This window comes from Podarcis pityusensis, assembly GCF_964106645.2.
Source record: "Podarcis pityusensis genome assembly, chromosome: 3".
NCBI classification, from domain to species: Eukaryota; Metazoa; Chordata; class Lepidosauria; order Squamata; family Lacertidae; genus Podarcis; species Podarcis pityusensis.
Genome location: NC_138026.1, coordinates 23,521,814 through 23,593,902, shown reverse-complemented (window position 1 = coordinate 23,593,902; position 72,089 = coordinate 23,521,814). Strand labels below are relative to the sequence as shown.

At 43.9% G+C, this 72,089-nt stretch overlaps 2 protein-coding genes across 9 annotated transcripts in view; both read left to right on the top strand.

The window, feature by feature from the left end:
• Window positions 1-6,426, top strand: part of ARHGEF10 (Rho guanine nucleotide exchange factor 10) — a 107,007-nt gene extending 100,581 nt beyond the window's left edge. For all 6 annotated transcript variants that reach the window (XM_080998938.1, XM_080998937.1, XM_080998933.1 and 3 more), the window contains one exon: window positions 2,740-6,426. In XM_080998938.1, coding sequence (XP_080855064.1) covers window positions 2,740-3,260 — 521 coding nt within the window. In that variant the 3' untranslated portion in view covers window positions 3,261-6,426. The remainder of the gene's footprint in view (window positions 1-2,739) is intronic.
• Window positions 6,427-12,239: 5,813 nt separating this feature from the next.
• Window positions 12,240-33,217, top strand: KBTBD11 (kelch repeat and BTB domain containing 11). 3 transcript variants are annotated; one of them, XM_080999117.1, is made up of 3 exons: window positions 12,349-12,816; window positions 26,377-26,685; window positions 29,185-33,217. In XM_080999117.1, exons 2-3 carry the CDS (start codon window positions 26,661-26,663, stop codon window positions 31,203-31,205), a joined length of 2,046 nt encoding a protein of 681 aa, XP_080855243.1. In that variant the 5' UTR covers window positions 12,349-12,816; window positions 26,377-26,660; the 3' UTR covers window positions 31,206-33,217. The 3 variants fall into 3 exon arrangements, with proteins under 3 accessions (XP_080855242.1, XP_080855243.1, XP_080855244.1); XM_080999118.1 differs by having other exon boundaries at window positions 12,350-12,816; window positions 26,377-26,511; XM_080999116.1 differs by having other exon boundaries at window positions 12,240-12,816; window positions 26,377-33,217.
• Window positions 33,218-72,089: the final 38,872 nt, after the last annotated feature.

Genomic DNA, 72,089 nt, shown 5'->3' with positions numbered 1-72,089 from the left:
GTCTTCACAGCAGGATGGCTGGAAGGAGACGGCCCAGCCGGGGCTAGCCAGCTGGCCTTCCGGCCCTCTGCATGTCGACAAAGTCTCCCCTATTTTACCCTCACAACAACCCTGTGAGGTTGGCTAAACTGAGGGAAGGTGATCAGCCCCAGGTCAACCAATGACCTTCATGACTGAATGGAGATTTGATCTGAAATGCTGGATAACTGTGCTTTGGAAGCTGTTCTCACACGCCTGCACGACTTATACTGAAGCACTAGAGAACATTGTGTGCCTCCTACAGCAGCTTTTGAACTGAGTATCTGGCATAAAAATAAACTATAAATACATCTACAGTAAATGAAACTCTAAGGACCTATTGGTAATTGCACATGAGTAGGTAAAGGTAAAGGACCCCTGGATGGTTAAGCCCAGTCAAAGGGACTATGGGGTTACGGTGCTCATCTCACTTTGAGGCTGAGGGAGCCGGCATTTGCCTACAGACAGTATTCCGGGTCATGTGGCCAGCATGACTAAACTACTACTGGCACACGGCGGGCCATGACAAGTGCCAGAGCACACGGAAATGCAGTTTACTTTCCCACCGCAGCAGTACCTATTTATCTACTTGCACTGGTATGCTTTCGAACTGCTAGGTTGGCAGGAGCTGGGACAGAGCAACGGGAGCTCACCCTGCCATGTGGATTCAAACCGCCGACCTTCCGATCAGCAAGCCCAAGAGGCTCAGTGGTTTAGACCACAGCGCCACCCGCGTCCCTGCACATGAGTAAGATGTGCTGAATTTGAAGGCTGTGCTTAATAGCCATTGTATTCTTTGAAATCCAAATAAAATTCTGAACCCTAATGCATTGATACTTTATGTTTTGCAGTTTGCTTCCCCCCCTCTACTGTTATAACTGGTCAACTACTTTTAGCAGCCAGTCCATATGTTAACAAGTAAAGAAAAATGCCCTGTGGTTTAAAATCCCCTCTTCTTACTTCAGTAAACTATAATAGCTGAACACTCTACAGAATAAATGTCACTGCACTTAAGGATCTTGCATGTTTGAAGCTTTCATCTGGCCTCCCCAGTAAAATATGTTATCTATTTCAGCAAGGCCAGCAGCAATATGTATATGGGCAACAAGAGCGGAGTATTAAGCTTAATTGCAAAAAAAGGTCTTTGGCAGCAGATTGTGGAGAAAGCTAGTAATGTTAAGATAGTGCAAATGCCAACCAAAACATGTCAGCTGATTCCCTTACTCATGCTGTTGTGAAAACAGAGAACAAAGCATGAACTGTACGTCAACTTTAGCTCTGCATGTCCTCAATTTTGCTGATTTGTTCTAGAATCATAAGGTAACTCTGGTATATATAATAGGCTGCTTCTGAAAACATTTTGTGCAGCAACAAGAAAAAGCAAAACTGCTGGCATATTCATAAAGCCAAGCAAGGTCTGGTACAGTTTCAGACTGGATTGGGGGGGGGGGACAGTGTGTTGAGATTCTTGCACTGCAGGGGATTGGACTAGATGATCCTTGGGGAATCCCTTCCAACTCTACCAGTCTGTGATTCTGTGAAGGTTTAGTCTTGTTCACCTGTCTTAATCTAGGGAGAGAGTCAGGGCAAGGCTTTGGAGAACAGTCCAAAGACTGCAGGAAACTCCTGGCCTATATATGTAGCAGAATGGACTGTACCATTTCAGACTGCAGCGGATGATCAATTGTTTATGTTTCCCTACACTAAAACCTCCCAGAAAATGGAAAATGACCACAGCAGTCAAAGGTATTTGTCCATTATGGTGTGCTGGTTTTTTGTTCCCCAGGGCGGGGTGTGTGTGTAAATGGAGGGGTACTCAAAACTGGTATTGCTCACCCGCAGTCTGAAATGGTATTGTGCATTTGTTTGCTTTACTATTTTTTTGCATGTGTAGATCCAGGCCTAGGTAATCAGGCAGGAAGGGTAACATCAGAGGGGAAACGATAGAAGGGAGAAGGTACTTGGGAGCACAAGGTCATCATATTGCTCAGCAAGATGGAAAGAGACCTGCAAGTATCTGTTTATAGGCAGCTTGAATCAATGAGTAGAGGTAGACCCAACAGAAGGTAGCAAAGACCAGCAGTGGCATAGCATGGGTTGCCAGTGCCTGGGGCCATGCAGAGGGGGTAGATGGGCGGGAGGGGAAAGGACGAAGTATGCATGCACATTCAACTGCCAGGAGATCGCAGCCACAGAGATCAGAAAAGAAGAGCTGCTCTGTTGTGTGGAGAGGTCACTTCCTGGTTCGCATGCAGAAGCCATTTTCAATGGAGCCCAGTGACAGAAGTACACAGCTGTATTGAGGCAGCACCAGATGTTGAATTTTTGCACCCCTAATGATTCATCCCTGGGGCAACTGCCCCTATGCCCCTCACACTATGTCATTGGCAAGCAGCTGTATATATCTCTTCCCTGTAGTAAGGTCTCTCCCATAACATTTTAGGTAAGTTTACCATGTGATACAGGAGCATCACATTGACTTCCCTCCAGTAAATGTTGTCCAGTAAATGTTGTGCAATTGCAAAGTAAGTAGTCACCAAATTCATGTTGACTTAACAATATGCAAATGTTATGACTTGGCAAGGTTTTAGTTCTGTGATGTGCAGAGAACCATTTAAAAAATTGTTCCGAGGACTGAATGGCTGGTGAAATTAAGGTCAAGATAATGAGAATTGCTCTTTTTTAAAATGAAGGTGGTGTTTTTTTCTCCCCCGGCTGCAGGAAGAGGAATGGTTTCTTACCATGCGCATAACGGCCCAGTTAAGTTCCTTGTAATGGCCTCTGTAACCAACAAGAGAAGCAAAAGCAAAAGCAAATCAAGGCACAGCCTGAGTCGTCCTCGTTCGGGATTGAAAGATGAGGACCAAAAGAACGTTGTTCACAATGAGAGACCTAGTTCTTCTCTGAGCAACCCCAATGACAGTGCTGTTTGGCTGGGAGGCTCAGTAGGGTCCATCGCTCAGAAAAGTGACTTGTCTTCATCTTCTGGGTCCCTGACGTTGTCTCATGGATCAAATACAACTGAGCACAGGCCCGAGGAGAGTGCCGTCTATGAGCTTTTGAAAGAAGTCTCTCTTAGCCAGAGTAAAAAATGTCGATCCAAAGAAGGAAAAGCAGTATCTGTCTTGGTCATCTCTGGAGGACGAGGACACAGAAGAGTGAACAAGAAGTGTAAGCAGCAGCGGCCAGATGAACTGGTTTCGTCTGTGATGGTTTGGCAGATTCCACTATTAAAGATCTAACATCACGGTACATTGTGATTTTGTGAAAAACGTCTGCTTTAGACCCAAATGTGTCTTCATCATGATGAACCTTCATCCAAATAGATTTTTGGTGTCATGTGAAAATGAGTTCTGGGCCCAAGTGTCAGTCTTTGCAGAGGTGTGCACACATATGACTAGCTGCATTGAAATCGGTGAGATTGCTTGCTTGAATAAGGTCCTAAAAAATATCATAATATGTCCTTGGGTTGAAAATGCTTAGTTCTTAATGGAAACTCTCTAATGGGAATCGGGGGTGTAAGCTGCTTCTTTTTAAAAAACAACAATTTTGCCATTATTTATATTCAAAAGTTATATCCTAGAGCATACTAAATGAAATGCAAGGATCAAATAGAATTCCACCAGTGGGTCTCCCTTAACTTCTTCTTACAAAGCAATATAACTCTTCCATTTTGTCTACTAGCTTAATTCCAGAGGGCATAGGTAAACTTGTAATATATTTCTTCAGACCAAAAGAAAAGAAAAGAAAAGAAAAGAAAAGAAAAGAAAAGAAAAGAAAAGAAAAGTGTATTGAGTCAAATAGTAATTTAGATTTATATCCTTTGAAGCAAACAGCTAATACTATTTTTAATGCTCAGTATTAAAAAAAAAACATTGCAGAAAATGTTGAGACACAAAACTACGTGGTTTACCCTTTTTACTTATTTAAGTGTGGGGTTTTTGTTTGCTTTTTTTTTTTTAAGAAAATAACATGAATACAGATGTTAGTAGGTACAAATAGTAGTTCATGTTTTGGTGCTCTTTTGTTTATAGCATATTCTGTTGCTGGCAGTAGAATGTGCTCCATTTTATTGTACATGAATAAATTTTGGGGGGGGGGGTAAATAGCAAAACAAATTATGAGATTATGTATCCATAAAGTAGCAGAGTTCAGCACTATCCAAATACATGAATGTTTGCTAGAAGTGCACATTATTAATGCAAGCTTTGACCTGAAATCAATTGAAGTGTACATTTGCCATGACTACAGGCCAAGCCCGGTGCCTAATATCTATGAAAAGAAGCATTCTATTTACAAGCAATAGGGGTGGGAGGTCATTTTGTTTAGAGCAAATTTCACAATCCTGTTTTGCTTTATAACTTACGTTCCCATTTAGCCGTAATAATGCACACTTGGGATTCAGTTATAGGCAACACAGCAGTCTCCGATGTTGCCATGACTGTTGCGAAATGGTAACAACTTGCAGCCAGCCAACTACAAGACCAGGGCTTTCAACCTCTAGTCCAGAAGTCATGACAGCTGTATGCATTCCTGCAAGTTGTTTCACAAGTGGTGGGCCTCTGTGATGTCTTGAAACCTTCCTGATACTTGACCGCTGCATAATGGGGCCATCTTATGGATCATGTTTGACCATGCCTCTTAAAACTCCCCGGACGGGTTTATTTGATCAATGATAGCAACCCTTTTCACAGCATGGGATGGAATAGCAACTGGTGTTGGTGTAACTTGCTGTACCCATGTACTCGGATCTCAGCAGGAATGTTGTATCACTCTGAGGTCACTCCTTGATGCAGGGAGAAGTCCAGTGGGAAAAGTTTGCACTGTATATATATTGTGACCATTTACTGTAAGTGTAGATTTAGAATGGCCTTAAGATTATCAGATGATAGGCCCAGGCACTTAACCAAATGGGCAAAATAGGAAGGTGGTTTGGGTTTACTTGAGATTGAGCAGAGCTGGATAGAAGGTACTTTGTGATCTACTGCTATATTGCTGGTTGATTTGCAGTGGATGGGCAACCATTTCTGAATCCCAGATGTTTTAACAATTGAAAAGCCCCCTGCCCTCTTTTATTTCTATATTCGTGGGCAGCTGGCTTCATCCCCGAGCCACTGTTTTGCACATGTTTCCCCGGCTGGTGTACCTTGAGCTGTAACAGAAAATAAATGTAGATCCCGCGAGTGTGAAGTCTGCTGCTCACACTTGGCAAAGAGGATGTGAACGTGGTTCACGCTTCTACGTCTGCCAGTAGTGTAACATTTGAATTATTGGTGCCTGAGGAGATACGTCACAGCAAAACCTGTGTGTTCCATTTGTGGACAAGGAACTAACCACAGACAAGATGCAAGTGCCAATAGCTGGAGCATGGAACTAGATATTCAGAGATTCAATTGACTCTCACCCCTCCTGTACCTGACAGCAAACAATATCCTAGTGACCCCTTGTGTCCTTTACTGGAGCAATGGGCTGAGATCAACAAAAAGTGCTGATGCCATCTATGAAAGCTGGAAATATTAATCACTGTCCCAGCTTGCCAAATCAATTCCTAATAAAAACCCAACCAACCCAGTCTTCCAAATGTACTAAAAGAACTGTTTTTAGGCTTGTGTGCTGCTTTTGGTTTCAAGACACGTTTGAGCACAATGTAGGAGAAGGCTGGTCATTCCTAAAACCAACGTATTTCCATGGAACTTGTGTATGCCTTTTCCTTGGACCCACTGTGTGCACCATTCCTTTGGAAAAACCAAAGGAATAACTTCCACTATCATAAACAAGAGCAGGATCGACCTTCTTTCTCATGACGTATGCACCGAATTTACCTGCTTCTGAGATTTATGTAGCTGGTTCAGTTTCCTGCCCTGAATAGCCTTGCTGACTTTTGGTTCCATTCATCCAAAGAGATGTTTAAAAATTCTCTGATCCCTTTGAACTTGCTTTTCTTGAACAACACCCCATCCCCGTGTGTGCAGCACATGCAGAATTGCTTTTGAAACTGAAGGGACTTTTAAAAATAAGTTTGTGCTGTGGCCTTGGGCTCACCTGCTCAAAGGATAAAAAGTTGCAGATTCCACTAGGCTGTCTCTCTGGATCCCAGCCACTGACTGCTGCCAAACACAGACTTCTGCAAATCTTCTGAAAGACATTTGCGCTGCTAGGTAGTATGGCAAAGAACAGCTTTAAAGTATCTTATGTAATTGTATATAGATAAAAATGCTAACAAGTAACTAAGTGCAAGATACATTTGCTTTGCGGTATATTGCAAACTTTGTGCTATATTGCTTCAGTGTTGGGTGCACACCAGTGGTAATGTACTTCTAGAGTAAACGGGCATATATAAAAATAAACGTGTTGCTAGGTGGACCAGATTTTGCTTCGGCTTCCACTTGCAAGTGCAAAAATCCTAAGGGGGAAAAAGGAGGAAGGGAAGAGTGTGCAACCACTATACCACATTAAATATTTTCTAACATCTAACAGTATGTGTTATAACCTGAGCCATAAGATTTGTATTTATGTCTACAATAAACTCAGAAAAAAATATTTCATAAAGAAAACTGTGAATAAACCATTCCTCAAAACTATATTAACCTTTCTTCTTTTATGAGTTAAAAGCCTACCAAAGGGTAGTTCTGGCTGACAGTGTCCACAAAAAATATATATTCCAAGCCATTTATTTTAATGCATTGGTGCTTCAGTTGCTTATTGTTTACAGTGCACATCATTACTTGGGAAGCATGGAGGTGCTGTGATTCTCCCATAACTTGATAACAGTGTGGCACTTTTGCAATAATATTTTGCCACATGGTTCCCAAATAGCCCATCCTGGTTTTGGATAGCAGCCCTAACAAATGCATAATAACACCACCCTCCCTTTTTTTCAAAGCATTTACACAGCCGGGAAGATAAACAAGCCTCACAAGGATCCTTTGAGCCTGGGGCTGCAAACATGGAATTGGTCAAGTAACCTGGTAGGCTGGATCCATGGCTGATGGGCTGTGTAAAATTGTGCTAATAAGCCAGGAGAGGAGAGATGTCATATACTGGGATGCCAGCATGATACCCATATTCTATGGTGCACATCAAATGTCTCAGTAAATGCCTTTGGCTTAGACTCACTCTGACCCCTTAAATGGGATTTGGTATATAAATTTTCCCTTGGCTTTTTTGCTGGCCCAAGTAGGACCAGCATGGATAGCTGGCTCAGGTGTTTCCTCCCTTTATGGTCTTGATTTATGGGCTACTACTAAAATGAGGCTGCATTTTAACCTGTATTTTAAGCCATATTTTAATTAACTGTTTTTGTTTGTTTGTTTGTTTGTTTGTTTTCCCCCTATTACGTTTTATTGTAATTTATATTTGGTGTTAGCCGCCCTCAGCCCGGCCCTGGCCCTGGAGGGCGGGGTATAAATAAAATTTATTATTATTATTATTATTACCTCAAAAATCCATGGTGCAGAAGACGACGTTCTTTCTGCTCAGTTCCTGTTTGTGCAGACCTGGCATCTCCTCCACTGAAAACACACACCCTGCCGATATGCCCATATTTCATTGGATGCCAGGATTGGACACCCTCCCATTCTGAAGTGCAAAGAGGCTTCTTTCTCTGAGCAGCAGTGGCTGTTGTAGGTGCCTTTCCCCTCCATTGTTGGGTTAGCTGTGAGGACCACATGATTTTCTGGTCCTGTTTCTTTCCCTGCTCTTTTAGGTGTGGCCGCCATTTTGTGCTGCGCCATGTCCCCATGCATTTTCTTTTAGAATAATTTCATAGGTTATGCTGGCGGTGGGGGAAGGGTCGCTAACCATTTTGGGACAGTGTGCAGATTCGGAATTTTTAGGGACTGCTGTGAGACACCTCCAGGTATGAGTATGTGAACCAGAATATTCAGAATTACGTTTCTGTTATGCTGTTGTGATTTTTTATTTATTTTTTTTGGAGGGGGCGGGCAGGCTGTATGCCTGAGCCCCCCTTCAAATTCCTGGATCCAGCATGGATTTAATTCCTGGAATAGCCAGGCTAGCTTCCTGTGGGGGAATGGCCCTTTAAGTATAGGCCATTAAGGTAATAAAGGAAGTGGCTCTGAGCCAGATAGAAAATGGCTGGATGCCCCTCCCTCAACTTGCTGGTAGTAGGAAAGACAAAGGACAGAGTGGAGGGGTGAGGTAGAAGCTAAAAGCAAGGTTGTAGGCTGGGCAGCTGGGAGACAGAGCAGTGCCTGATTTCTGCTGGGAGAAGCAAGGCCCTCTTGGGGTGTTGATGCTGTGAGCCCTTCCATCATAGGCCCAGGTTGTATATATGTGTAAATGAACCATATATCATAAAGACAGCACAGTCTCTACTGTCCCTCATTCCAAGGAAACCGAACCCTGGGTAAGCTCCTTGAACCCTGGGGATCTTGCACCTCACAGAGTTTGGGATGGCATGCAACAATACATTCTATCCACATCCTATGGAAGTGCTACAGGTGACGGCCTTCAGATCACATGCTGACATAAGGTTTCATTATTGTTTATAGATAGTATATAGTGAAATATATTAATAGTATAGAGCACAATTCCATTTGCCTTCAAGTCACACTGATGTCCGCAGAATGAAATATGGGCTTAGTCTTTCCCTATTGAAATCAAAAGGATTATAGTCACAGTTTATCAGTGCTAATTAATGTACAGTCGTACCTCAGAAGTCGAATGGGAATGAAAACGTGGCTCCTGCAGCCAATCAGAAGCCACAGAAGTCACATTGGACGTTCGGGTTCCAAAGAACGTTCACAAACCAGAACACACACTCCTGGGTTTTCAGTGTTCGGGAGGCAAAATGTTCAACTCGCAAGGTGTTCGGAATCCAAGGTATGACTGTATACTAGCTTCGTTCTAATTATATTAGATACTAGCTACTGTATGTCCATTATCTTACACTAAAAACTTTCTCCCAAACTACTTCAGTTGGCTCTACTTCAAATGGCGGCATTGAAAATTAATGGCATACAATCCTGTGCATGGGTAAAGGTAAAGGGACCCCTGACCATTGGGTCCAGTCGCGGACGACTCTGGGGTTGCGGCGCTCATCTCGCTTTATCGGCCGAGGGAGCCGGCATACAGCTTTCAGGTCATGTGGCCAGCATGACTAAGCCACTTCTGGCAAACCAGAGCAGTGCACAGAAATGCTGTTTACCTTCCCGCGGGAGTGGTACCTATTTATCTACTTGCACTTCGTGCTTTCAAACTGCTAGGTTGGCAGGAGCAGGGACCAAGCAACAGGAGCTCACCCTGTCATGGGGATTCAGACTGCCAACCTTCTGATTGGAATGGAATGGATTGCAACCTTTAACGAGTGCAAATAAATTTCAATAGACAATACAACAAACTCCCCTCCTTCTGAATAGTGGGGGAGGGTTAAATAAAAAATAAATAAAGGCAAGGCATCCAGAGGAGGAAAAGAACCAGGGCATTGGGAAGGAAAGTGGTTAAAGGGTGTTGAGCTGAAGGGTAGCTGGGAGAGGTTGTGGAAGGCTTTGAGGAATGTTGGCTGCAAAGAGAAGACAAACAAGCCAACCCACGGCCACTTTGCAATGATAATCGAGCATCCCTGCACTCACTGAAATTCTGTAACACCGTGAGAATGAGTCAGGAAAATGAAAGCCTCTCTTCCCAGAGGAAAAAAACTGGAGGACAGATTTCAGCACAGCACTACTGTATATAAAAAGACCTGTGGCTCTTCTCATCTCTCCCTCTACCCCTGAACACTACTCCTTCCAGCTTGGGTTGGAAGACTCCACGAGTCAGATGGGTCAATGTGAGTTCACCAAAGCTAAAAATCAGGTTGTAGAACAGATGTTGATGTCTCATCCGAATGCATGTTTCGTGCTTCCCATCACCCAGTATTTTATTGTAGGGTGACTTGGGGGAAATGGAGAAAATCAGGTGTGTAAACTCCAAATGTTTTATATAATGTGAGTTGGTGTTTGTGAACGTGTGTGCTATCTTGACTACTTGGTTTAAAAATAAATAAATGCTGGCTAATGTTTTACTTTAGACTGAGCTTCTGCTCTATAGAAGATCAAACAAGAGGACTGAACGGTCTGACTTTAAAATGATATCAAGGCATGACCCACTAGAACTGACCATACTGGCTGGTCCCTGGTCATATTGCTGGGGCTGATGTGAGTTGGAATCCAGCCACATCTGAAGGGCTTCACAGGCTCATCCCCCAAGTGTTAAATCTATACATGGAGAAGGAAGACCAAGATTTAAGTAGTATGTGGGATGCTTAACATATGACATGCAACCAGAAATGACAGGGGCATAATGGAAAGAACTGTGGGTAGGAAGAATGCACAGAGGTGGCTTTGTTGATAAAGTTCAAGTTCTATTTCTCCTTGTTTTCATAACCTCCCTATACCCACTTACAAGGAATGTCTTCTGGGCTATCATCTGTTGTTTGCTGCTTTTTGCCCAAGAACCTACTAAGCAAACTGACGACCAATCTGTGTACAGTGGATGAATGAGGAAAGGCAATTGATAGTGATGGGAATGACATGCCATGGTTGGGCATGGTCTTGCAGGTAGGCACCGATTCACATGACAACAACGGGCCTGCTACAAGGTAGCAAGAGACTGGAAAGGAGAATGTGGAAGGCATCCATCACTTTATACAGCCCTAATATTGGAGCACTCTCCGGTTCTTCGGTTGATATCATTTTAAAGTCATGTGGCATGGATAGTCCAATAACATCTACAATGCCTCCAGTGCCCCTGTTTCAATACTATCTAATATTATGGAGTGTGTGTGTGTGTGCTTATTGTCTCTGGTCTGCTTGTTCAGCATTTCTCCTGCCTATTGGCTATTGCACCAAGTCTTTCTTAGTTGTTTCCATTCCAGTCCATAGACTGCTACAGAGGAATGCAGACTCCTTTATGCATGCACACCTATTGTCACTTGAGGACTGTATTTGTGAATGAGCCCTCATACATCAAACACAAACAAGAACTTTCATCAACATGTCTTCTGGATAGCTCAGTTGGTTAGAACATGGTGCTGAAATTGCCAAGGCTGCAGGTTCAATTCCTGTATGGGACAGCAGCATATTCCTGCATTGCAGTGAGGTTGCACTAGATGATCCTCAGGGTCCCTTCCAACTCTACAATTCTATGACGTCTCCCAAATGCAAGGCTTTTTAGTGGCATCAGTACACTTAGCCGCAGTTTGTTATGTGCTCCTAAGTGTTGTGCAGGCATGTGTAAATGGGCTTTCTCTTGCCATTTGGTTTGTATTAAACTTTTATCTTTGAAAAGAAAAAGAAGCATAAAATAAAAATATAATTCCTTGTATGCCTACCCACACTTCCCCCCAAATTCACCTGTTATTCCCCGTTGTGAGTGGTAATTCGATTTGCCTTTCCTTGATGGGTTGCCGCTCTGCATGATAGACTCCAGGAGCAAAGATGCCCGGTTAGCATTTGTGGCAATGCTCAGTGATGAGCGGCATGCTTTGATCTGCTGCGACATTTCCTATTTCCTCCCTACCTATTGTCGTTCCATGTCAAACAATGCCAATCACTTCCCCTTTGCGGGGTTTGCTTTTGATTTGCCTTCCTAGCGCACGGAGCCACCCTGTATATGTAGCCAGTATGGAAGCTGTCTCAGAGTTTGTCCTCTTCGCTCTGAACAAAAGAAGCTCCTCCAAATAATGGGATTTGCGACGAAGCTCTGGGGCGCGTTAGGCCAGCAAACAGCAGGGGCTATAAACCCTCCACCCCACCCTATACTTTCTGTCCTGTTAAAAGGTTAAGTAAGAGTGCCAGGCACAGGTTTAAAGCCAAACAGCTTCGGATTGTGTCACTGTGTGACAAGTAGCTGCTATTTTGCAGCGTGGGCAGCAACAAGTTTGCAATATTTGCTTTTCTCAAGTACTAAAGCAAAAAGGGTGTGGGCGAGGAAGCCAGTTTTACCCGAGGCTGATTTCTTCCTTTCTTTTTTTAAAGCTACTGAACAAATATTTAAGGGTGCACCCAGTTCTATGTAGATTTACACGGGCGTAAGCCCCATTGAGCCCTGTGGCACTTTCTCAGCAAACCCAGAGGAATGTTTAACAGGGCGACGGCGGGCGGGGATAAACAAAGGGTCATCCGCCCGGCGCGCAACGTTACGTGACCCAGACCAGGACCGCGCATGGCGAGGCTCCGGCGCCCTTGGCAGGCTGCTCTGCGTGCGCGCCGCGGAGACGAGCGCGGTAAAGAGAAACGGCCTCAAAACAAAGGAATTCTTCCTCCAACCCTTGGTGCAGGATCCCAGCCTCCGACCTGCAACGCGCCAGCCAAGGAGCCTGCAGAGCGCCGCGCGGGTTGCAGACCCTAGCGCGGGAGTGCGCGCTCCGCCTGCCCAAACTCCGCCTGCCCGCGGTGCGCGGAGACGACGGCGCGATGCGGCTCCTCGCCACGCGGGAAGCAGCGAGGACACTCCCCTTTCCCGGCGCCCAGAAGTGGCGGAGGTAGTGGCGGTGACGACGACGACGACCACTAGGGAGCCTTGCCCGTTTAAATCCCCCAAGCGGCTCAGTCTGAACGAGGGATGTTTCCCGCAGTAGCGGCGCTGCACTGCAAGGCTCGGCCAGACGTGTTCCTGGCTGCGCTGGAGTGAAGAAGGCGCGATTTGGCGGCGCTTGGCACCGACCGAGGCTTCCTTCTTGTGCTCTAGGGGAGGTGGCGCCGAGGATAAAGGTTGGAACGGACCGAGATTTGTCCTCGCTCCTGCGAGGGAAATCTGCTTTGGAGAAGCCTGCCTGCCTGCCTAGCCCAAGCTGAGGTTAGTGGCTTTGAAGCCCTTCGTTCCCGCTGCTCTTTCTCCTGCCGTTCTTTGGCGTGCGTAATTGCGAGCGGCCTGTGCACTCCTACAGCTATGCGCAGCGTTTCCCTTCTCCCTTTCCGCCGCCCCCCTTTTTTTGCACTAGGCATGGATTTTGCGCTGGTTGCTTGCGGAGTGGGAAACGGGGGAACATGAACGCCCCTCTCGAAGGCCGGCGGCGAGGTCTGCAACGAAACAGACGCAGCAGCAGGCATGATGAACTTAATGTTCATCGCGGTTTTTGGAAACATGCCTGTTATTACGCACTTTGCGCGAAAGATCTCGCCTCGCGGGTGGGTGGCGTGGAGAGAGATGCAGGAAAGGCGCGCGCTTGACATTTCCTGGCTCCCTCCGGAGGAATTGCTTCTCCGGTGTCTCCTCGCACATAATGCAACAGTTAATTCAGCAGCAGGGTTGTTACATGTGTCGAAGGGGGTGGGGAACGGGAGAGAAAGAGATGCAGCCAGGACAACAAGCGGAATGTGTGTGGCAATGGAGATGTGGAATTATGTCAGTTCTCATCATGCTCCCCCATCCCCGCCCGCTTTCCCACAATCCCGATTAATCCACTTCGCTGCTTAGCCTGTACAGTGAGACACCGCGGCTGCACTGAGCATGCTCTCCGTCATATGCACAGGCATATTATCTTGTCCTCTCTCCTGAGCTTAAACCCAGGCTGGGAGCTTCAACTTCATATCTGCAGGTCCCGTCCATCCCCAGTATTTCTGCTTTTTTTCTTAGAGGCCTGTTGGAATACTCAGGGATTTGTCAGCATTGTTCCAAAGCTGAGATCTTCAGCTACTGGGTGGGCATTTGCAAGAGAGAAGACTGATTCATATTAAAGTCCTTTCCTTCTGACTTAGAATGTACAAAGCAACCCAGTGCATATTTCACCATAACTAAAACCAGTGGGGCTTATTCTTTAGCAAGTGTGTGCAGGATTGCAACCTTACAAAAGGAAACACTTTTATTCCCCACCCTCCACTCCCCAAGTTTGTACTAAACATGGTGCTGTAGCCAACTAAATCATGCTCAGAATCACCCATTCAAATCAGGTCCAGTGATTTCAGTGGGTCTGCTCTGCGTTTGATTTAGTTGGCTTCAGCTCATGCTCTCCTTGCTCCTTATACATTACACTTACATGGTTCTGCTTCTTTTTCTTTCAACTCGAAATTCCTCCTCAAAAATGCATTTGCCTAGTTAGTCCAGCTGTAGTCCAACCCCCTGCAATGCAGGAATCTTTTGCTCAATGTCCCACGACTCAGAGGAGTCTCATGTTGTACTGACAGGAAGCCTAACAGTGCATAATCCTATGCATCTCTATTCTGAAGCAAGCCCCATATAATTCAATGGAATTTCCACCCAGGGAAGCAGGTAGGATTGTAGCCTACATACATATGACAGTATCTGCACCTCTCCTGTTACTCTCCTTTCCCCCTACTGTATGTTCTGCGGGGCAGAGACCTATAAATTAGTGCTAGATCTATGGTCAGAAACTAAATACATCAACATCTTTTGCATTTTTATTCCTGGAGAAGAAAACATACAAGAGTAGGAACTATTTCCAGATCTTGATGTAGTAATCAATAATATAATTTCTTAATGCTCTGAATAATTCCCAGTGATTCATTGGGCAGTATAAACCAGTACTATCTGAATGACGAAGTGCCAACTTCATTCAAGGAAGATGGGGCGTATTGATTGATTGATATGTTGCAAATAAACAATGCCATCCAATCAAACCCTTTTTACACTGCAGCCAGGAGGAAGTCCTATTGAGTTAAAAGTGCCCTGTGTTGACTGAATTGGACCCATAAATGTTTAGTATCAGTTCCGCCATGTTTCTACATTCTAGGGCCTACCTCTTCCTAAGTGGAACTGATTACTGAGCGACAAACCAGCAACAGTACCCATGTGCAGGAGAGCAAACGAGTTGCTTACTTGAAAACTCCTCAGATTTAAGCTCTCCCTGACTATGCAAAGCTTTGCCATGTCTGGGAGATGTAGTCCTAGGATTAGAGAAGGCTGCCTTGTAGCAAGTCAGCGGCTTGCAGGGATTTCAGACAGGAGACACTTTCAGCTCCAGCTGAAGATGCTGGGGATTGAATGTGGGACTATATCAGCGTGCAAGGCAGTTGCTACCACCCACCCTCACCCCCATAAAGATTCTGCCTTAGCTTTCTTCCTGACATGGCAGCTTTGCATGCCGTGAGAACCTGAAATGTCTTTCAAGTAGTGGCACTGGTAGAGTTCTTTGGTACTGCTGTATCATAGGCAGCTTGGGATGTCTGGTTTGCTTTCAGATTCATTGCCTGTGTGCAGAATGGCTGTGTGTGTGTCTATATATAAAGGCACACAAACTCAGCACAGTACAGGATATGATCTCACCCTTCTTCTTCTTCTTCTTCTTCTTCTTCTTCTTCTTCTTCTTCTTCTTCCTCTTCCTCTTCCTCTTCCTCTTCTTCCTCAGCAATCACTTGTAGCTGAGTAAGATTGTCTTCCATGGAGCATGGTCTTAACAGTGAGTCCATGATTGTGGAGGCCGATTCTGGATCCACACGTCCTTCCACAGTGGAGACATAGGTTTCTGGGTGGGAGTTTATCACAGTGAGGGTTTGCCAAACATGCCTTCCTCGTAGCACATTTCCTCCTTTTGTCCTGAGTTCGAGTGTCTTCAAAGCCCATGACACCTTTGGTAAAGGCTGTTCTCTAACTGGAGCACTCGCATGCCAGTGTTTCGCAGTTGTCGGTGTTTATACTACATTTTTTAAAGATTTCTCTTGAGAGAGTCTTTAAACCTCTTTTGTTGACCACCAGCATTACGCTTTCCATTTTTAAGTTCAGAATCGAGTAGCTGCTTTGGCAGACAATAATCAGGCATCTGAACAACATGACCAGGCCAACAAAGTTGATGTTGAAGAATCATTGCTTCAATACTGGTGATCTTTGCTTCTTCCAGTACACTGGCATTCGTCCCCCAGTCTTCCCAAGTGATGTACAAAAATTTTCAGAGACACCATTAATGGAATCTTTCGAGGAGTTGGAGATGGAGTTTATAAGTGGTCCATCATCTCAGTGTAGTGCATATAAAACTGCAGATTGATTTTCCTTGAGTGTTTTATACTGGGCTTGTGCACCATTTGGCCACACAAAAGGAGGTGGCCTTTTCTGTACTTGTCCAATCAGCTCTCAGGAGACGTGCATGGCTGTATTTTACACACTGTCTTCGCCAGGGCTAACCAACATGGTGCCCTGCGGATGTTGTTGGATTCTGACTCCCACATCAGCCTCATTCAACATGGCTGGTGGTCCAAGATTAAAGGAGTTGTAGTCCAGTGACATTTGGGGTGTGCCATGTTGACTCCCCCCCCCCCCCCGTTTAGATAGTTTCAGTTGCCTTCGAGTGAATTTACAAGCTATAAATAGTTATCCAAATCTACTCCTGGGAGTTTATCAACATCATAAGTAATTTCAGTAATTTCCACTACATAAAGAAACCTGGAAACCTCTAGGTACCTTTTTCTCGCAGGGTTTCCCCTTGCTAACCACCCCCCGCTGCAATTATTAGATTCTTTGGCAGAAAGAAATGATAGTTGTGTACAAAATACATTTGAACCAAATGATATTCCTTAAAAAAAAAAAAAAAGCTTTGGAAACAGCTGCTGCTGTCTATACCTAATCCCAAAGTGAAAACCAAATGAGGGATTTATTTATTATTATTATTATTATTATTATTATTATTATTATTATTATATTTAAATGAAGCAAGTGCTCCTCAAGTGCATCTACCCCTTCATGCCACAAGCTGCAGCTTCCCTCCACCCCAGGGGATCCATTTGAAAGCAAAGGTCATAATGCAGCAGGCTGAAGGCTTTCCCTCCCGAGCTTGCGAGTTAAGAGCCCCACTGGGGTGGTTGCTCACATGTTAAGTCCTGCTTTGCATTTTGGGGTTGTAAACCCTGCACTCCTAACGAAGAGCAACAGAGATATTTGACAGTACTTTCCCCCTTCATTCCAGCAACAGTCAGGATATAGCCCTAACCTTGTTGATAACTAATGCATTGTGGATCTGGGCTACATATCTTTCCAGCAGGAAATTCCTTTTCCTACTCTTTCTCTAGAGGATTTCACCTTTTCGTTCTGAGTTAAGCTGTGTGGTGTCTACCCTGCTCCCCCTTCCCATGATAAACCATTTCTTGGGAACTTTCCCCCTTAGTTCTTTATCGATGAAGAAGTGGGAGGTGTTGCCTTATGTCTAGCCTAACGCAAAACACCGTAAGTCACTGGAGAGGAGGAGTCCTGCTAAATTCACTCCCCCCCCCCTTTGCCACCTCCACAGCAAAGAAGGGGGGGGGGAATGCTGGATGAGTGACTGTACCAATGCCTAAACAGGAGACACCATTTCGCCTCAGGGACAGAAGCAGTGAAGTGAATGAACACATTGTGTGGCTGGCTGGCTGGCTGGCTGCTGCAACATCTGATGTTATGTTACATTGCATGCACAAAGATGACCTCACGGTGTACAGTATTTCTCCATCTCTGATTATATGAAGCAGGTCCAAGTCACAGGCATTTCATAGCTCTGTAGTAAAGGCCATTATCCACCGCATTCTCCATGAAGGCCAAATTATACAGTATTTGGGACTGTCCTAGGTTTACCTCTGAGCAAAGAATCTAGTGCAAGCAGAGGACATGTGTCCATGGTAACATTCTAATTTAAATAATTCTAAAGATAAGCTTTCAGTGAAAGAATCTCATAGTGATCTCAGAAGGTTGCAGATTTTACATCTATATCTATCTATCTATATCTATCATCTATCTATCTATATCTATCTATATCTATCTATCTATCTATCATCTATCTATCATCTATCTATCTATCTATCTATCTATCTATCTATCTATCATCTATCTATCATCTATCTATCTATCTATCTATCTATCTATCTATCTATCATCTATCTATCTATATATCTATCATCTATCTATCTATCTATCTATCTATCTATCATCTATCTATCTATCTATCTATCTATCTATCTATCTATCTATCATCTATCTATCTATTAGTATTAAATAACAGCAATTTATTGCTGTTACTCAGCAATACTGCACATTTACTCAGAATGTAGTCCTACTGAGTTAGTCGCCCTTACTCAAGTGTATACAGGATTGCAGCATAAGGCTGCCCTCCTCTTGGGAGTAAACCCTATTGAACTCAGTAGGACTTAGTTCTGGGTGAATGTGCTTAGGATCAGACTGTAACAGAGCACATCAACCCTACTTTGTCCTGTGCTACTGCATTAGAGATGGATGCTACAGCCATCATACTGTTTCACAGCTATGAACGCTCTGTTGCAGTTGAAGAATCCATTCCCTTCAACGGAACAGAAAACCAGACATTCTTCTTGTTAGCTCCCTCTGAGCTCTTGAATTATGAACATAATTCTACATGAAATTCTATTTTTAGTATATAATAAGGTGGTGGAAGAAAAGCACTTTATGGTTTATTTAAGAGAATATCTGAAGTAACTTTTCTTTTAGCATGTGACACGTGTTTCCTACATGTGTTTCCAGATGAGCGGGGTATAATAGATTATCATTATTATTATTACTGAAATATTCCAATGCACTGTAAACATATGATACTTTTCTAGAAAAGGGGTTGCACTGCATCTTGACAAAATTAACTGATTTTAATTTTTCACATGTGGAATTTCCAGTGGCAAATAGTATTTTGTGGTTGGCATAAGTGTCCCAGCCAAAAGGCCCAATCAGGATGAGGATGTTAATTGCTGGGTGCTGAGCAAACTGCTCTCTAGGTATGGCTGCGTAAGTATTTGTTATTTTAGGTAGGCACCTCCTCCAGTGTGCAAATTATAGTGTTAAATAGAGTCTCTATTCCTCAAGTCAAATGGAGGCTTCCATTATTCTATTTTTAGACACACACACACACACACACACACACACACACACACAGTCTCAAGTTAAATGACAAGGGCTGCATTTTCCAGATTGTTTATTCAAGAGGAACCTTCCTTAAAACAGCAGCCTCATGCTGAGCATGTAATTTGACAAGTGATGCCCGGGGCTCTGTCTGTTACATAAACTCTCTTGGAAGTGGGACACAAGTTCAGTGGAGCTCTGCGGGGGTTAGGGAGAAGCCACTTGGCAGCTTGAAAGAGAGGCACATGGCCTGTCCATCAAACCTCTGACACCCTGCAACCTCTGCAATGCCAGTATAAAGCAAGTAGGGTGGATAACAAGGGGTTGCTTATGTTGGACTGGGTGAAAAGAAATGGCTTGTTTCCCAATCCCACAATCCCCTGCACACTGTTGTGTGCCCGTATCAGGGATGAGGAGCCTGTTGCTCTCCATCCATTTGGGGGTCCAGCTCCCATCAGCCAGTTTAGCATAAAGGTCGGGGTGATATGCTCTATAGTCCAGTATCTTGAGGGCCGCAGGTTCTCTATCCCTGGCCCTCAGAGTAAACCATGGCCTCTAAACAAGAAGTTGCCAACAGGGCACCCATGGGCACCCATGTGTCTGCAGATACCTTCTATAGCGCACACAGGTTTCTCTTTTACTATAAACCAAAAATTAGGCTTGAAAGAAGCTTTCCATTGTTGCCAATATAATAGGTTGTGATGTTTGTGTGTGTGAGGCTCACAACAGGTTTTTGGTTTTTATTATTTGCAAATGTGCCCAAGCCCCAGAAGTGGGCAACAAACTGTTACAGCTCAACAAGTGCTGCTCCTAGACCAGGGGTGTTGTTGGACTACAACTCCCATCAATCTCAGGCAACATGGCCGGTGGTTGGAGATTATGGGAGTTGTAGTCTAATAAATATTTGGAAGGCTGAAAGTTCCCATCCTAGACAGTGCTTGTTGAATGCTAATAATGCCTTAGGCTCCTTCAGTCCCACCTATCCTTTTCTTTGGTGGAAATCCTCATGGAACAGGCTGCTGCTATCTGTTCAGCCTGGGCTTGCATAGACCTGGGCAGAGTGATGTCACTGTCTATGGAGCACAGTGTGCTGTGATTCATGGTGACCTGTTTGCTATATGAATGGGCAGTGGAGCAGTTTGGTCTGCATCGCCATGAAGGTAGCATGGATAGGGATCCACAGGAATGTGTGAATGCATGTGTTAAAGGAATGGAGAATGCTCTGCCTCTTTGTGACTCCCCCCCCCCCCATTGTATCTCAAATGAATGTGGATGTCCACATAGTCATTTCGTATCGAGCTTCCAGATGGCATGGTTCTCCTATATTCATTTCTGCTGCCATTGGTTCTTATAAGGTGGTGAACAGGAGGGCACAGATTATGAGCATGAATTTAACTCATGTCCTTGCTGAAGTCGTCCCTCCAAACTGGAACTGACATTTGATCATCAGTTTTGCAGAACTGAAGGGACACGGGTGGTGCTGTGGGTTAAACCACAGAGCCTAGGACTTGCCCATCAGAAGGTTGGTAGTTCGAATTCCCACGATGGGGTGACTCCCGTTACTCGGTCTCCTGCCAACCTAGTAGTTCAAAAGCACATCAAAGTGCAAGTAGATAAATAGGTACTGCTCTGGCGGGAAAGTAAACGGCGTTTCCATGCGCTGCTCTGGTTCACCAGAAGCGGCTTAGTCATGCTGGCCACCATGCTGTACACCGGCTCCCTCAGCCAATAAAGTGAGATGAGCACCACAACCCCTGAGTCGGTCACGACTGGACCTAATGGTCAGGGGTCCCTTTACCTTTACCTTTGCAGAACTGATAAGTACTAACAAGGTTCCACTGAAAGGTCCAGCATCTACTATGGCCCAGCTGGGTCAGAGAGTGGCTAGTAGTCATCACTGCCTCGCTGAGCTTCTCGAGGAGAAAGGATGGGTTATGAATTTAATAAATAAATGACTTCGTCTAGTTTGATGCAAAAAAATAGAATTTATTCAGGGAAATCTCCACAATCCTGGCTGAGGGCATCTATCTATCTATTCATTCTACCTCTAACCTGAATTCATTGACCAACCATGACAAATACCCCAAATCCCTATTTTTGGCTATTTAGTTCCTCCCTGGGAACAAAAGAAATGGACATTACTACTGACTGCATTCCTCAGCAGATGGGCTGTTCAGTACAGTTTTTGCAGACAAGTATATTTTAAACCATTGCTTTGAATTCTCTTTCTGATTGCCATGACATCCCCAATAGCCAAGGACAGCCTTTCTCTGATAATCCATGATAAATTTGTTTGCTTTTTTTGGCCCAGTACCTGGCTAGAGTTGTGCCAAGATTACACCATGTTAAGTCACTCACCGTTAATCCACAAGATTTCTGGGTCTGTTTCTTGCAGACCTGACTTTTGTATGGAAAGTGATGCAGGAATAAAACTGCTAGCACATTTGTAATGCTAAGCAGGGTCCTCTATGGTTTCGAATTGGATGGCAGACCGCTTGTTGAGATTCCTGTATTGCAGGGGTTGGACCAGATGAGTCTCCGGGGTCCCTTCCAACTATACAATTCTATGATTCTAAACAACAACAAAGAAAATAAAATTAACAAGGTAAATTTGGGCAGTCATAAAGGAGAAAGGGAGAATTGAAAGGGAGACTCTTGGCTCTGCCTTCATTTTTCAAAATCCTTGAATTATTATTAAGGTCAGCTGATAAAATCTCCTGATCTGCACTGTTGATAGAACATAATAAAAATTCTGCCTGCTCATGTTGGCTAGGTTTTGTAGTCAGTGCTGAGCTGTTTAGTGGATAAGGTTTCGCACTGTGAAATCCTGCTGCATCATGCTAGAGTAATTGACTGCTAAGTTAAAGGATACTGAAGCATCTTCAGTGGTGGTTAGCTGACTGGAAAATGCCAGTGTTCAAACAGCACCTTTATTATGACCAGTTCCAAGATGCAGGGTTCAGGGAGAGGGAGGCAATGTATGTTTCTGTTCAGCACACTAGAAGCAAACATTTGGACAGAGTGTGGGCTGGATGCATGGGCTCTCTGAGGCTCACCAACACCTTTGAACACTTCCCCTGGTGCTTGTGTAGCCTCTGATCACCCCTCTGTCCCCTTTGTCACGAGGTGGCGAGGGCTGTTTACTTTGTCCGCCCTTGAAACACATAGAGATGAAGCAGCTGAAGTTGGAAGAGTGGTGCTTTTTCTCACTTCCTCTTTCAGCTCTGGGTGTTTTCCAAGGTTTGGGTTGGTACCTGAGCAGCTGAACAGAAAGCTGAGTGACCAAGAGGGTAGAGAGGAAAGTAAGGAGGGTAGGAGGGGAAGGGAGAGAGGGGGAAATGACGCAGCCAGTGAGGAGAACAGTGAGGTGCCACAGGAGTCAGAAGAGAAAGAGAAAGAAAATGGAGAGAGAAGGGTCATCCCCCCAAGTCCTTCTACGCAGTACAGCCCCATCACCACCATCCAAAGATGCTCCCGAGTCTGAATCGTGGAGATTTCTCTATTTCTATGCAATTTAACTGTTTTAAATCACCCGAGGAGACTTTTTGGTTAGAGGAGGCTCCCTGCATCAAACTGTTGCCCTCAAACTAATGGAAGGCTGTAAATGGGATGGAAGTGATGTGCTGCGCAGGTCTGGGCAGCCCTCTCCCTCATGCGAATGTTTGTGCAAAAGTAATTTGAATGCCTGCTTAAGGCTGAAGTGCTGTTAAACTCATGCTTGAAAATGAGAGTTCTCCAGAAGGAAACAAAGACACACAGCTTGACCTGCCTTTCGAGAGAGGTTTGTTCCTTCGTGTTTTCAGAAAGAAGGACCTGATCAGGGGTTGAATTAAATTCTCACCTTACAAACAGTGATAGGCTGGCATTACTTTGTAATAAAATGCCTTGTTAAGATGGCTCAGGACTCCGGAGGTTTGGGGGCTATGCAGCTTGTTTGTTCTCTGATTACACACCCACACCCACACCCACACCCCCGAACTTATTCTATGTGTAGTTATGCATGTGTGGTCTAATCAGGGAAATTTATTCCTGGGAGCTTAGTTTTTGTTGTCATAGAGATTGTTTGGAGAAATTCATACTTATGAGATGGAATAAATGTACTTTTCTCAAGCACTCTGGGAGTATAATAATACGACCAGTTATGGATAATGAAGAAGTTTAATAAGCACTTTGAGAGTAGATGTAATGACACAATCTCTTTAAGACACATCCTGTAGTTAAGTCAAATTGCTCAAAGTGCTGTTTTGACCACTGCTTTACTTAAGCCAAATAAAAAACCCTTCCTTCCTGAAATTTCCCATGAGGCAGTTTCTCTAAAATGTTTGGTGATGGGGCAGTTTTTAAAAACAAAGCAAAATACAGCTTTTCATTTTCATGTTGACTCAGCTAAAACGTATTTTTCAGGTACGAAACACCCTCAGTTTCATTGGGAGTTCAGCACATGCTTTAACTTGTTCATGTTGACATTAGCAGGACTAAAAATTGTTTCTGTTGGCTCTAAACTTAGTCCTGCTTAGAGTATACCCTTGAATTATTACCATTATTTACTCTAAGCATGACTATGTCTGGATTCAGCCCTTTGAATCAGTGCCTTTATGCTGTAAAAGGTCTTCTCAATTTTGTTTTATTTGACATTGTTTGTTTGTTTTATTCTATGTTTATATGAAGGACAGTTTGCTATATCCAATAATTTAAAAACATTTCTGGAAACGTAAGATCTTAGCAAATATTAGTCTTACAAACCCGTATCCACAGTCTTGTTGACAAGAGCATTTGAGAGCTTTGTAAAATTATAGGTTTTTAATGGGCCACACAATTGAGACTAGACTTGGAGAATAAACCTTCTGTAAGTCAGCCTGGATAGCTCAGTTCGTGACAGCGTTGCAGGTCTGATCAAACATGGAACCATTGCATGTTCCTGCATTGGTCCCTTCCAGTTCTTATGTGTCCAGTTTTCATTATGGGACTAAACTATGGTAGTGCTTCCATAAACAAAACAGAAAAACCCATTGCTTCAGACCTGGATAGCCTTAAATTCCATTTGGGGAGGACCAATAGCTCTGTGGTGGAACACATGCTTCTCATGAAGAAGATCCCATGTCCAATCTCAGACATCTCCAGTTTTAAAAAGGATGAAAGGTAATAGGAGTGACATTTATTGGAGTAGACAGTGAGACACATGGATAGCTTGATCTGGAATAAGGCAGATTCCTATATAAAAAGTTCCATTAAAACCAAGGAGACACAAACGTCTTATATGAGAGGGTTATACACCTTTTGATTCTAATGAGCTGTGCCTGTCACATTCACATCTAAGTGTGGCTGGGCAACGTGGAATCTCTGTCCAGCAATGAGACTGATGTTTGGTGAAAGGGCTGGGCTGTTTTAACAAGAAAAAGCAAAACTGGGGAACATGTGGCGAAGAAATGCATAGGTAGGCAAGTGCTTAGGAAATATGACCTTCCGTATGTATATTAACAACACTTCTCTTGCTCAAAATGCAATCTCAGAAGGCTGCTTATGATTGCCAAGACTTTCTTTGCCAATTTTAAGTCTCTGTTTGCTTGCTGAGGGGGCACAGGTCCAGGATATTGCTAGTGACTCACCGCCAAGACTGTCAGCACAATTCAGGGTTGCTGGAGGTTCCCATGTCCGCTGTCTTCTGACATTTCCATTCATCCCGGACTAAATCAACAGCAGTAACAACAACAAAAATCTACAAATTCATTAAGTCTTCAGTTATTTAATAAATGAAATGTTTCACAGATGACAGGCAAGGCTCTCCATCTTTAACAGAAATGTACCACAAGCTTTCCCCCACATATGCAGTAAGATTCTGTGGGCACATCATGCAAACTAATCATTAAAGCTGGATTTGATTCGGTTGGTGTGCACATGCATGTGCATGCTCAGGTTTTGCTCTATATTTAAGAAGCTTTAGGAGTCCTGCATGTACTTGCTTAAGAGTTTTTTTCTCATTTTTGCAAAGCTTTGATGAAGAGGACTTTGTGGGATCGGCTTGTTTCGTAAGCACAGCCTAGGCTGGAAACTGAGTTTGGAAATTAAAAATGAAAGTGACTTTTTGGAAAGTAAAGCATCTGCCAAACCTGGACCACAAACTTTCCAAGTAAAATGATTTTCTTTCTGGTGAGGAAGGCAAACTGAGAAAATCCTAAAAAATGAACTGTGGATGCAAGAAAACAAAACCATGAGACCAAAACCACCTGAAATGAAATTCACTGCTGACAAAAGATAACTGACTTGCATGTTTTACATGTCAAATAAAAATGTGAATGGAAAGCAAAATATAGATAAAATTGGTGAATGTGAGTTACAACCTCTGCTATGAAGTTATTGGGTATTCTATAAAAAAAAAACCCCTGCAAGGTGCCATGATTTTTGGACAATTGATTAAAACCAAGATAAAGAACACCCTGAACTGCTTCTTTAAACTAACCAGATTTGTAAGTCAGTTGAATAACTTGGGATCCTTATGGCTCAAATGCTGAAATTTGCTGCTTTTGCTTTTGCAAATACAGTGGTACCTCGGGTTACATACACTTCAGGTTACAGACTCCGCTAAGCCAGAAATAGTGCTTCAGGTTAAGAACTTTGCTTCAGGATGAGAACAGAAATCGTGCTCCGGTGGCACGGAGGCAGTAGGAGGCCCCATTAGCTAAAGTGGTGCTTCAGGTTAAGAACGAATTAAGTAGTACCCGAGGTACCACTGTAGATGCTTGGGATACCATTTGAGGCAAACTGTCAATATGCGTATTTTAATGCTGGGCTATAATTTTAGATAACAGATTTGAGTATCCAACTTAACTGTTCAGCTCAGCACCAAACCATTATTTATTTTCTTACATCGATATCCTTCCTTTCCTCCCACTGCATAAATGGGGGAGATTCTGATGGGGGGGGGATACAGGGTTATCTCCCCTCTCCTGCCAGGCCTTAATCGCAGTCCAGCGTGGGGTCCAGCCATGTCAGTTTCTTCTTTTAAACAACTATAAAAGGGCAAATGATGTGAAAAATAACATGTCTAGTTTGGCCCTTAATTTTATGAAATCAGTCAGTCTCCTCCAGGGAAAGTAAGCAGAGGATCACAGTCTTATTATGTGATACTTCAAAGAAGGGCTGTATTTAGGTTTACAGGTTTGAATGCAGTATTCATCTTGGTCCCATTGCATGGGCTGGATGCATCTTGTGATGTGGGTGGAAATGTAAACTCCACATCCATGCCTGCTGGATTAATTGCCCAGTAGATGTGTTTCACCAAATATGTAGGATGGAACACTCCTAATTAGCGGATAGGAGCATTATAATCTTCTGTTCCAGTAGGTAGTAGGCAAACTCTAAAACAAACAACAGTTTTGGGTCCTATACTGTATTAAAGGAACACCTAGAAAAAGAAAGTTGGTTTAGCTTATGAGATACAGAATCCACCATTAAAGGAAACTAAACTACAGTAATGATATAAAAGTTTACTTTGGGGAAATCAATTCAGACAAAATACATGTGGAATTGTTTCGTTTTTAAAACTGAATGATAACCAAAACTGTTTTTATCATATAGGTGGACGGAAGATGCACAGTGAATCGTTGAGAAATGGAATACCTTTTTGACGCTGATTGAAGGAAATTCCCGTGCCAGCTTGCTGACCCAAGGGGGAGATTGATGCAGAATCTCCCCCTAAAATGTTCTGAAAATGTACAGTATTGCCATTAATTTATTCCACTGAAATAACTGCAGAAATATATTCTGGAATGACGATATTCAATGCTCACTGATAGTCAATAATTATTATTATTACTATAATAAAGGACCACATTCTCAAGTCCATTGAAGGAGCACTGAGGATGCCATCGATCACAAGAGCTTCAGGTAGCAGAACCATCCATTAACTTCTTATAAGTTTCAGCTGTCAACCAATTAGCAAATATTAACTGATCAATAGTTCCAACTAAACATTTGTATCACCAGGCCATCATGAGGTCCAGCTTTTCCCATTGCATTACTGCAGTGTCTGCAAAAGCTGCATTCTGCAGAATTATCCTTCCTTTGTGTGTGTGTGTGTGTGTGTGTGTGTGTGTGTGTACGTGTGTACAAGGATCCTGCACTATTGCAGGGGGAAGTCAGAGTCCCTTGATTCTTAATCACAAGTAGATGATTTAATCAGTTAGCCACTTAGTTGACATGTTGGATGGACTAGCCTTAGATAGCATTATTCTGCCTTTACAGACCCATCTTTCCATAGGCTTATACTATGGGCAAACCACAATTTAAATAGGAGACTGATAACCCAGTGCTAAATCGGTTCCTGCTTAAAGGCTGTGCAGTCTTGCCATCAGAGATAGACGGTAACTTTAGAAGTCCAACTCTGCTTGATGTAGGGTCTGCTTGATGCAGCGGAGCAACTACAGCCTCCCTGATGGATGGCTGCCCACTCTTGCATCACCTTTGAAAAATACTCAAGGTCAGACTGATGTGAATTGGTGCCCAACAATATGTGTGGTGCCATAGGTTCTTCTGAATGCCTTGCTTTCTTTCCATTCACAGCTGATGTACATACAGCAGTATCGAGAGGATAGTAGCGGCTGATCATATACAGCACTACAATGTCAACATTTATTTTATCTATTCATTTGCTGCATTTATATCCCACCTTTTTTGCTCCATGGAGCCTGGTGGCTTCCATAGTTCTACCACTCCTCATTTAATCCCCCCAACAATCCTGGGATGTAGATTAGGCTGAGAGGCAGTTGCTGGTCCAAGGCCACCGAGTGAGCTTCATGGATGAGTGGGGATTTGAACCCTAGTCTCCCAGGTCCTCACCACTACACCACCACTGGTTCCTGTTTGGTGTTGTTTGCTACTGGTCATCCTTCAAAAAGCAGGGCCACATACAAGAGTGATTGGAAGATGGTGCAGTCTTAGGTGGGCTGAATTTTAGTTGCATAATAGCTTTGCTGGGCACTCAAGCTACCAGTTCTCAGAAGTCTTTCCAAATTGCAAATCGTATAGTCAAATCTCCCCACACACAGATTGGAGTCTTAGTTATGCATCAAAGCATTTAAAGAGGTATTACTGTTTCAGTGTGTGACCAAACTCATTCCACAGGCTCCGAACTGAACTTTGTGCTCTACTGATATTGTATGAATTGCCTGCTGGACTCATTGCTTTCCTGCTTAAGTCTGCAGTTTTCTCGGTGCAATTAAGGCTGCAAAATAATGTGTGCTTATGTAGAAGCCGGATACCATCAAAACTCATGAAACTTACTTCTCAGTAAAAACAGATAGGATCTGGCAAAGAAGCTATCTCACCGCAAACCGATGCACCTTTAGTTGGAAGTAAATCCTGGTGAACTCAGGCTACTTCTGAGTAGGCCCATGACCATCAGATTATTACTGTACTTCTGTGCAGAAATAGCCCTTAGAAATGTTAAAGGGAGGATGGTGTAGATTTTGTTAACCAGAGCATCAATTGAAAACAGGTATAATGCTTCCATTTCTAAAGCAGCAAGTTTTCAGTTCTCAAGGCTATACAGATCAGTTTGAAAGTAAGGGTGATAACCTGGTGAAATCTAAAAGCTGGCTCAGAGCATGGAGTGTAAGAACTTGGAGGAAGAAATCATGTAAACACACAAAGCTCTGCCTAGATTGCATAATCTCCAGAGGTTAAATTTGCCTTGGTGCAGAATGTTAAGTTTGGCTTGACAGGGTGAGAACAAGACTTTGCTAATAGGGTAGACAGGCTTACAGAAATATTCAGGGGAAGGGTTGGAAATGAGGAAAGTGGATAACCACTTCTGATCCACTGCAGAACGATGTGATTTACTGAGAAGATATAAAGCCATCTTGAGGATGCCATAAAATGACTTTGGAAGAATGGGAGCTGGGTATCAGGAAATCCCCTGCACAGATCTTTCCGGCCCCACCTCCCTAGGACGTGCGATAATTTACTATACTGTATGTAGGCTTTGCAATGCCACTCAGGGATATTGTGACCTGATCAAACAGCGCGAGCTGAACTATATACACCCTTCGGCAGTTCAAAAGTTCAGCGGTGAGCGGCTCTCTAGCTGCTGAGAGAAGCCCGACGGCTGGGAAACTAGTGCGGAAATTGAACAAGCGCCAAGGGGAAGGGAAAAAACCAACAAAAACCCAACCCAAGCTAAGAGCTGAGCAAAAGCGAGCGTCCACAGTCGCCTCCAGAGCTGCCAGGCAGCACGAGGGGAGGCAGTGGGAGGAAAAGGAGGTGCCTGCGAGGGAGGGCAAGAGAAGCAGGAGACAGAGAAAGAGAGAGGGGGGGTGGCTGGCAGGCAGGCGAGAGCCCTCCAAGGGCCGATGGAGAACTCAGCGCTGTCTTGTGTCCTTCCCCCAGGTGAGAATGGGACTGTCGGCGAGGTCGAGGCGCGCTGCGGGGAGATGGAGATGGCGCAGCCGGCGCAGCTAGCGTCGCCGAGGAAAGCTGCCGGTGGCGAGCAAGCGGCGGCGAGGAGCAGCCCGCCGTCCGCCCCGATGGAGCGGCGCGCTGCGGCAGACGGCGAGGACGGCATCCTCGGCAGCGGAGGAACCAGCGCCGAATCGCCCGCGCCCTGCGGCTTCAGCTCCTCGCTGTGCTTCAGCTCTCCCGGAGACAAAGCCCCGGCACCCGAGCACGACGCAGCCTCCTCGCCGTCGTCGGCGGGCAGCGGCGGAGGCAGCCGCGTGGTGCAAAGCCAGTGGGAGATCAACAACGCGGCGTCCGAGTCGGAGGAGGAGGAAGGTGGAGGGGAAAGCAGCAGCAGCAGCAGCCAGCCTTCGTCGTCGCAGCAGCAGCCGTCGTCCCCTCCGGCTCCCGCGCAGGCCGTCGGCGAAGCGCTACTGCAGGACCCTTGCGCCTCTCCGCCGGGGGGGACGCAGCCGGAGGAAGAGCCCGACCTGGTGATCGAGGTGTCGGGCCGTCGAATCCGCGCGCACAAGGCGGTGCTGGCGGCCAAGAGCGACTACTTCCGCGCGCGCTCGTCCAGGGACATCCTGCGCGTCAAGGGCGTGAGCTACGCGGCGCTGCGCCTGCTACTCGACTACGTGTACACGGCGCGCATGGGCGACGTGCGCCACGACAACCTGGCCGAGGTGGTGAGCGGCGCGCGGGTGCTGCAGATGCCGTGCGCCCTGCACTGCGCCGCCGAGGCCATGAGGGCGCAGCTGCGCCTCGACAACTGCCTGCAGCTGCTGGGCCTGGCCAAGAAGCAGCGGCTGGCCGAGCTGCGCGAAGCCGCCTACCGCTTCATGAGCGACCACTACCTGCAGGTGCTGCGCGAGCCCGCCGTCTACGGGCGCCTCAGCGGCGCCGAGAGGGACCTGATCCTGCAGCGACGCCTCGACGCCGGCAAGCCCTGCCTGCTGGTGGCCGAGGTGAGCGACGCCTTCGAGAGGCTCAACGCCGGGAGCAGGCCGCAGAGCCGAGAGAGCAGCAGGCCGCAGAGCCCCTCCTCCGTGGTGTCCCTGGACGACGGTGGCTACCTGCTCTACAGCTACCACGAGGCGGCCAAGGAGTGGAGGGTGCTGACCCGGCTGCCCGACGAGGCCAACGCCAAGGGGTGCGCCATGTGCGTGCTCTACAACTACCTCTTCCTGGCTGGGGGCATCTCCACAGGGCCAGGGGAACCCCGCGCCAGGCTCTCCGACAAGGTCTTTTGCTACAACCCCTTGACGGACACCTGGAGCCAGGTGAAGCCCATGGGGCAGCCTCGCTCACAGCTGAAGCTGCTGGCCCTCGACGGCTATCTCTACGCGGTGGGCGGCGAGTGTCTCTTCACGGTGGAGAAGTACGACCCCCGGGCGGATCGGTGGAGCCCGGTGGCTCCTTTGCCGAAAGGGGCTTTTGCCGTGGCTCACGAAGCCACCACCTGCAACGGGGAGATCTACGTGTCGGGCGGGTCTCTCTTCTACCGCCTGCTCAAGTATGACCCCAAGCGGGATGAGTGGCAGGAGTGCCCGTACAACAGCAGCCGGCGACGCTCCGCCGACATGGTGTCCTACAAGAACTTCATCTACCGCTTCGACGTGAGCAGCAGCCGTGGGGAGCCGGGGCAGGCCGGTGGGGTGGAGGTCTTCCGGTACAATTCGGTGGCCAAGCACTGGAGTCAGTGTGCTTCCTTGCGCCCCGGTGGCAACCCGGTGCAGCCGTTCCGCTGTGCCGCCTTGGGCAGCGCCATCTACTGTGTCAACCGGACTGGAATGCTGTGCTTTGCCCTGTCCCAGAATGGCGAGGTGGAAGCAGATGGTGGACTCAAGGGGAGCTTTGAGCCAGAACTTCTCAAAGCCCCATTTGATACTAAAGGGGTCCTTCTCCCGTTTGTACTTACCCTGCCGGAGAAAGAGAAAACGGGGGAGCCAGAAAGTCCTCTGATGTTATGAGAACTGACCTAGCTCTGGCAAGGCCGGCTGGAGTTTATCTCAGTGCTTTGCTCTGATGAATATCGGCAGGACCAGGCCTCTGCCAAGGGAAGGGTCAGAGCAGGTGCATGGTCTCCAGCCTTCATTGGTGGTGGTAGTGATTGGGGCTGCAGTTTAACTTGCAGAGGCTAATCCAAGGCGAAAAGTGTGTAACAGCCTCTTTGCACCGAAAGAAACAAACAGAAAGCCACTGTCAGAAGTTTACCAAATTAACACGTGCATGCACCACAATGGATGGAGAATTGGGATGGTGTCCCACCTAAAGCGTTGGCTAGCTGGCTGTAGCCTCTCAGAGCTCTCTAGCATAGTTCACATAGGAAACGGCTCACCTCTCAGCACAGATACAAAGCAGTCATTGCAAAGCTGCTAAAATAGATTAATTGTTGTGCAATGCCCGTGCCACTTTCCAAGTCTAGAAGTATTTTGGAGATATATATATATATAAAATTCAGGAAAGCAGCAACTTTCAAAGGAATTTCAGCTATGAAATGGTTCTTTTTGTAAATATGCATCTTTGGAAAAGGGGAATCTTTCTTTTTCTTTTGCCTCCCTGACCTCTTGGCTTTCTTTTCTTGGATGCTCGTAGTAATTACCAGAAGAAAAGCTGCTGGCAGTCCCCATTCAGAGAGTATACCTTTTAGGAAGATTAACAGGGGAAAGAAACAATGCTTCTTGTGTTGGAAGCAGTGGACTATAGAGCCAGGTCACAGTATCCTCCCTCCTTTCCCCCTTTTTAACATTTAATGGAGTCTTTATTGAAGACATGGCGTTGTACAGCCTTAGGAAGTTGCATCCACAGTGTGTGGTTTAACAGAATCCAGATTTCAAGGTTTTTAAGAAGTTAAATGTCTCCCATATGTACATAGTGGGAGTAGAAAGCCTTCTATATGTACATTTTGGGTTTAGAGGTTAACTAAAACAAACAAATCAATGCATCAATTCAAATTTGAATTTTGCTTCTTTTTTTTGTAAAGTTGTGCATATATATATATATATATATATGACACATCATAATTATCAATTTTGGTTTTAACATAACTGCTGGCTTTCAATCATGGTTTTGTATTGTAATTCATTCATTCAAATGTTGGCAAATTGGCATGAATGAACATACCTGTAAATTCTTTGTAGGGGAGATTTCAGTTCGTTTCAGATCACTGCTGTTAACTGCAAATCAAGTCACTCAAAAGCCAAATGTGGTTTACTTGAAGCTTCTTGCACACAATTGAAATATTTCGCTTTGATGTCCGGAATCCTTCTGCAAGAAATAGCTCTTCCATTGTTCGCATAAGGAAACGAGAAGTTTGCTTAGACAAGGTGATTTCCATTCTGCCCAGGCAGCACCCTAGGTTGCAAACGAGACTGATTTATTGTAGTTAATAATTCACCTGTCAAGTTCATTTTGTACAGAGAGGCCATATACTTTTGGTTTGTTTGTTTTCATTCTAAATCTTATGCTGAGTAATTGCTTGCCAGGCAGCATGTTCTCAGAAGAATATCAGCCTTCAGGCTTGCAGGCAGTCCCAGCATATTGGCTTCCATGTTATATGGATTGGCATCAAAACAATTATTTTCAGTCAATTTAAAATTTGACTAAGCTTTGTAAGCTTGCCTAAAAAACAACAACCCACCTGGGCTTACACAAGAGGCTTACACTAGCCCAGCGAATGTTTTCCTTCTGTCCTTTGAAGAGCTAACCACTACTGTTGAAAGCCCCTTCAGTTCCAAACACAGTTTGCCCCGATACACGTGGAAGGGGGACAGGTTGCTTTTGGAGGAAAGCAAACCCCAAGCCTCTCCCTGCTTGGAGAACTATTTTCTTGGCTTTTTGGATCCTAGCCATTGAGTTTTATGGAGCTTATTCCAGCACGTGTTCTTGCCAAATAGATGAAGCTCATGCATGCTTATGTGGAAATAAATCCCAATGGAAATTAATCCCAAATTAAAAGTGAATCACTTACTTTTGCAATCTATCTGATTTTTATCCCATTCTTTCTTCACGAAGCAGCCCACCCTTTTCATCTTCCAACAACACTCAGATAGGTTTACACCAGTGGTTTTCAACTATTGCGCCGTGGCACCCTGGGATGCCTTGAATGATGCTTGGGTACCATGGGCAACACTGGCCTCTGTCCCTCTTTCCTTCGCTCCCTCCTCTGATGCCCTCTCATGTCTCTGCCTCTCAAAGGCTTCCACAGCTGTTTGTTGCAGCAGCTACATATTCCCCAGGCAAATGGTGCCTGGCCAGAGGAGAGGAGGGTGTTCAAAAAGAGGTGAGGGGCTGCTGGCTCTGCAGGCAAGGGTTGACATAACTGGGCTTCTGAGGCTTGGAGCACATTTCCCCGCAGGGGAGCCACAGAAAGAATGGGAGCTGTGGACTCAGAAAGGTTGAAAAGTCTATGGACTATGGCTGATCCAATAGCATTCAGTAACGCTCTTTGTAGCTACCCGGGTTTTCTGCTCAAATCTCCACCCTGCAGATGCCACAATTGCTCTCAGATGCTCTGAAATGCATTTTGTCTTTCATCTTCTGAGTTAAGCCTTCCAACCGTGAAATATTTAAAAGGTGCATTTATTTTATAAACACATGCAGATTAATTTACTGCACTGATGTGTTTCATATTAGCTGGGAGAAACATACAAACAGATCCTGTATTATGGGGTACTTTGACTTCAGGCAGCACATCCACCCATGGAAGTTTCCAATGGACCCAGTGGGGCTCTGTTTTCCCACCTTCCACTCCCCATAAATGTTCACACAACAAGTGGGCATTACAGTTTACAGCACCCATCCCATGTACCCTTCCCATGTTTCCCCTCTGCCCAATTCAAGTGACTTGGGCATAGAAGCAGCTTGTATGGATGCAGGAGGGATGGATGAGGAATTGGGAGACTTGCAGAGACTTTTCATTCCTCCTAATGCCCTCTCATGCTGCCGGAAGGAGGTTGTGTGTGAAACAGGGCTCCATTGGAATCTTCACCATGTGCTTAATATATATTTTTTAAGGATTATCATTCAGCGAATATTTGACCTTTATCCCAGGGACAGCTGCTTAAAGCAAGTAACAACTTTACTTCAGAAAAGGCCCATAGAGTCTGTTAAAATGCATGATCGTTCCTTGCAAAATGTTACTGTTAAAATTTACTATTTCCAACGGAAGCAGGAGATCCTATAATAAAAGGCATCATTTAAGTGGTGTGAAATATCACACTAAAAAAACACCATTATACACTTAAAAATGGTCATGGTTGTGAAATGTTTAGATATATGGGTTTTTCTTTAAAATTGGTCGGAACTGCAGGGTTGGGGTCTCTTAAAACTGGTAAATATTTTTATTTTTAAAAAACTGCACTTATTTCTAATCTGGAAATATCTTGATTTGGTCCTATACTTTTTGGAGCCAGCAATGGAAGGACTGAGCAGTTAAGTTTGCTGCTCTTTGCTGATCAGATTTCACTTTTCCTCTCCCCCCCCCCCCCACTTATTAATTAAAAAGAAAAGTGAGAGTAAATATAAAATGGTCTTAGGAACTGTTTTGATGAAAGGGACAAATTATTGGCTAGGTATAAGAATAATAGATGGCATCCTTCTGCCTTGGGAGACAAGGGATGAGGTCAAACGGTTGGCAGGTTGCAGCGCTTGCTGTGGTTGTAGAAACCGATGTGGGAGAGACATGTTTTGTTGCAGCTGGGGGCAGATGAAGGCATCCAGTTGTGCTGCTACAGATGCACCATGGCGTTTCTTCTCTCTGCACTCCTCCTGGCAGTCATTCCTCCTCTGGTCACTGCTGTAGATGATATTTGGGGACAATTCAGTCCAGTTCAGGAGTCCCTTATCACCTAACCCAGTTTCCCTTAAATAATAATAATAATAATAATAATAATAATAATAATAATTTTATTTATACCCTGCCCTTCCTGGTTCAGAAAACCGGGTTCAGGGCGGCTAACAACAAATTTAAAGCAATTGATGCAACAAAAAAGGCATAAACTACAGTATAAAACATGAATACAGTGGTACCTCGGGTTAGATACGCTTCAGGTTACAGACACTTCAGGTTACAGACTCCGCTAACCCAGAAATAGTACCTCGGGTTAAGAACTTTGCTTCAGGATGAGAACAGAATTTGTGCTCCAGCAGTGCGGCAGCAGCGGGAGGCCCCATTAGCTAAAGTGGTGCTTCAGGTTAAGAACAGTTTCAGGTTAAGAATGGACCTCCGGAACGAATTAAGTACTTAACCCGAGGTACCACTGTAACAATAAATTCAGAATTCAAAAATCAATTTTGGGGGAAATCCATCCATTACACATTAGATGGTCTTCTTGCGCTCTGAATTGCTACACGCTGTGGGGCAGAGGGGGGTGGACTACCTGTATAATGGCATGTGTAGAGGACTGGGTGGATTATCCCCACCCCCAGAAGTTTCCCAGTGTCAAGCATGAGATCCAAAGAAAGGTTGAATCTGTATCATAAAAATAGCTATAGGTGACCTTAACTGCATAGTTCTGTCCTTGGGTGTAGGCTTTTGGAGGGGCCAGAAATAGCTAGTATGGGGGAAATGATCCAGACTGGGACCCTACTGTGGGAGATAAGGTGGATTTAACCTTCCATCCTTTGCTGCAGTTATGATTTGGACCAGACCCTCCACACTGGTCAAAGCCCTGAATCTCAAAGGCAGAACTACCCTGTTGAGGTCATGTATAGTTAGGCTGTAATATATGTGCTTGAAGTATACAGTGGTACCTCGGGTTGCATATGCTTCAGGTTTCAGACTCTGATAACCCAAAAATAGTGCTTCAGGTTAAGAACTTTGCTTCAGGTTGAGAACAGAAATCGTGCTCCGGTGGCACAGCAGCAGCAGGAGGCCCCATTAGCTAAAGTGGTGCTTCAGGTTAAGAACAGTTTCAGGTTAAGAACAGACCTCCGGAATGAATTAAGTACTTAACCCGAGGTACCACTTTATTGGATAAGTTTAAAACGCCTTGGTAACAGTCAGCCACACCCTGTTGCACACTTCAGTGGAACAAATGATGAAACGTGATTTCCGGAACATCGCCCGGCCTCATGCAGCGTTGTTATAAAGGTTTAGTAAAGAATAAGCTAGCCCATACCATTTCGGCCTATCCTCCAGGGGCAGTTTCTTTTAATTGGGCAGCTGGATCAAAAATCAGGAAGTCGGTGCAATCATTTCATCTGCAGAATTCTTTTCTCTTCAGCATTTCACAACACGGCTCCTTTCCTGCCATGTAATGGATTTCCTGTATGTCTTCACAAAGCATTTGTGCATAACTCCCACACACACATACAAAAAAAAAAAGAAAAGAAAAGAAAAGAAAAAAGCATTATTAAGCATCTTGGATGAAAACGTTTACAAGCAAAGTTTCCATTTCCACAATTTCATGGAGCTCCAAAACATATGTAAGGCTCTAATCCTGCAACCGGGTTAAAACTGCAGCCTCCTTGAATTCAAAGCTAAGTGTATGAGTGAGTGTTTTCAGGGCCATAATCTGGACTTAATTACTAGCCATTTAATGCAGTTTCCTTTATGTGATGCCTGCGTAATCATACCCAGATGATTGACTTTGCCGGTAACATATGGGACACTTCTAAACTGATTTCCTGCTTGGCCATTTTCTCATGCGCAGACCCCCAATCAGTCCTGCGGTGCTTTTAATTTCAACACTATGTTGGTTAAATGGATATACAGTCGGGTTTTCTGTCGCACATTAGCAGTAACTGGGAGTCTGACTGAACAATTACACTAAATCCATTTAGAGCCTCAGCACTGTTGTATACAAATCCTGTTTACTCCATGAAGACTTTCACAGGAATAGCTGGGAAAGGAACGACCCAATATTTGAACTACAAAAGCTCTCATTAAATAGAATGGAAATGATGGTAATCGTACCTGTTTAATGAACAAAAGCCCTGTGCAATCCCTAATGAGCATTTTATGCACAATGAGCTCCCTTGTAAATAAACACCTGATACAATTTCAACTCTTTTTAACAAATACTCTCCTTATTCTCAAGGAAAGGGTGTCTCTCTCGTGTTTTTGGTTAGCAGACAGGGGAATTGCTCTCAGTACCAGTGGGTCTTCAGCTCATGAGTGGCTTATTTTCAATGTCTCCCCTGTCAATTTGATACAGCTACAAAAGCACATTAAGAGAACTGTGTCCCACTTGCAGGACACTTAGTGCAAAGTCATATGAAAGAGAAGTTGTGTTACAGCTGTGCCACTGGTCTGTGTACTGACACAAACATTAAGAAATGGGTTGAAAATGTGCTCTTTGCATGATGCAGCAATGCCTGGCTTGATGTGAGTGGATCACCGATACATTTATCAGAAATTATTATTATTATTATTATTATTATTATTATTATTATTATTATTATGTGGTGATCATGTAGTTCATTGCAGGTTAGGCTACTTCGGGGAATCAAGACAAGCCCTTTCAACAATTCTGCCAGACGAACGCTGTGTGTTAGACCACTTAAAGCTCTTTATCAGGCAACTATGTAATGACTGTGAAAATTACTGTGGGATAGGAAGAGAAAAGCAATTTAAATCCCCCCTCCCCCACCACTTCCAGTCCTAGGAAACTGTTAACAAAAAGACTGTTAACACATGACTAATTGGATGCAGGACTGCCGCCAAATTGTGCCATCACGAGTCCGACTACTTTTGAACACTTGACCTGTTTTCCAGCACATTCCGTCCAGTTTTCAACACTTGACCAATATACTTAAAATAATATTTTTGTAACTGTTAGGTCTCTCTCCCACCACCCCGCAGGCTTACGTTATTTTCCGTAGCAGGGAGAGCATCTAGGACATTGTACGGTGTTTCCATAAGCTGGTTTGGTGCTTTGTAAGCCTTGGCATCCCCACTGGAAAAGGCTGGATGCATTTCTTCTGTGATCATGTGGCCGCTGCCAGTTTTCACAGATTAACTAACGCAAACGCTTCTGACACAGTGCACAACTCGAGCGAACTACATGCAGAGCAAGTGTGATTCGTTAGCAGCTTGTTTCTCAAATGCGCAGGCAAGAATTTCCATAAAAGCTTTTTCTGTACTACCTTGGCGTATGCTGGACTGGAATAAATACAAGCAGAAAGAAAAGGCTCCCTGCTGGAGGTTTGCAGTTGGCCAGTGTTGTTCTTTTTCTTTCTTTTTAAAAGCATGTCATACATTGTTTTTGTGTTTTCTCATGAGAAAGTTGTGCTCAATGTCAAGACTTCATTATGTTGCTATGAATTTTAATGTAAATCCATTATACTGGGAAGACAACTGCTAGTCTTGCCTGAACATTTTGCAAGGATAGAAGTCATCATCACCCCCTCCCCATACAATGCTAGATAATCTCCAGCCCATAGACCTAAATAGGCCTGGCAGATGTCTTCATTTGGTCCACACTAGGGCTGGGCAATATATCACCCAAAACTGGTTTGAAGTCCATATTGTGATGCTGGTTTCATAATTTTTGACCTGGCAATATATCGTGAATCATGGTGTGTGCATGTATGTACTATGCAAAAATCACAGTACGGGAAAAACCGTGAAGCCAGCCAATGCCTCTATCCATCCTTATTTCAAATAAAGTGGTGCCTCGCAAGACGAAATTAATTCGTTCTGTGAGTTTTTTCGACTTGCGAGTTTTTCGTCTTGCGAAGCACGGTTTCAATTTTTTAAAAAAAATCTTCAAAAACCTCAAAAAAGGCTACCACACCGCGTGCTATGAGTTGCTCCCCGAAGTCAAGTCGCAACTGCACCTCTTCAAGCAATGCACCCTGTATTACTGTAACGGTTTTAAGAAAAAGGAAACAAACTTGCAAGACGTTTCCGTCTTGCGAAGCAAGCCCATAGCGAAATTCGTCTCGCGAAGCAACTCAAAAAACGAAAAACTCTTTCATCTTGCGAGTTTTTCGTCTTGAGAGGCATTCGTCTTGCGAGGTACCACTGTATCATGATATACTGGTATCGTGATATATCGGTATATCATAGTGTTTAGTTGGTGATATATTGTGATGTTGAAAACCAGATACTGCCCAGCCCTAGTCCACAAGGAGGCATTTTGGCCAAACCACATCTACCTGCCGTACACCCGACACCTTATGTGTCATCAGGCGTGGGGCAGGTAAGGACACAAGCTCTCTAAAAGGCTTTGCAAGCACTGGCGATCAGCTGATTTTCCAGCACTTGCAAAGCGCTATGCCTTTGCACACACAGTTCAGTTTCAAACCATGCAGGCAAAGGGAAATGCTTCACACTGGGTGATTGCCAAGCCTGCCAACCTGTCAGAAAGACCCACGGGGCTGGGGGCTAGGACCAAGGCATCTTGCCCACCAGCTGGAAGCAGTTCACCATCCCTACTCTAAAAGCAAACTCAGATGGTGAGTGGTGACAGGTTTGGAGCCGAAACAGCACCAAGGAGAAATAAGAACAAACATATTCTCACACATAGGATTCTCTGGTCAAGCTGCATGTTTCTCACCTCTGCAGTGTAAAGCTTAAAAGAAGAAGGAGGAAGTGAACCTAAGTCCACTGTCTTTTTGGTTGTTGATGCCTACAATGTGATATTAAAGAGTGGCTGGTAAATGTTATTTGTTATTATTTATTAAATTCATATACAGTGGTACCTCGGGTTAAGTACTTAATTCGTTCCGGAGGTCTGTTCTCAACCTGAAACTGTTCTTAATCTGAAGCACCACTTTAGCTAATGGGGCCTCCTGCTGCCGCCATGCCGCCGGAGCACAATTTCTGTTCTCATCCTGAAGCAAAGTTCTTAACCTGAAGCACTATTTCTGGGTTAGCAGAGTCTGTAACCTGAAGCGTATGTAACCTGAAGCATATGTAACCCGAGGTACCACTGTACCGCCCTTCATCCAAAGGTCACAGGGAGGTTTACAGGTCCAGTGCATCATGAATTCTAGTCTATTTGGTGTTACATTCTCATCTTTCTAGGACAGCGAGATACAGCTCAGGAACACCTGGTTGGGAAGACTGAAAGAGCTTTGCTGTTCAGCTGGAAGATAGCTGGGACGATTTGAGCTGACAAGGAGCTGAAATTGAATATGTGTGCTATCTTTACAGATGCTTTTGAGTGTGCTCACAAACCAACAATTCTGATTCCAGACTCTCTTTCGGCTAGGATGTGAGAGTCAGTTTTTCAATTGTGCCCGCTTTATCCTTTGCAGCAAGATTGTATTACTCTCCCTGTGCGATTCTTCCAAAAGGACAGAGCAAATCCAAGGCGGCTGCCAAACTGGTGAAATTCTCCCTGTGCCTCTGAATGTTAGAAAACGTTCCTTCCCTGCTTGGATTTCTCTTTTTGTGCTGCAGAAAAGAAAGAGGGGAGAGTTGAGATTTCAAGCCATGCAACCTTAAAAACTCTCCAACAGTATGAAGCAGATGGAAAATAACTTCTGGGCTTATACACTCAAATGACATGAACCTTTACTGCTGTTAATCCTGAAGGGTGTTTGGTCTCATAGCTGTAAACCCAACTTTTATCAATAGCATGCCACGAAAGATACGGTACATACATTCAGCTGAGAGGGCACAAACTGTTTTGCCATTTTGGTTATGGCCAGGGCCGGCCCTGTCATTAGGCAGAATGAAGTGGCCACCTCAAGCAGAGGAGTATGGGTGAGGGGAGCAGCAGTAAGGTGTTGGAGGGCAGCTGCATGTCTGCTCTGCACCCCACCCCACCCGTTATTCTACTGCCCCCAGATATGGGGGGAGGAATGTTACTCTACCATCAGTGTTGAAGTAACGTTTGTCTGCCACTTTGGTCAACTTCTGAATGTGAGGAGGGGTGCTATCTTGTCCTTTCCCTCAGGTATAATAATAATAATAATAATAATTGAATCCCTGTGACGGGCTGAGCTCCCTTTGCTCGGTCCCTGCTCCTGCCAACCTAGCAGCCCGAAAGCATGCCAGTGCAAGTAGACAAATAGGTACCACTGTGGCAGGAAGGTAAGCGGCATTTTCGTGCGCTGCTCTGGTTTCACCAGAAGCCGCTTAGTCATGCTGGTCACATGACCCCGGAAAAACTGTCTGCGGACAAACGCCAGCTCCCTCAGCCAGTAAAGCGAGATGAGCGCCGAAACCCCAGAGTCGTCCACTACTGGACATAATTGTCAGGGGTCCCTTTACCGTTAAGCGCTAACAAACTCAGTGGGGCTTACTTTGGAGTGGATATGTACAGGTTTGCACTGTCAGGCATACAACATACTTTCTCATACTCAACAACAGCCACAGACACAAATACACTGGAAATGGCAACACTACATTTATACAAGAGGTGAAAATTGTTGCCCATATCCTAGAACATTAGTTGATTACCGTTAATATTTCACGAGTGGGGGGAAGAGTAATTTTTTGGGGTGTGGGACAAGAACTCCAGCTGCCATCCCACACTCCTTTTGCTTCTCTCATATTTCCTCCCGCATCCCTTAATCCTGTCTCTTTTCTGATGGCCCAGCTGTCACCTTGCCTTCCTGTCTACTTGCATTCCTCCACCTCCAATAGCCAAGCCTGACAGAAAGAGAAAAGGATATGGCAGGACTGGACTGCTCTGAGGAAATCTGCAGGAAGTCCAAGCGGCTCTGGGGGACGGCTGGAAGGATGTGCCAGCAGCCTGCTGTGGCCTGAGGAGGGGATCTTGAGTCACCTCTCTCCTGCGGTCCTACTTCAGAGTGACAAAGCTGGAAACATGTACTTATTTGAACTACCCTGCTAAATCTCTGGCTGCACGTCTCTCTTGTTTCCTTCTGCACATTGCTATGGAGCTTTTAGAACTTGAAACTTAATTGCTTGTCAGGGCCTGACAACGTATCTATTACTACAAGAGCTAGTAAGTGGATTGAGATCTTACATGTGGCTTTTGTTTCCTTTAAATACCACTAGGTAAGGTCACAAGTTCCGCAAAGCAGTGGGGGAACTTTACATTGCCTGTTCTGCACAGGAGGGGTCCCCCTAGCAACGGTTTCATGTATCTGACATCATCAGCAGAGGGGGAGAGACAGGTTGGCAGAGCAAACCGGAGGAAAGGGGGAGGTTAAGAATGGGCGAAGGCAGCAAGCTGAAGCTGTTTTCTTTGCAAAAGCAGAGCTACTTGTGTGTCTGTCACTCCCACACATGCCTTTATGTTCCTTTAATTAAGCGGAAGCAACAACAAAATGAGCTTTGGAAATTTCTGAGCAAATATTAATTCTGTGATTGTAACTTTTTCCCCGGGCAGTTTGCATGCTTATATTTTATTCCCGTTTACATCAAACGCTTCCATTTTAAACTATCAACTTCCCTCTTATTTTCTCATTTATAAAGGGAAGACACTGCATCCTGATATTAACGGATCCCCCTCCCCTTTGACCACAATTCAAATACATTTTGTAACACAGGGTAAAATAGAAAGTACCTTAGTAGTTTCCCATAGTTCCATTTTAGTTTTCTTATTAGCTATTTCCCATTAATTCCTGTTAGTGTTGCATGATACTTCCCACCTACATTTTTCAAATAATGTGTTTTAAACAACATGAGACAGAAAGGAGTCCTGATAATTTTCAAGCAGCTTGTGACTCTTATCCCATTCAGATTTTGTACACTGCCTCATACTGTCTACAGTTACCAGGGTTTTTTTGCCTCATTCCTGGCCACATAGTTTCCTGTTTTCTCACAATTTCTTGTTTGAATGTTTGGTTTTGTTCGCACCCTGCTTGAAGAGGAGTTGTCGTGAACTCAAAAAGCTGTGACGTTTTATTTTAAAAGAATTGTGCTGTTGCTTTTTGGATTCACACAATCCTAAGGTTACCAGATTTTTTTCAATGAATCCGGGGACACTTTTCAACTTCAATGGATTTTGTATGGGGGCTGATTTGTAAATCCGGGGACTGTCCCCAGGAAACAGAGACATCTGGTAACCTTACGCAATCCTGCCATGCTCTCCTAAACCAACATGGGGGCCTGGCTTTATGGAGAATAATGGATTCCATCTTTCAGAAGGTGAATCCTCAATCTAGCAGCTAGAGAGAGATAAGGTTTTATCACCTAATGGGGCTTTGTTGACAGGGGGGCAACAGCATGCTCTCCAGCTACAAGGTAATTAATAATAATAATAATAATAATAATAATAATAATAATTTTTTAAAATTTATATCCCGCCCTCCCCAGCCGAAGCCAGGCTCAAGGACCACCATGTTCTTCCTTCCTTCTGCTCTCTGTGTTAGGGGGGACCACCAACATCTTTCAATTCATGTACGATGCAAATCTGAATCATTGCTGCCTCTTGTATTTTCAGAGACAGAGCAGCAATTTCTCCTTCATCCCACAATGCTTTGCTGCAACTTGAGATCCTTTCACATCGGGCATGGATTAACCTAATTACATGTGTATTAGCATCCCCGTTGCCTCATCTTAAGGCTGTTGTAAACTGCACTCTTGGATTTTCATCTTACTGAAGCAACATATTTTTCTCCTCTTTTTGGCTCAACATCTAACCTGGTGAACAGAGCTGAGAGTGGGTGAGGCAGTTGCCAACAACCCCTACCCAAGTTGTAGGACCCTGTTCTGCCCCCCAGCTTTGCTGCTGATCTTGCCAGCCTCTAAGAGCAGAGAGGGACTAGTGGCAAAACTCTGTAGAACATCTCCCATCTTGTTGAGTTGGTGGTGGGAATCCGGGAAGGATTAAAAAAATCATGCTCACAACTTTGTGGCTTTTTTTTTTTTGGTTGGTTCTCATAATGCCTTTAGTCTATATAATAATATATAATAATAATAATAAGTTATTATTTCTACCCCGCCCATCTGGCTGGGTTTCCCCAGCCACTCTGGTTGACTTCCAACTGAATATTAAAAACAGTACAGCATCAAACATTAGAAACTTACCTAAACAGGGCTGCCTTCAGTTGTCTTTTAAAAGTAAAATAGTTGCCTTGACATCTGCTGTGAGGGCATTCCACAGTGCAGGCGCCACTGCAGAGAAGGCCCTCTGCCTGGTTCCCTGTAACCCCACTTCTTGCAGTAGGAAATGGCCAGAAGGCCCTCAGCGCTGGACCTCAGCGTCTGAGCTGGACGATGGCAGTGGAGACGCTCCTTCAGGTATACTGAGGCCATCTAGTGAGAAGAAGTCATTTTTTCTGCCCATCGGAACTTGCAGAGGTTTTTCTTAAATAGAAACACGTATAAATTAGTGATGTATGGAAGTGAGAGCTGGACTATAAAGAAGACTGACCGCCGAAGAATTGATGCTTTTGAATTATGGTGCTGGAGGAGACTCTTGAGAATCCCATGGACTGCAAGAAGATTAAACCTATCCATTCTGAAGGAAATCAGCCCTGAGTGCTCTCTGGAAGGACAGATCCTGAAGCTAAGGCTCCAATACTTTGGCCATCTTATGAGAAGAGAAGACTCCCTGGAAAAGACCCTGATGTTGGGAAAGATGGAGGGCACAAGGAGAAGGGACGACAGAGGACGAGATGGTTGGATGGTGTTGTCGAAGCTACCAGCATCAGTTTGACCAAACTGCGAGAGGCGGTGGAGGACAGAAGTGCCTGGCATGCTCTGATCCATGGGGTCATGAAAAGTCGGACACGACTAAGCGACTAAACAACAACATAAATCTAAATGCAACCACAAACACATAAGTATGGAAGCAGCACTCTCCCCCTCTATGGATCAAAGCTACAAAGCAAAATGTTTTCAAAAAGGCATTTTTACAGCTACACCCCCTCACACTCAAGCATCTCCCAGGTAACAGAGGCTTCATTAGGATTCATCTGTTTCACATTGTGACTCTGAGTTATCTTGCAATAGTACAATGATGCTCTGGGGTGGGAAACACAGCAAGCAGGTTTTAACCATCTGTTTAATTTCTCTCAGTGGATCTTCGTGAAAAAGGCACATTCACATGCGATGAAACTTGTGCAGACTTACGCTGACACCAGCTTCCATTTCCAGTTTTATTAGGGTATGCATAAAGGCAAGATGATAACCATTAGGGTTGATAGGTACCTGATTTCGCTGTCAGAAGCTCTTCTTTCACCATGCCTCCAAGACCCTGTTTGTTTAAGGCAGTAGACTAGTTCTTAACCTACCATAATAAACAGTTACAGTTAATAACTTTTAGATACACGTGGAACATATGTAGGCCATACATCTGATAATATCCATGTTTGCTCACAACCTAGGACAGGACAGTCACAGAAAAGATGCAGAAGCTGAAGATCAAATAAGCCAGAAGCAAGTTACTTTGGGCTAAGGACCCTTGTGGACCAAAAAGCTTTGTGAATTGAAAGTTGCCTTTCTGATCCTCTATAACTGATGGCAAGCAAAAGGTAGGAGAACATAGCCTAGCCTTGCAAGGCTGGCCTACCTTGAAGCAGAGTGAGGAGGCAACCTCAAGCAACTGACTTGGATGTCATGAAAGGGTAGCAAGTTGTTTGGATTTTTCCATTGGCTGAGGTCATAGGTGCCAGCTCCCTGGGGCCCTGGGTGCCAGAGCACCCACAAAATTCACCATGAAGGGGTCAGGCAACCACAAATTTGGGTGCTGTGGCCCTGGGCACCCACAGTCGCAGGGCCAAGTTGGCACTCCTGGCAGAGATGGGGAGAAAGAGATGCTTCTGGGAGGTGCTAAACTTGGATGGCCTCGGTCACTATGCACTTTGACATGTTTGGTGCCTATGTGTTGTCTGCCTCGGACAGCAAAATGTCTAGGGTTCCCGGGCCATGTGGCCTCATGTGCATACTCTTCAGCTGTGCCTATTTTCTTGTGATCTGTACATGCATTTTTTAAAAAGGATGTTACCTTATATTATAATTTTACTTGCCAGCTGCACCTGCTTAAGCTACATGAGAAAATTGGATTTCGCCATCATGTTGGTGTTCACCTTGATTTTTGGTATTTTGAACCTGCCAGTATTTGTTTTTATACTCTCACAATGGATAATTTTATCATCTATAAATGTAATTAAAGTTTCAGTCAATGTGGCTTGTAAGCAACAACGTTACTAACCTTCAGTAAGGTTAGCAAGTGACACTGGATCTCAGAATACTGTCTTTCTCTGCATTACACTGTGACTCAATGTCATGTTCGCCTTTGTCACATGTTTGCTGTTATCATGGTTTAAGATGAGCAGGCAACGCTTTCTTTCATTATTTACATACAAGCAGGGCTTTCTTTCAGCCGGGACTCAGTTCTGGCCCCTCTCAGGTAGGTGCCATTGCCATTCTAAGAGAACATGGTTCATGGTAAGTCCCAGCACCTCTTTTTGCAGGACCAGACGTCGGGTTCCCATACCCTATGCAAATAAGAGACCAATGAGGCTGGGTTCTTTGGGTCAAAACAGGCCACAACTTTATTGAATACAAATGAAAGAGGTTTGGCTTGGGCATGGGGCAGTCGGAATATTTCTGGCCCACCCACTGGAAGTGACGCGTGGTCAATCCAGATGGGGGTTCCTAGGGCTTACATCAAATAGGGCGACCCCGCAGGGACCGCTGTCTGGGGGAGTGCCTTCGGCCCTGGCCCCACCTGGCCCCACATAATAATAACAACAACAATAATAATAACAATAACAACAACAATAATAATATTTTATTATTCATACCCCGCCCATCTGGCTGGGCCTCCCCAGCCACTCTGGGCGGCTTCCAACAGAACACTAAAATACAATAACCTGTTAACATTAAAAGCTTCCCTAAACAGGGCTGCCTTTAAATGTCTTCCAAATGTCAGGTAGTTGTTTATCTCTTCGACATCTGATGGGAGGGCATTCCACAGGGTTTGTGCCACTACTGAGAAGGCCCTCTGCCTGGTTCCCTGTAACTTGGCTTCTCGTAGCGAGGAAACTGCCAGAAAGCCCTCGGCGCTGGACCTCAGTGTCCGGACAGAACGATGGAGGTGGAGACGCTCCTTCAGGTGTCCTACACAGACATGGTCACTCCCCCCGGATCCCTTTAATGGTATACCCCAGCATTGGGAGGGGCAGACGAAGACTACAACCTCCCCTCCATCCAAAACAAAGGATTGCTCCAATGTCCAACCAGTTGTGACAATTGCTATGAGGCAAAACCACCTGGTCGGTGCTAATTAGCCCAGTAGGCAAATTCCTACCCTGCCCGTTAGAGAACGGCGACCACCGTAGCCACAGCAAAGTCATTGACTATCAGCTTAAACTGAGGGTGAGCAGGCGGGGGGGGGGAACCCGACGAAGGAACAAACAGGTAGTGCCCCAGGTGTGGGCTGCTTAAAAGGGCAAGGGGCAGACCCGAGGGAAGCCTACCTGCTCCGCCGGTTCTGCCCCCTGGCGCAGCCCAAGTCCCCAGCCTGCATCCCCATTAGCCAAAGCCAGGTGCAGGCTAGGATCCAGTTCCTGATAGGCAGAGGGGGCTTGGACTCATTTCAGCTCTCCCTTCGGGGCCCCAGTGAAGAAGAAGAGTTTGGATTTGATATCCCACTTTATCACTACCCGAAGGAGTCTCAAAGCGGCTAACATTCTCCTTTCCCTTCTTCCCCCACAACAAACACTCTGTGAGGTGAGTGGGGCTGAGAGACTTCAAAGAAGTGTGACGAGCCCAATGTCACCCAGCAGCTGCATGTGGAGACGCGAACCTGGTTCACCAGATTACGAGTCTACTGCTCTTAACCACTACACCACACTGGCTCTGTGAAGCCTCTGTTGTCCTGCAACGCCGCCACACCAAAAGGGGTGAGCAGAGTTCTAGAAAAATAGCACAGCATACAAGGATATATCCCCACTTCTGTACCCCCCCGATGAATGTGATGCATAGACGTCACTGTGCAGCAGATATGCTTTATGTGAATGAGTGATCAAATAGAGAAACCTGAGACAAAATGTTTGTTTGGGTGACAGTAGAGATAATGTGGAGGATTTAGGAAGCTTTGGATCTCCTCTCTCTCCATTTCAGTCAAAGTGATTGCTCTTCAAAATACTTTTAATTTGAATAGGGAAATATTGATTTCTGAAGCTTGCCCAAATTTAATTAGACTGCATATCTTTTCTGCATGTCTACAATGTGCAAGAAATGTTAGTTATATGAGTAGAGAAGAAATAAGCACGGCTGCTCGCCAGTGCACAGCAATGACATGAGCTACTGGGCAGCAAGAAAAGGCATCTCCTCACTCAAAAAATGTGGGACTTTCCCACATTTAGTGTTCAGTTTTCTTTTAGCAGCACTGCTAACTGCTGTGTCAACAGATTCTGCTCCCCCCATTCTTTTTCTTTTTAGAAGCAGATCTAAGCAAAGCAACGTGAGCACTTTGGCAGACATAACAGAGGTCACAAGCCACTCTATGTTGTACTTGAAAGCACCACTAAGTGCTCGGCTCATGTTTGAAGGCGAAAATGCATCCTCAGGGTCATATTATTGGGCAGCCATCGTTGGCAGTGTCTTGCTCAAAAAAAAACCCTTTTCTTTGATTGCATCCTGTGATTTCAAATTATTTTGTTGGAAAACAAAGCATCTTTATTTATAGTTACTTTGAAATTCTTCTAAAAACCACTGAGGCTCGTTGGCCGGAACAAAATTAAGCAGCTGAAGACCTTGGAAATGTGCTGGGACACAATGGACGACAGCAGCAAGCTTTAGACCTCACTTTTTTTCTGTCTAGAGCACTAGTCTGTCTAAGAGAAATTGCAAATGGTCAAGAGCTTAATTATATGTAGCTGAAATTTTGACTTACTGGATAATTTCCTACATACAATTTTAAACATATCATTTAAAAATAACACATAATAACATCTGAAGAGCTTGCTGGCTCAGGCCCAAGGCCCATATAGTTCAGCATCCTATTCTCACATTGGTGACCCAAATGTCCATGGAAAACTTGCAGGCCAGGAGCATTATTGCCTCTGACCATGGAAGCAGAATATAGCCGTCATGACTAGTAGCCATTAATAGACTTATGCTCCAAGGTTGTATCCAAACCAACAAATGTACACGATGTTCTGCTTCCATATATGACCTCTGCATATTCACCCATATATTCTAAAATAACGAAGTCTAAAAACCTATTTGTGTGTGTGTGCATGTTTATTTATACTTTTCAAGTTTATACATTTCACTAATTTTATAATCATTTTGATATTTCAAAACTTGGCTTCCTTCCCCCTCTTTCTGCGGCTCCTTAAATTTATTTTTAATATCTTCTGCATTTCCAAATTAACTTAATTTGCTCACCTATTCATCTTCTTTAAATATATACTCTTATAAAACTTGCAGGTTATTACAACAATCCTGTCAATGTTTTTATCTGTTTATACTTTATCTGTAAATATTCAATAAACCATTTCCATTCTTTTATTTAAATAATTGTTATTTTGATTTCTTATTCTTCTGGTAAGTTTTGCCAGTTCTGCATATTCCATAAGCTTTTGGATCCTTTCTTCCTTTGCTGGGACTTCTGCTTCTTTCCATTTTGGGGCAAGTAACATTCTTGCTGCTGTAATAGCATACGTGAATAAGTTTCTATACAGTTTAGGTAGCTCTGTCCCTATAAGTCTAAAAACCAATTTGAAGCATGTAAAGGTCCCGGTGGATGCAAGTTATCCCACTGAAATAAACCCATCAAAATCGATGGACTTATGTCTATGGATTTCAGTGGGCCGGCTTGGAGGATGGCTAACAATGGATGTCATATTTGGGGCTCTAAGTGGGTGTCCTGCAGCCTTACCCTCTAGCCTATGGCATTGTAGCACTTGAAAGCCTCCCATCTGCAGTTTGCCGGGCTCAAGCATTTGTTTATTTATTCTCCCCACTTATCCATATGCAGGAGTGCCTTGATGTATCACAGATGTGGTGGATCAACGTGCTGTTCTCCGATTTTGTACTTTGCATAAAAATCTTTGCTCTTTACATACCTCTTGTTTGGGACAGATTTTGTGCTTTAGGCTTTGGAAAAACAGAAGGGAGGCGAGGTCGTGGGCCTCCTTTGTGGATGCATAGAATTCTTCCTATGCAGTTGGACAATAGGCACTTTCTCTTTGCTTATCCCTTGTTTTTCTTTTTTCCTTGCTATCCCCACTGTTTCCACCTACCCACCCCATGCATTTCAAGGAATGAAATATTTATTTAGGCTGTTTATATATCATTTAAAAAATAATAATAAAAACAAATCTCCAAGTAGTTTGCCTCATACCTTAAAACATCATAAATCAGAATCACATACAAGAAGTACCAGGGGGGAAATCCACGTTGTAGAACGCCACAATGAGCAGCGAAACAGGACGCCCTCTTAAATATCTGAATAAAATGATACACATCAGAATCAACCACAAAATTACAATGAAAGTCCCACGTGTTAAAAAAAAGTACAATTAACAGCTACACAAAATATCCTCTAGAACATTACAAACAAAACATTATAAATCAAAGTAAACTACAAATATTTTATTATTGCATTAATGAAGTGGTGCCCGGTTTCTCTTCAGCGCAGGAACAGGGTGGCAAATTATCACTAGCAGACCAAGAAGACAAGGGTTGCCTAGTAATTGGTGCTGAAAAGCTGCGCACAGGATCAGACTTGTAGCTTTTGCATCTGCCTGATGCCTGTTGATCAGTTATTCTGGGAAATCAACCCCAAACTTAGTTTGACCTCTTATTTGTTTACAGTGTGTGTAAGAGTGGCTGAATAAGAGATTGGAAGCAAATTGATCCAAAACCAACATTTCCTGGCAAGATAAAGAGATGGAGGACTCTCCTCTCCTGCATGTAACAGGAACAGAGCTGTTATCTTTACAGAGCGGAGTCCACACCCGCAGAGTAACATGGTGACCTGCATATAACCCAAAATAAGCCTGAAAAAGAGTACACGTCTGGAGTGCCCTGGAATAACCTTGTTCACCATTCTAGAATCAGGAGCTGATCTGGATTTTAACCATGGCTGTTAAGGTAAAGGTAAAGGGACCCCTGACTATTAGGTCCAGTCGTGGCTGACTCTGGGGGTGCGGCGCTCATCTCGCTTTATTGGCCGAGGGAGCTGGCGTACAGCTTCCGGGTCATGTGGCCAGCATGACTACGCTGCTTCTGGAGAACCAGAGCAGGCCACAGAAATGCCGTTTACCTGCCCACCGGAGCGGTACCTATTTATCTACTTGCACTTCGACGTGCTTTCGAACTGCTAGGTTGCAGGAGCAGGAACAGAGCAACGGGAGCTCACCCCGTCGCGGGGATTTGAACTGCCAACCTTCTGATTGGGAAGTCCTAGGCTCTGTGGTTTAACCCACAGCGCCACCCGCGTCCCTACCATGGCTGTTACTTGATGGTATTAAGCTTTTAGCCTCTGCAGTTCGGTTGAGTATTTGTCTCCATAGCATGGGCCATATGAGCAGCTGCATCTGTGCAATGCCATAAATCAGGCAAAGAACCTCAGGCCTGGGGATTAAAAAAATGGCCCTCCCAAGCCTCTCTTAGGTACTCCCTCTCCCCAGGCTACAGCCTTAACTGGTCTCCTTGTCCCCACTTATTGAATAAGAACAGGATATTTTAATTCTACCACCATCACAGAGGTGCCTGTGGAGAGGATATATTAATTGAAAATGTCTAGCAAATCAGATTGGTATTGAGTTTCTATTGTGGGTATCTTGTGAGCCAATATGACAGTGATGAGGAATTGAGGATGTGTCTGGAATGTGTCCTTGAATTCTAATGATGTTTCTTCCTTGCCTGGAAGGATAGGGCTGTCAGAGTGTTTGTAGAAACCAGCCTACTATACAAATGTAAAATTTATGCAAGTTCCTCCACAAGTGTTTGCCTCTAAAATGTGGCCTCCAGAAGGATGCATAGAAGGGACAGTCACCCTTCAGCTGAGAAAATTTCTCCACTCATGCCATAAACTATCCAACTAAGTTGCCGGCCCAACCTGATAAAGGACGTGCCTGTATTTTGGATTGCGGGGCAAAGAGTGAATGGATCAGAGTTCCTGCTCTGTCAGGTTCCACAGGAAATCGGACTACTTCCTATTGAAGTACCAAATTAATGTTATCTTCTTGTATTTTGTGAGGTTCTTCTCTGAGTTTGCTGGGAAGGGAATGCCAGGGAAGAGAGAGAGAGTCCGATTGCTTGTGAAATTGAGTTTTCTACCTTCGGCACACAATGCCTTTGTTCTCTTGCTTGCCTCTGGCCTTTCAAAATGTGGGCTGACCTAAATAGCTGCTGCTACTGCTGCTGTTTTGAACAAGAGATAGTGAGAACAGAGCATCCTTCAGTAAATAGAAGAAGGGTCTTCTGGGAGGAGGCCTAGCGTCTATGGAAGTGTCCCAGAAGAGGATGCTGCTTTCCTCTGGAAAGATTAGTGAGAAAGGCTTGGGAAATCCAATTCTAAGCATGTTGAAAGGCTTGTTGGAGGCCATGCACAAGCCAAGACTTGCTCCCTTGCACAGTGCGAACTGGGGAAAAGGCCACAGCTCAGTGGCCGAGCATGAAGATGGTCTCAGGTTTAGCCCCTGACATCTCCCGATAGGGATGTCAGGGTCCCGTGCTCAAAGTCCTGGAGGGCTGCTGCCAACTGGTGTAGACAACACTGGTCAGACAGCTTCCTATGTTCCAATGTAGTGACCATTTGTGGTGATGATAGTTAACTCTATGGAGACCTTCTTTGTAATACAATTTGATTCTGGGGTCCTGAGGCTCTTTGCCATTGCACTACATTAGGAAAGGGATGCTGTGGGACATAAAGGCATCACTCAGGAAAATGAGGCGTGCTGTTCTGTTTTAGTGCTGACCGCAATTCCACATTTGTCCATGGGTGCAGGAAATGGGAATGAGTGGCTGAGCTGACAAAGCATTCCTCCCTCCCTCCCTCCCTCCCTTCTGGGAGCTCTTACAAACTCCAGGATTTTGACTGTGCTTGAGCCATGGGGAGGGAGAAGCCCCCTTGCCTCCCCATAGTCTTCAACACTAATTAGCAGCTGTCTTCTGCATCTTGCTTTTGGATTCTGCTCTGCTGAGCAGAGCCTAACACCCTAGTAGTAACCAAAGCTGCTCCAAACGCCTACACAAATTTAAGCACCCCTGAAACCACCTTCTGCTCCTCTGCCGGCTTCAGCTCAGCAGCAGCTGCTCCCATCATAGCTGGCCCCTCAAAGCTCTGCAGTGGTGACCTTGATCCCACCTCCAGTGCCGTTTGCACCCCCAACCAGTGCTGCCAAGGCCGGCTCTGCTGTAGGCCGCACTCCACACCTGCCTATTGTCTGTGTTGCGGCACACCCTCCTGCAAGAGGGGCGTGCTGGTCTAGGGGGCGGCTGTGGCTGGGCCCCCATGCCACTCATACTCTCTGGGCTCTTTTTGCTCCTGCTGTGGGGGTGTTGGCATAGGGCAGGCACAGAGGCTGGACCGGGGGCTAAGGGTGGGCTCTGGCACACAGGCTCAGCCCCACCACTCCAGCCTCACTGTGTCAGAGCAGCAGCAATAATCGCCCTCCTTCTGCTTCCGGGTTTGGAAGAGAAGAAAAAGCAGCCTTGCTACCCCAGAGCCAGGCATTCCCTTGGGAAGAGCCTTTCCCACTTCCCAGCTGGCAGGTAATTTTGCTGCCCCCTATCCTGCCAATCCAAGGCACATGTCCTCTTTTGCACCCCCTTGCCCACGTTCTGGCTCTGCATCTGCTTCTGCATAAAATACATCATTCTCATACAGCTGCGCTTCAATTACTGAAAGCTCTATTTAGAACATTGATTCTTCTTACGTGGTTTTGTCCTTGCACTAGCTGTCAGTCTTCTTGATAATGGAGCAGCGTGTTTCTCTGCAACCAGCTCCTCCTATCTGCCCACCCTCCCCTTACAGAGTCAAGAGCAGTTTGAATCTTTGGCGTTTTATGGCACCATCTAGTGGACAAAAAAATGAAATGAAAATAGAAATGATCATGGTAAATAAAAAATGTCAAATATATATTTTTTTCTTATGAAGTTAAAATGAGAAATATGAAACAAAGTAAACAAAATTTCATTGATGTATTTTATTTCATATCTCTTAATGGATTGTTATTTTAACTTCATAATAAAGTCTTGATTTTTTTAAAAAAACATATTTTTAATTTCTTTTTTGCTTGACAGCTAATTGATAAGGGCAGCTTCAGGCTGTCACTATTTTATTGGCGGGCTTCAAGCACAAAGTGGAAGTTTAGGTTTGCAATTAAAGTGGATTAAAGCACTCTGCTCCCCACCCCATCCCACAAACATTTCACAGTTAGGAAAGTGATGGGAAATGCACTGAAAATGCAGGATGAACAAATGATTAATGGGATGATGCAAAAACATGCCTCAAGCAAATCTGGATAAATGCCCATTGTCATGTAACTGCCCCACAAACAAATCTGAACAAACACTCAGTAAAGACCAGGCACAGTCTCACTTTTGCATAAGTTTTGTGCAAGCAAATTGGGATAAATAAACAGGTCATCAGGAGGAACCAAGAGCTGAAATAACTTTAAATAACTTTTTCTGCTACTGACACTTCACTGGGACCATAATAATTAGGTCATTTGGAGAAATGATATTTTAAGTGATTGCGGGACAAGCTTCCCTTCTTCTTACTGTCTCCCAACAACAATCACTCTTCTTTCATGGAATATATTCATTGCTGAAGAATCCTTGTTTTAAAAATAAGAAAAACAAAAAACCCCTAGATTGATGTGCATTATACTTTTAAACACTTATATCAGATTTATTAATTGATTCAGAGATTCATAACAATGGCCAAGTGGACTGACTGAGTTCAGGAGACAGATACTTTCCTGGCGTCTCCTCCATGCAATTTAATATTGATTTCACTGAAGTACAGGGGCAGATTGGCAATGCCAATGGGTCTTTAAAAGCTTTATAATGAATATCTTTGATGACATAATTGAACGTTTGCCTGATAAGAAGTGCTTCCAATCAGACATAACCTAAATGAACCTGAAATTTCAATTAAGTTCTTAGAATGCTGCCCATTTCACATTCTTCTAGCGCAGCTGTATGTTTATAGTTACTCTGGGAGTCTGTGACATTTGTGTTGAAAGTTAGATGGATGGGGCTCCAGCTTAATTAAGTAATTAATTAATTATTTGTTTAAAGGGCTGGCTGTGGGTGGTAGAGATGCCATGGAATTCTGATGGAAATGGGAGCAGAAATCACCAATGTCCATTTATTCATTCCGTGTCTGGAATACAGTCACTATTTGTGGCTGTTGTTTTCATTCTGCAAACAATATGTAATGGATGACTCCCCACTGGGGAAATTGCAAATTGGGGAAATTTGCAAGTTGTGTCTCCTTTACATTGATATGATTGGCCTTTAAATAAATAAGCACTAATAATGTACTACTAAATAGCATACTGGGGATGTGGGTGGCGCTGTGGGTTAAACCACAGAGCCTAGGACTTGCCGATCAGAAGGTCGGCGGTTCGAATCGCTGCGACGGGGTGAGCTCCCGTTGTTTGGTCCCAGCTCCTGCCAACCTAGCAGTTCGAAAGCACGTCAAAGTGCAAGGAGATAAATAGGTACCGCTCCGGTGGGAAGGTAAATGGTGTTTCTGTGTGTGGCTCTGGTTCGCCAGAAGTGGCCACATGACCCGGAAGCTGTACGCCAGCTCCCTCGGCCAATGAAGCGAGATGAGCGCCGCAACCCCAGAGTCGTCCACGACTGGACCTAATGGTCAGGGGTCCCTTTACCTTTAAAGAACATACTAATAATGGGGACTTCCGGGTTGGCGCCATCGCCGAATGGCGGACTCCCTCCGAGCTCCGGAGGGAGCCGGCTCGGCAGGGGCTGGGTCCTACCGCGCCGGCGACGCGGGGACCCTTAAAAACCACGGGCACGGGGCCCGTGGACATGGGGACTCGGCTGGTACCGTCAGCGCCCTCCCGACTCGTGAAGGAGCCTTTTTAAAGGCTACGGATCGGGTGCCTGGGAGTGGCGTGGTACTTTGAGTCTATCGCTTCCCCTGCCGAGTGCAGCCGCATGCCATTCGTCGGAGAGCGCTGGCTTCTTCCATTTGAAATTCGGACATTTAACAAAAACCCGTGAGTAATTGGGTAACCGGGTACAAAAGGAGGAAAAAAAAAAGGAATTTTTTTTTTCGGATTCGGCACGAGCGGGGGGGATCTAAAAAGGAAGTCAGTCCCCTCCCTGATTGTAAACATGCTAAAACAAGGACTGAGAAACCAAGATCAATTCTGAAGTTTATTGCTGACTAAAAATACCAAATTCCACGATGGAATCATTACAAGAATTGTGCTGGAGGAGAGTCGAGGGTGAGAGGGAAAAGGCAACCCCCCCCCCCGGGAACCGGGGCGATTCAGAGAACCTGGCGGAGAGAGATGGAGAGTTTGACAGCTGTCAAAGTAGCTGTCAAATCTTGAGAATATAAAGAGGACTTTGCTACAAGTATTTTGCTGGTTGATTTTGATACAATTGGATATAAATATGGATACAAAATGTCGGATGGAAAAAGAAACAACAATTTGACTTTTGGATGAGAGGACACAAAGTTATTGCAATCCCTCTAGAGGGGCTTTGGGACATTACAAGCGGTGTATATGGAAAACTACTCTGGGATGTGTATTACTGGTCTTAGCTCCTGGGAAAGTAGCAAAACTGAAATATTTGTTTTGTCTACAGAGGTGACAACACAATAGAATCTTTCTATTTAAGTAAGCTCCTGAATAACAAACCTCTGTAGAGATACTAGATTTCAGAATAAGAATGGTTTTGCAGCTGAACAAGACAGAAACCTGAGAAAGTAAGAAACAAAAGAGTAAAGGACCAACTACGCCACGGCAAGAACAATGGGAGGAGTAACAATGATCAAGGGAAATTAAAGGCCTCGATTAGACTGGACTTTTGAAATTAAATATTATCAAAATAAGTAAATTTAAAGAAAACCGGCAAGATGAATTGAGAAAGTTTGGCTGTGGACTTGAGACCTCCAGGCCGACAACATACAGACTGATGGACATAGGGAATCTAAACCGGGGAAGGGAGGGGGAATTCTAGAATCCAAAGGCTATGTAATCAACTTTTGGAATCTTCATCTATTTTCTATCTTTTAATTTTTTTTTTTTTTTTTTTTTTATATATAACTTTGGTATTTTGATTTAACAAGTTTTGGAAAAAAAAAGAAAAGGGGGAATTCGTGGAAGGAAACGGGGTAGATTTTGGGGAAAAAATCTTTGTTTTACTTTGTTAAAGGTGAGGAGTGATGTTAAGATTGTAATTTAAATTGGCTATTAGGCATAACATATTAGGTTAAATTGGGAATGAGAACTTGTGGAACCAACGTAGGGAAAGGGGAATACAGTCGGGAGGGGAAGGAGGGAGTCCCAGAAAGAAGGTTATGAACATAAGGGTTTAAAATTGGTCTCTTTTCTTTCTTTTCTTTTTCTTTATCTTTTCTATCTTCTTTATTCTGTTATTATTGGAAATTTTAATAAATATGATTAAAAAAATAAATAAATAAATAAAGAACATACTAATAATGTACTAAATTGTGTAATCATTTATGTAAAACTCCATCACAATGGACAGCAAGAGGACTAATACAGTTTTTGTCGGAAGCCGAACTGCAGCAGAATAGAAACAATTCTGCATGTGACAAACATGAGTCAGAACACAGAGCGATGCCTTCTGATTTACTTAATGGGTGGCACACCCTCAGTTTTTGGACTGGGCTAGAGAAGGGGTGGCTAACCCCTAGTTTGGAGGCCAGTCCTCGCCCCAGCAAGTTTTTCAGTTCTTCAGAGACCCAACTGATTTTGGTGGTAGTGGTGGAAAAGGAGAAAGTAGACATAGCCCTCGGTTGAGTGCACCATAGGACCCTGATGGGAATATGATCGCCCCTGCTCCATCCTCAATCACCAGATCAAAGATTTGATGAGTGGAGAGGGCTGTCTTTGCATTTGTGTTGGTTGGGAGGCTACATCCAGTCTCTGGATACAATTTATTTCTTTTTGTTAACAAATCATTTATTGATACTTACTCAAAGATATACAAAAATACATGCCCATTACAAAGTATATTTTTATAACATACTGAGGTAAAACAGCTACTTAGTCTAAAAGAGAACAATGTGAGAAGGAAGAAAAGACAAGCAAAGGAGAAACCTAAAGGAAGAGAAAGCAAGAGAAAAGGGAGAGAAAGAGAAAAACTAAAGAAGAAGAAAGAAGAAAAACAAAATAAAAGGACTTCTGGCTCTCTGTCCTACAGCTACATATGATATACATTCCTTAAGATTCAACCATCCCATCCTTTATAAACAAATATTTTTCAATCTTCAAATCCAGCTATTACAAGTTCATTTTCTCTTTCACGCAAAAAGTTCACAAGAAATTTCCAATCCTTAACAGATGTCAGTAATGATTTTTCTCTAATGCAACCTGTTAACATTGCCGTCTCAGCCAAGTCCAACAGTTTTACCAGCCATTCTTCTACAGTGGGTTGCGCTGTGTCCTCCTGGATACAATTTCTGATATACAGTGGTACCTCGGGTTAAGAACTTAATTCATTCTGGAGGTCTGTTCTTAACCTGAAACTGTTCTTAACCTGAGCTACCACTCTAGCTAATGGGGCCTCCCGCTGCCGCCACATGATTTCTGTTCTCTTCCTGAAGCAAAGTCCTTAACCTGAGGTACTATTTCTAGGTTAGCGGAGTCTGTAAGCTGAAGTGTCTGTAACCTGAAGCGTATGTAACCCAAGGTACCATTGTACATACGTGGCAGTAAGAAAGCAAGTTCATCCTTCATGGGCTGGCGGGGGGGGGGGGAGAGAATGGTCGGTCTTGGAAGTGGCATGAGTGCTGTTCTACTGGCAGAGACAGATATGTCTGCAGGATGATAAGCCAGCAGAAACTTCTACCAGCAAAGACAGTCCACCAGCACAGTGGGGTGAATACAGGGTGTGTGTGAACATGCCATGTCCACAGCCCCTGTGTTTCCTTGACATGCCCACTGATTGACATTGTAGTCAGTGGGAGAGAAGAAAAGGAGAAGAAACCCTCTCTCCCACCTATAGCCCATGTCTCTGCCGTGCAATGAATCTGGAGATGGTTCTGTTAACAGATCTCCCACCCGAAAGGGAAGCAAGGATTGTTCTGCAAGTTGCACTAAGCTCAGAAATCCACATTTCTGAAAATGGCATCTCAGTCTTCTCCAGATCTCCCCAATAATGCTTAGGTTCACTTACCTAAATGGGCATCTTTTGATTGATAAGCGGGATACAAATCTTAAAAAGGAATAAAAAATATCACCTTGTTTCAATCAAATATCAGTTTCAAATATCACCTGCTTGTCGGCTTCCGCATTGACTGAGCGGAGAGGGCTTGTAAATTCAGCATCATATCATGATGACACAAGACAAGTGGTCCTCAACGTTCTGGTTGCAAGGGGGATGCTATAGGATGCTGAGGATTTTGTTCTGTTTTCTTTGCAGTAGCTGCAGATTTCTGAAGATCTCTCACTGGGCTCAGCAATGCTGCTGTAGTATGTGTGGCACTTGTGGAAAACTGCCATCGAATGTAACCAGATCGGCTAGTCAGCATAGGGTGGGGTAACAGCTGCCCCAAGCGTTCAGGGCTTTACATTCTCTGTGATCAAGGCTTCAAGACATTTATTAAACTGGAAGGAAGCCTTTTTTGGTCCTCCAACTCTCCAGACTGGATCGGGTGATGCCTTTACATCTCTTGAATCCCTATGCATGGTGGGGAATGAGAGTGCACCTTACTGTTTCACCTCTGACTTCACAGAATGTCTGTACATGGGCATAACATTTAGATAAGACACAAGCACAAACGTGTGTTGTTGTTGTTTAGTTGTTTAGTCATGTCTGACTTTTCGTGACCCCATGGACCAGAGCACGCCAGGCACTCCTGTCTTCCACTGCTTCCCGCAGTTTGGTCAAACTCATGCTGGTAGCTTCGAGAACACTGTCCAACCATCTTGTCCTCTGTCGTCCCCTTCTCCTTGTGCCCTCCATCTTTCCCAACATCAGGGTCTTTTCCAGGGAGTCTTCTTCATGAGGTGGCTGAAGTATTGGAGCCTCAGCTTCATGATCTGTCCTTCCAGAGAGCACTCAGGGCTGATTTCCTTAAGAATGGAGAGGTTTAATCTTCTTGCAGTCCATGGGACTCTCAAGAGTCTCCTCCAGCACCATAATTCAAAAGCATCTATTCTTTGGCAATCAGCCTTCTTTATGGTCCAGCTCTCACTTCCATACATCACTACTGGGAAAACCAGAGCTAGCTAATATCCCAGACTACATCTGGGAAGCAGTCACAAAATTTTGGCCAAGAAATGTTGGGTTTTATTTTCATAGTACCCTTTTAAGAACATCATGGGCAAGTATAGACATGTGTGATGACAAAGGCGGGTCTACAAGGCATGGTGTTTCTCTATGCTATGTATAAGAACATAAAAAGAGCCTGCTAGGTCAGACAAATGGCCCATCTAGTCCAATATTCTGGTCTCACTGTATCCTGAAAATAAAGCTTGAGCAAAACAGCATTTGCTCCAGTTGCGATTCCCAGTCACTGGCAGTGGAGGTCAAACACAGCCACCATGCCCAATAGCCATGGAGAACCTAATTGTCCATGGATCTGTCTAATTCTCTTTCAAAGTTCTCCTGGCTGATGTCTGTCATTGTGGGAGGAATTCCTGAAAGACCTACACTGGCTCCCAGTACATTTCTGAGCACAATTCAAAATGTTGGTGCTGACCTTTAAAGCAATAAACTGCCTCGACCCAGTGTACCAGAAGGAGCGTCTCCACCCCCATCGTTCAGCCTGGACACTGAGGTCCAGCTCTGAGGGGCCTTCTGATGGTTCCCTCACTGTGAGAAATTAGGTTAGAGGGAACCAGGCAGAGGGCCTTCTTGGTAGTGGCGCCCACCCTATGGAACGCCCTCTCATCAGATGTCAAGGAAATAAACAACTATCTGACTTTTAGAAGACACCTGAAGGCAGCCTTGTTTATGGAAGTTTTTAATGTTTGATGTTTTATCGTGTTTTTAATATTCTGTTGGGAGCTGCCCAGAGTGGCTGGGGAAATAATAATAATAATAATAATAATAATAATAATAATAATAATAAATAGTTTAACTATGTTCTGTGTGAATAAGTACTTTATTTTGTCTGCCTGAATCTTCCAACATTCAGCTTCATTGGCTGTTCCTGAGTTAAGAGGGATGAATCTGAGTAATTGTATCACCCATTTCAGCCCTTACTTTATTATTTAGCAGTGTTTTCCCATCATGTTCTGTGAAGGGAGGACAGTTGACGTTTCTGAGGGACGTACTTGCATGTCCATATTTGAGAGTACTTTTGTGCTCCTTCACATCTGGTTGCTGATGTGGATACCAATGAGAATTCCTTCTGGACTTACCTCCATGAGGAATAAATGTGAAATCCATACTGATGGAAGGAGCGGCCGTGAAGGAGCGGTGCTGACATGGTAAGCATCCTAACGAGGAACAGGCAACCTATGTGATGCGTGTATTTAATTGATTTACATATTTTACATTCTGTGCTTTGTTGTCAAACAACCCCAGGGTGAGCCACCACAATGAAAACCACACCATAACATAAAATCAGTGAGAATTAAAAACAGCAGCATTATGCAAAACATTATGCAGATCACTCCATGTCTCTCCACCCCACCCCCAGTGTAGACTCCATGTGACAGCATCTCCCAGGGCCTGGAGAAAGAGGAAGGTTTTCAGCTCACGCCTGCCGAAAACTGTTTTGTTTCACCCAGAATTTCTAGGCAGTTAATTTCTTTCAGGGCTGGTCATATTTTCTGCATTTTATAATTTTATGATGGTTTTATTGTGCTCTGCCATGATGTTTTTTAATGAGTTGTCGGTTTATTAATACTCCTATATGTAAATAAAGTAGTATATTCGTACAAGAACCAGCAGCAGAATGTGTTATGCTCTTCTCCTTCCTGCCTGCTTCTGCTGTCTGTAAAGGGTAAAGGGACCCCTGACCGTTAGGTCCAGTCGTGACCGACTCTGGGGTTGCAGCGCTCATCTTGCTTTATTGGCTGAAGGAGCCAGCGTTTGTCCACAGACAGCTTCCGGTTCATGTGGCCAGCATGACTAAGCCGCTTCTGGCGAACCAGAGCAGCACATGGAAACGCCGTTTACCTTCCCACCGGAGCGGTACCTATTTATCTACTTGCACTTTGATGTGCTTTCGAACTGCTAGGTTGGTAGGAGCAGGGACCGAGCAATGGGAGCTCACCCCGTCGCAGGGATTTGAACTGCCAACCTTCTGATCAGCAAGTCCTAGGCTCTGTGGTTTAACCCACAGCTCCACCCGCATCCCTCTGCTGCCTGTAGTCACCCATAAAAATAAACTTTTGGAAACATTTTGCCACTCCAGGAAAAACTGTGATCTGAGTATGCACTAATCCCACATAAACTGTATAATAATAATCATAATAATACCATACTTTTCTGTGTATAAGATGAGATTTTTTAAATTTAAAAATTATGTTAAAAACTGGGGGTTGTCTTATACATGGATAGTGCCTAGGGCAGGGGTCGGCAAGCTTACCGGTCAGTGGGCCGGTCCATGCTCCGTCCGTCGGAGGATGGGCTGGAGCGTGTGTGCACATGCACTCTTCTGGGTCAGAGGAGTGCTCGTGCATGTGTGCACACACTATTTCCAGTGCTCCTCCGACTTGGATTTGCACAAGAAATAGCGTGCACGCATGCACACGGGCACTTCTCCATCCCGCATGTGTGCACAAACTATTTCCGGCGCACTTCTGTGCCACACTGGTAAGAGTGGGGGGCGGCAGGGGTCGCCATGGGCTGGTTAGACGAGCCTCGTGGGCCGCTACTGGCCCATGGGCCTTAGGTTGCCAACCCTTGGCCTAGGGTGTGATTGGTTGCTTTCACAAGCTGGAGATTGTCAGTGGCTATTGGGCATGTTATTGGTGGCTGAGGCAAGGGCTGGTGTTGATAGGCTGTTGCTGCATCAATTGGGTGGGCTTTTGGCATCTTCTGCTGGCGAGGGGACAGATGATAGGTGGCCTTTGCGGCACATGCAAGTGGCAGCCTAGATCAGGCAGGTGAGCCTAAGAAACTAGGGTTCCAGGTGGAGAAATCGAAACTAGAAACAGAATTGTTAGAACCTAAGATTAAGGTACTTTCAAGGATGTATAACTTGCTGTTGAAATGGAATACACAAGATGAAACGGTTAAATCGGCTATGATAAGGTGGGCACAGGACATTGGGTATAACATCATGTTTGAGGACTGGGAAAGGTTGTGGAGTAATGGATTGAAATTTACTGCATGTAACGCTTTGAAAGAAAATGTAATGAAAATGATTTATAGATGGTATATGACCCCAGTCAAACTTGCAAAAATTTACCACCTGTCTGATAATAAGTGTTGGAAATGTAAAGAGAGTGAGGGAACGTTCTTCCACCTCTGGTGGACTTGCCCTAAAGTGAAGGCGTTCTGGGAAATGATTTATAATGAATTGAAAAAGGTATTTAAATATACCTTCACTAAGAAACCAGAGGCTTTCCTTTTGGGTATTGTCGGCCAAGGGGTGGAAAAGAAGGACCAGACATTTTTTATGTATGCAACAACAGCAGCAAGGATACTTCTCGCAAAATACTGGAAAACTCAAGATCTACCCACACTGGAAGAATGGCAGATGCAACTGATAGACTACATGGAACTGGCTGAAATGACCGGCAGAATTCGTGACCTGGGAGAAGAGAGGATTGAGGAGGATTGGAAGAAATTTAAGAATTATTTACAAAAACATTGTAATTTGAGCGAATGCTAAATAAGATGCTAGACCAAAATAACTGAGCACCACTAAACTTAGAAGTTTTTTTTAAGAAAATAAGTAAGATTGTGAAAATTTAACTCATTTCGAGAACTATAAGATTATGAAACATAGAAGGGATATAAGAATCTAAATAAGATGATAAATTGCTGACAAAATGCTATAACGATGAAAGTGGGAGCGGGAGATGTGAGGAAGTCCAAAGAAAATGTGAAACTATGTTAAGACAAATGTTATATTGTTTATTATGTTTATTTTTATTGTAAAACCCAATAAATTGCTTTAAAAAAAAAAAAAAAGATCAGGCAGGTGAGCGATTTTAGGCAATCCTCCTTAAATAAAGCTCAATGTCTCTGTGCCACCCCCCCAAGAAAGTTCAGCAACTCTGGGCAATCTCCCCCCACTTTCTTAATATGGAGTTCCCCAAAATAGGGGGCATCTTATACTCGGGGGCATGTTATACATGGAAAAATACGGTAACCTAACCCATACATTCTTTTATAAGTTTGGTATTATTATCCTAATTCATATGTACAGTGGTACCTCGGGTTACATACGCTTCAGGTTACAGACTTCGCTGACCCAGAAATAGTGCTTCAGGTTAAGAACTTTGCTTCAGGATGAGAACAGAAATCGTGCTCTGGCGGCGCAGCAGCAGCGGGAGGCCCCATTAGCTAAAGTGGTGCTTCAGGTTAAGAACAGTTTCAGGTTAAGAACGGACCTCCGGAACGAATTAAGTACTTAACCCGAGTTACCACTGTAAATGTAAATAGCCTGCTATATTTTGTACTCGGTCCATTTCAATTCATAAGTTGCGAGTGTTATCATATTGTCGATCCATTTATTAAAGGGGATCCTATATTTATTCTTCCAGTTCATCAATATGAGTCTCCTGGCTACCATTAGAGAACACAGAATCCATTTTTGTTGTCCCATTGTAAACTTCCATACAATAGGTACATAGTTCAAAGGAATGTTCTCTGCTGAAAGTGTGGCCCGGAAGACATGTGTCCTGGTTTTGAGCTGCAACATGTTGGAGGGTATGCATGATGGAATGCTCCACCATAAAGCATGTAGAGAAACATCATGAAGAAGGCTTGGCCACAGCCTTTCATCATCAAATGATAGTATACTACACGGACCATGCCGTCATTTGAGCTCCCCCTCCTTCTCATCGGATATGGCACAGTCCACATTCCTTAGTTTGACTGCTTTAGTGAGAATTAAGCCACTGTGGTGGAGGGCAACTTCTTCTTCACTTGGCGCTAGGTGGCCCAGGCTATGATTACCAGGGACTCCATTGGGTGTGAGATGTTTCTCTGTCCATGGGCATTCTCCACAGCCTAATGATGGGCATTTTAGGAATTTGTTGAAATAAGAAGAGGAAGAGAATAGATGGCAGAAAGGTTGCTTCCAAGTCAGGTCAGATGGATGGAGAATTTTGGTGACTTAAACTGCACGGCAGGCAGAAGGATTCCCAACCAGTGGTAGTCTTCTACTCATTAGGCACCCGGTATGTCATTCAAACCATGTCATTTCTCTCCTCCAGTTAGATAATCTTTATAGACAGTTGAGGCTTAACAGATGCCAACTGTATATCTCAGAGAAATATGTCAGGGAGAGGGAGCGTGACAGACATACCAGAAGATCATCAGACCTAGGAGATGTTGGAGTAATTAAAAGCATTCCCTGTTCTCTTTTGAGCGAGAAGGAACACACTTGAACACACATGAGTACTCTGATCTGAAGTGCTGTTTGCACGAGACTACAAAGACTAAACATAGTGCTTTTTTGGGGGGGGGGGTATTCAAGGGTACACAGTACTGGCACTTCTGTTTTGTTATTGTTAAAAAGTGTGGCACTTGCTGTGACAACTTCAAGGTGAGTACCGGCACCTATTTTTCCAGAGGAAACGCACTGGGTAAACATATTTAATAAAGCTGATGGAGCAGTGAGGGAAGGAGACTGCATGGCTGTAGCTAGCGAACCAGATGAAGTGAAATTAGTAAATTATTTCACTAATCGCAGTATAGGATGCTTATAGACCATCTGCCGTATTTTGCATTATTTCATATTACATCTCAAGAGATTTATGTACTTTTACTAAGGGGGAAATTTGAAAGTACTATAAGGAAGTATGCTTTGAATAAGACCTTCAAACCTTATATGCCTCATTTGCTAGCTAACACAATCATTTCTTTGGCAAATAACTAAATCCTTCAAATCCAATCAAATATATATCAGAAAGACATCAGGAAAATCTCACAAGGGACTAGAACCTGAGTAAACAGAATTGCTCATTAAAAATAAATAAAGCTAGTGAGATGATAAAGACTCAGTGCTTTTTTCTGGAGGGACGCAGGGGTACGCATACCCCTAAACATTTTGTGAATTTTGTACTTTTGTCCATTTACTGTATTTATTTTCCTTGATTTGAACAATAAAATGCTGATTTTCTTGAGTTAAAATGAGAGTACCCCTAAACATTTTTTAAAGGAAAAAAAAGCACTGTAAAGACTAATGCAAAATGGCTAACATGGCATATTAATTACTGTAACAGCTGCATAGGTTTAAAGAACCTATATTTGAAGCACCCACAGCTATGTTGTTGTTGTTGTTTAGTCGTTTAGTCATGTCCGACTCTTCGTGACCCCATGGACCAGAGCACGCCAGGCACTTCTGTCTTCCACTGCCTCCCGCAGTTTGGCCAAACTCATGTTAGTAGCTTCGAGAACACTGTCCAACCATCTCGTCCTCTGTCGTCCCCTTCTCCTTGTGCCCTCAATCTTTCCCAACATCAGGGTCTTTTCCAGGGAGTCTTCTCTTCTCTTGAGGTGGCAAAAGTACTGGAGCCTCAGCTTCACGTTCTGTCCTTCCAGTGAGCACTCAGGGCTGATTTCCTTAAGAATGGAGAGGTTTGATCTTCTTGCAGTCCATGGGACTCTCAAGAGTCTCCTCCAGCACCATAATTCAAAAGCATCAATTCTTCAGCGATCAGCCTTCTTTATGGTCCAGCTCTCACTTCCATACATCACTACTGGGAAAACCTTATGGCAAAATATTGGAAAACAGAAAAAGTACCACAAATGACAGAATGGTAAGTTAAGATTTATGAGATTGCCGAGATGGCAAAAATGACTGCATCAATCAGGGGCTGCTCCAATCAAAAATTCTATACAGAATGGGAATGCATAGGGGAATACATGAAGAAATATGGTGTTAAAGCAGAACTCTTAATAGGCAATTGTTAAGCATGTAAGGAAAAAATAAGTAATTATAATTTAACAGTTTTCATGTTATTCTATTTTATTAAAGCAACTAGAAAAAAAATATTATGATGGGAACATCTCACACAGGCGAAGGGAAGCAGTGGGGAGGAGGGGAGGGTTAGGTTGAATTTGGGAAATAAAATAACATATGGGACAGCAAAGGCTATAATAGATTCTTATATAATAGTAATATATTGTAACCAGAATAGAAGTTCAAAAGGGGAAGTAAAAGTATTTTTAGTATTTTCATTATTGTAATTGTTGTTGTTGTTTAGTCTAGTCATGTCCGACTCTTCGTGACCCCATGGACCAGAGCACGCCAGGCACTTCTGTCTTCCACTGCCTCCCGCACTGTCCAACCACCTCATCCTCTGTCGTCCCCTTCTCCTTGTGCCCTCCATCTTTCCCAACATCAGGGTCTTTTCCAGGGAGTCTTCTCTTCTCATGAGGTGGCCAAAGTATTGGAGCCTCAGCTTCACGATCTGTCCTTCCATTATTATTATTATTATTATTATTAATAATAATAATAATAATAAAAGAGTTGCTAGTATTATCCATTGAGCTTCAAGGCTGAAGCAAGGTAGTGGGAAATTGTGTCAAAGCAGTAAAACATTTGGAATTGCAGATACTGATGGAACAATACATTGTTTCCCATTCTGGTCAGTGTTCGTCACACACAGCACTGTTTCCATTCTGATGCAGTGCATTTTCCTCCAAAAGCTATGTTCTTTGCAGGGCACCATCTGCCCCTGCCTACAATACTCCAGTTGTGACTGAGCACAGGACTCCGGTGAGTCTTCTCCGTTAAGAATATAACCCAATTTTGACTTCCGGGTTAGCGCCATCGGCGAATGGCGGAGTTCCTCTGACTGGAGGAACTGGCTCCGTGGAAACTGGGTCTTCCCGCCGCGGCAAAGGTGGGGACCCGCTAGAAATCCCAGGCGGAGGAATCCTGGGAATGTGGGGTTCGGCAGGGCACCAGGAGCGCCCCCCTACTCACGGGGAACCCCTTTTTGGGATTCCGGAGTGAAGTGGGGTGAGCAGCGCGGTGCTGCGAACTGACTGCTACTTTCACGGAGTGAAGCTGCACAGCCATCGCCGGAGAGCGCTGACTTTTTCCTGTGGACAATTGGATTTAAAACAAGTACCCGTGAGTAGAAACGGAAAATTGGATCAAGAAATATCTTAATTTGACATCGAAGCGGGAAGGTTCAAAACAGGAAGTCCGCCTTCCGCTTTTTGTACATAGACTAAAGCAAAAACCTTGTAAGCAAAAGCCTGGAAAGCCATTTAAAAAGCCTAAATTTCCTTCATTTATAACTACTGAAACCCCCTTGGAAGCAGGAGAAAAGAGGGGGAACTTTGTGTAACGCCTGCAGGAGAGAGAGTGAAGAAAGATAAGTTTCCACCGTCTCTAACCTGGGAACGGGGTGTCAGAGACAGAAATTGTTGGAGAGGTTCATTGACTGTGAATGGAATACTTTGACAGATAGCTGAAGAAGAGAAATAAACTGATTCCAATGTTGCCTTTTGCATTCTAAAGAAACAAAATATCTGAAAAATGAAAGTAATTTTCCTTTGTTGGACTTGCCTTAAAAAGATGGATACAAATAGAAATTGTCTCCCCTAGAGGGAGCCTGCTAAATTGTTGCTGCAGTCTACTTGAGGATTCCACAGCTGTGAGATTAAGATCGTGGGATTAGTCCTTTTGACCTCGACTGAATATGAGCTGGAAGGAAGTTTTGGTGCTTGCTTTATGCAAGACAAGTGCTTTGTTGGAACAGATGCATGAGAAGATGGATTTGATGAATGAGAAAATGGATTTGATGACTGTTGTGGCCAATAACTGTGGACAAATAGTGAATAGTGATACAGAAACCATCCAGGATCCAATTCAGGAACCTGTATTGATTGGGCAAATGCAGAAGATAATGGAGGAGGCTGCGGTTGCACCTCAAATAATACAAATGGAGAGGCCCAAGGCCCTACAGGAGCATAAGCCGCTGTTTTTGAAGATTGAAGTTGGAGTGGGCCAGGGGGAGTCTGGAGCTGAGGAGGCTTTTAACTTTGGAGAGACTTCGAAATATGCTCATAAATATTTTTTGGATTATATTGATGACTGTGGGGAGTGGGACTGTGGGGAACGGGCTGGTTTGATGAAGGGAGACGGAGATAACTTTGGGTTGGAACCCCCCAGAGACCTACTCCTCAATGAGAAAGGAAAGAAATTAAGAAAGAGACCAACAAAAGACAAGGAAAAGTGCAAGTATAAACAAGAAGAAGAAGATCTGCAGAAGGGACATGGAAGAGACTTAAGGGCCTCGGACATAAGACTTCCAGGTTGATGGACTAGATGGAATGGACAGTAAGGACTGACACGACCCGAGACCAGGAAGAAGAGACGTTGGATGAAGATTGGAAGAAAATTTATAAAGAAAATTTTTTATTTAGGGAATTAGTCTAAAATTAATGAATATTAGGGAAAATGTTGGAATGAAACTATATGACTCTAGCAGAAATGATATCAGGAGTTATGTATAACTGAGTATTAAGTTTTAAGCTTTAAGGTATTTTATGGTAAGATAAGGTTAAATAAATTAATGTAATTTGAATAACAGAATATGGGGAAAGACGGAAAGGATCTGTCGAGTTAATTAACAGGTTAAATTGTTAAGATAAATTATTTAATAAAAATTGAGAAAGATGGAAAGAATTTCCTGAAATAACTAACTAAACTAGAATACAAAAAGCGAGGTGTGAGGAGGTCAACGAAACAAGCAAATGGAAGTTAAAGATATGTAATACGGGATTTGTGTCTTTTTTCCCTTTTTTATTTTCTTTTTTGCTGTATTGTTGTATTGGTTTTTATGTTTTGTGTTTTTTCTTCTTTTTATGTATTGTAGTGTTGCTTTTTCTTTTTTCTTTTTTGTCTGTAATTCTGAAATTATTAATAAATATTATTTTTTTTAAAAAAAGAATATAACCCAATTTAAGTGAGTGAATAGTGCAACAGCAAATCACACACTCCTGAATAACCCCAATAAAAATCACCTGGTAGTCTTTGCCACTGTTAATGTGAACGTTGTTGAAGTAATAAAAGGGGGGGGGGAACCCCACCTTCTATAAGAAGAAATATGGCTTATGATAAAAACAAATTCTGTAAGAGAGAGTGCTGAATCTTCTGAATTGGTAAATAATACCTCCGGTCAAGTTGAAGTTCTATTCTAGTCTGATTCTATTTCATCTACCTTGTTTCACTTTTTGTTCATAAGAGGGGGGAAAAGAAAGCAAGGGAAAAGAAATTGGAAAGATTGCCAGAACTGAGATATGCTTTAATATAGTATCAGTGTTATTTGAAAGCTTTAACCAGTTGTGAAATCAGGTGGCAGATATTGGTTGTGCTGAAGAGAGGGAAAATATTGTTTTTATTAAATGTAATTGCTGCCTTTCCAAGGGTTTCAAAAAGCATTTAGACACAGTCAAATGCAATATTTATTGCCGAGAAAGCTAAACCAGGTTAGGGCAATATTGGGAGTTGGCATGTAGGTAGGTTTGTGATAGAAAAAAAAATTGCATAATAACTTCTTCCCTATAAAAAGAGCAGATGGCAACTTTAGGGCTTGGTGGAGTCACAGCCTTCCCCATCATCCTTTGTTTCTCCCTAAGCAGGGAGTCTGCTAAATCAGGGCAATGGCCTATCTAGCTCTGCATCTTGTTCCCATAGTAGCCAATCAGATGCCCATTGGAAGCTCTCAAAATTTATTAGCATTTTAATCTGAGTTACTCCTAACATATTTTTTGTCTGTAATATACACATTTTTGTAAAGCAATTCCACTTAATAGAATGCATTTTTGTTTTTGTTTTTAAAGCAATTTATTGGGTTTTACAATAAAAATAAACATAATAAACAATATAACATTTGTCTTAACATAGTTTCACATTTTCTTTGGACTTCCTCACATCTCCCGCTCCCACTTTCATCGTTGTAACATTTTGTCAGCAATTTATCATCTTATTTAAATTCTTATATCCCTTCTATATTTCATAATCTTATAATTCTCGAAAGGAGCTAAATTTTCACAATCTTACTTATTTTCTTAAAAACTTCTAAATTTAGTGGTGCTCAGTTATTTTAATCTAGCATCTTATTTAGCATTCACTCAAATTACAATGCTTTTGTAAATAGTTCTTAAATTTCTTCCAATCCTCCTCAATCCTCTCTTCTCCCAGGTCACGAATTCTGCCGGTCATTTCAGCCAGTTCCATGTAGTCTATCAGTTGTATCTGCCATTCTTCCAGTGTGGGTAGATCCTGAGTTTTCCAGTGTTTTGCGAGAAGTATCCTTGCTGCTGTTGTTGCATACATAAAAAATGTCTGGTCCTTCTTTGCCACCCCTTGGCCGACAATACCCAAAAGGAAAGCCTCTGGTTTCTTAGTGAAGGTATATTTAAATACCTTTTTCAATTCATTATAAATCATTTCCCAGAACGCCTTCACTTTAGGGCAAGTCCACCAGAGGTGGAAGAACGTTCCCTCACACTCTTTACATTTCCAACACTTATTATCAGACAGGTGGTAAATTTTGGCAAGTTTGACTGGGGTCATATACCATCTATAAATCATTTTCATTACATTTTCTTTCAGAGCGTTACATGCCGTAAATTTCAATCCATTACTCCACAACCTCTCCCAGTCCTCAAACATGATATTATGCCCAATGTCCTGTGCCCACCTTATCATAGCCGATTTAACCGTTTCATCTTGTGTATTCCA

Coding starts and splice junctions, on each gene's coding strand:
- KBTBD11 (XM_080999116.1), top strand. CDS start 29,148: ATGGAGAACTCAGCGCTGTCTTGTGTCCTTCCCCCAGGTGAGAATGGG.